We start from the raw sequence: 72089 nt of genomic DNA, 5'->3' as shown, positions 1-72089 counted from the left end.
CCCCAGCCAGGAGCTGGTGGTCGCCCACAGCTCGGTCTCTCTTACTGGGCAAGACCTGGTGGTCTCCTGTGCTGACTGCAAAGGAGGCTGTAAGAAATTCCAGATGTTGGCATTAGGGTAAAAAAAATCTCACTTTGATTGGTTCAACTCCCTTTTCTCTCTTGGTCCTAATAGCATCAGTTGTAATTTTTTAATTTTAATTTTATTTTATAGAAGACTGATTTTAGCTCTGGTGATTACATTCATAAACACATCAGAACACTTAAGAGGTACTGCCTATATAATGATAATAGTGAAGTGGATTTCAGTGTCTCAGGACATTCCTCATTAGTTTGTGATTAGCTACAAATAAAGCAAACTGTTTGAGGGTGGAGGGGTAGACACCGTATTTTGATTTCATAATTTAAAATACTTGCACCGTTTTCAAAGTTTTCTTACGCTGCATGTTGCTGAAATACCTTGTTTAAATAAGTAAATAAAAACATTAGTCTTATCTTTGGAGCAGATTACTTTCAAATACCTATAAAAGCTTTTCCTTTCATGTTTTTAGAACCAGTTCCCCAAGGACAAGCAGTAAATGTTTTCTTTCACCTTCTGACTGAAGTTTATTTACTTATTTAACTGTCTATTCACCACAATTGCTCATGGAGAGCTCATGTAATGCTGAATATAGTAGTGTTGTATTTTGGTTTATCTCAGTTCCATTTGAATTAGGCAGAGACACAATAAAAAAATAGGCAGTGACAGAAATAGAGTGTCTCGTGAAAGAACATTTTCAGTGCTTACTAAGTGAAATAAGAGGTAATGGGCAGAAACTGATGCACAGGAAGTTCCACCTGAATATAAGGAAAAACTTTACTGTGTAAGTGACCGAGCACTGGAACAGATTGCCCATAGAAGTTGTGGATTTCCTCACTGGAGATATTCAAGAACCATTTGGACCCAACCCTGTGCACTGTGCTCTAGGATAAGCCTGTTTGAGCTGGGAGTTTGCATCACATGACCCACTGCGGTCCCTTCTAACCTGACCCATTCTGAGATTCTGTGAAATCCTGATGGGGTGAAAAGGTGTAGGAAACATGAAGTGTTTCCAAAAGAATAGTGCATAACTTTAAGTGATATATTATCAAACATATGTGAATTTTAAGTGTTCAAGATTCAATTTTGAACTAAAAGCCAGGCAAAGAATGAGTATATCAGGTTGTTTTGTATTCAGAGGGCAACATTCACTTAGAAGGACGCTGCCCAGTTGATCAGGTGTTTTCAGAGTTACTGACTTGAGAAAGGCAGAAGAAGCTAAAATGAGCAACAATGGAGGCAAATTTAACTTCTAATCACAGTGAGATTCCCTAAAAACAGAAAAGAGTGAACACTGGAAACTCCCCAGAAGGTTTTAAAGGTGACTAAAGAAATGTCTTTCACATAACAAAAGTCTGTCTGAGGGGCTTCACACGTGTTTCATGAATATAAGCATAGATTGCAGATACAAATAAAATAATAAAACACATTTTGAAAGCACAGTTTTATGTTTATGAAATAAATTTTGATCCATGTAATATGTGTAGCTTATTTCCTTTCATCAGTTTGTTTTCTAACTTTAACATACTTGAATACTGTTGTCTTGTACAACCAAATAAATGCTGCTGATTTCAGGGGAGTGCTCTGACACGGTCAGCTAATACTAAACTAGAGACTGAACTCAAGTAATCGTTTTCCTTCACTTTGTGTGAACTTAGAGAAGACAGAACTACCTTAACACATACTGTGCTCATAATATAGAAACATTTTCCTAAGAGTTTTTTGGTTTGCATTTTCTCTGTTTTTCTTCATTATTGAATGTAAACTCAATACTCATTGCTTGTGTTGAGGGAGCTCTTGGTATAAAACACCATGCATGCATCAAAATGTGAAAGCATTTTTGAGATTTTTTTTCCCCTCCCTAATTATTATATTGTTTATAAATTATATTTGACCAGAACAGTATAAACAAATATCATACTAGTGCTCAGCCCTGATTCCCATTCAAAGGATCTGTTATGTTTACATAAATGTACATATAAATGTGTGTATATCGATATCTTCATGTAAATATATATTATTTCTTCTTACAAATTACTAATTAATAGCAGTTTGTGTTAACAGCCACTATACAGGGATATTTTTCAGAAGTGTTTCTGGAACTAACTTGCAACAGCTTTAATTCCTTGTGATAGCTCCTAAACTACTGAAGGTAATTACAGGATGCAATAGCTCATATCTCTGCAGTTCTGTTACAAAGTATCAGCGATTCTTGAAACATTATCATCATAACAGTGCAGCTTTTAACATAAGCTAATTTACTTTACTTGAGAAGATTTACAGCTGAAACACAGAAGTATGGAATGATAAGTTTGGCAGGTCCTGGACAGCTCACCTCATCCATCCCTCTGGCCATCATGAGAAACTTTTATAACTTTTCCTTAAGAATTCAGTGTAATAGAAGTTCCCAAAGTGCCATGGGCACTGCTAGTGCTTTGCTTACATTAGTCACTATTCCTGATATCTAAAACAGGTCCTTCTGAAATTTAATTTCATGTATTTCTTACTGGGTTTGCCTTGCAAAGTGAGAATAAATTCTTCCACTCTTCTGTAGCAGAATGTTATGTATTCAGTACTCAAACCCTAAACCCCAACTGTGGTGGTGCCTTCCCCACCTCCCCCCTCAGGCCACACTGTGATCTCAGAAATGTTCATTAGACCTGGGCCTTTATGAACAGCACCTGGCCTCAGCTTCTCTTGAGCTTATCAGAAACACTTCTCTCAGGAACCAGTGCTGTCTATTGGGCTTCTCTTTTTTTTTAATGAACAGCCTGGGAAACTTATCTTTCTTGCCTGAATGATAACTCAAGTGGAATAACATTTTTGTTATCAAATGTTCAAAGAAAGTTACCTACCTGAACTGCAGTCAGAATGGAAAATTAATATGACTAAAGTCAACTCTCTTGCAACCCTATAAACAGAAGTCCCAAGTGAGACCCTTTGAGCTCTCCTGGACCACAATGGGTTGCGACCAACATCTCCCTCTGAGTGGGATACCTCTCAGAACTAGAAAACTCTCAAGTTTGTTATACTTGTATGACCACCACCAAATGATGACAGAGCCTGGGCTGATACCTCCACTCCTCGAGGATAAACCTTTCACCCACTGAGAAGATGCAAAGGCATCCAACATGAGTACTTCACTGATCTTGAGGGGAATTTTTCACAAGCATGTTTCTTTAGTTTTGTGTGCTTGTGAGTCTGAATATGCTACAGCAAATGTTCCTAGATTCTTAAGTACTTTACATTTGTAAATAAATTGGGCCTATAAGTGCATTACTGTTGTGCTACAGTAAATTCTATAGAACTTTTGTTAAATTGTTTACCTTAAGCTGTCAATTAAGTGCTATTAAGTACTTTTTCCATTAATCTGAGTGGAAAAGGGATTTGGGACCTGAGTTCTCCAAATCTTATGACCACAATCCTTAATGGAACTGAAATTCCAGGCAAAAAAAATTAAAATAAAATCACCCCTGGTCTCCCACCTCCAAAACCTCAGAAAGGTTTGTAGCACAGGTATCACAACCCAAATATATAATTTTGAAAGAAAATGAAAAGAATATTACACTTTTAGGAGCCTCCGAAGAGGAGTCGTCAGTAACGTCTCTATCTGGCCTGTCCATGTGTGTGTGTCAGTTAGAGATTCAAACTAAACTTTTTTTCTTTTCCAAGCCTAACACAGTGAATGATTGTTATTAAATATTTATTCCTATTCTCCTGCTGCAATGTGGCTCTAGAACTTGTTTAGAGCATACTAACTAGCCTCTGAAAGGAATATAAGGTCATTATAGCTATTTCTGTGATCTTTGATGCGAGGAGGTGACATAATTTACCCCAGAGGTGATTTTCACCTCACACTACCCCTGAGAGTTTAATGGAGCTATTATTCATATACTACGAACAGAGAGCTGAGGCTCAGATAAACTTCAATGTTGTCAACTTTATAAACTTATTTTAGATCCCCTATTTAAAGCACACACTCTCAGGAAAAACAACACATTTTAGAACACTTTTCAAACACAACTGACTTCATTTGCAGCTGTGAGTGCTCAGTTTCGGAAAACCTGGCCCCATATGACCCAAACTGAGCAGTCAGAAAATGAGTAATGTACAATAGTGGCTACTGGTGAAAAATGTGATTTAAGTCAATTGCTTGTCTCCATCAAAAAAGTCACTGATGTCAAGATGTGTATTCTCGTAGCATTCAATTGTCTTAATGATTAAACCATCCTTTCTCAACATTTCTCTTGCTACATTTGCTACACAACTTTGGACTTCTCTATATAATAAGGCAAGAAGCCAATTTGCAACACACTGATTTCCTGCATGATCCTAATTCATTCCTAAGCTGCTGTTTGCCATTGTACTGGAGGAAGCAAGTTCTTAGGAAAAAAATGCAATGTAGTTAAATCATAAAGATAGGTCTGTATGGGGAAATCCGGCAATCTAGCATTGGGTTTATCTCATTTCTCAGTTTTTTCACACAGTTTTAGGTATCTCAGTCTGAAGAAGTCTATTGAGGTCTCTCATAGTTGATGGGGAGAAGTCTGGCTAACCTGTCCAGCAGTCTATTCAGGGATGTCAAAATGCTTAATTCCCTCCACATACTCTAAAAGCAGAGTTGCTCAAACTGAGTTATTTGAACTTAGACACAAATCATTTATACACCCATCAGCTCCCAGTTGCTCTCTCTCCATCTCCGTGCTTTCTCCTGTTTAGGTGTCTTTGCCCAGCTCTTACCTGAAGTAGCTGCCATCTCTTAACTTTTTTGTAAACCTCCTGAGAACCCTGTGAGCAATCTCCTCGAGTGCCAACCCATTTTGCCACCCCCTCTGAAAACAGGCAGTTCAAATACTGTTGTCTTACAGATATCCAGATCTCTATGGCCTTTGGGCAATGAGAACATTTTTGGATCATGCACTTCCCAAGACCTCTCAGGATCACAGGACCAGTTTTTTCCAGATGTTCATTTCTCATCTAGATAGCAAAAATTCTGCCCCTGTAAGAAAAGTAGCCTACCAACCTATCTTTGATTATCATGTTATGGGAGCCTTACAACCACTTTGCTTTTTTTAAAGTTATTCTTTACAAGGGGAAAAAAAATGTATTTTCCCATAATGCTATCCTGTCCAACAGGTGAATATTTTTTTAATGACCGAAAAGTAATGATGCCTAAAAGAAAATTCAGGGAGAAAAAAAACTCCGAGGCAATTTAGTTTTGAAGGTGAGATAAGGAAAGGGTTTTAATTTGTGCCTAGACATAAGATTACAAGACGGGCACACCCCTCTGTCTCAGATGTTACAATTTATAATATTGTCTGTCCAATCTCAGGTTTTGTCCACCCACTGGCTCTTGCCCCGAACCACCCTCAATCACACCCCTTGGGAATTGGGGCTGGGGTCTTTAAGACCATATCTTCATCAATCTTCATCTTCTTCAGAGTACAAGGGGTACACAGTCACCTAGTTTCTGACCGTGTTCTGCAGCTTAGGCTAAGATACAAGTGTTCTCTAAATAGAATAGGTCTATCTTAAAGAGAAACTAAACATTTCTACTGGAATTCAGGGGGTAAAATTCATATGGGGAGCATAGAATGGGGTCATAGGGTTGGAGAGTTTCTGTGCTAAGGGTTAAGGGAATTAAATGCTACTGCTTCTAAATCTACTTCTGCTATATAACTACTCATAAAGCTTATAAAAATTAGAAAAATCAAAAAAAGACCAGATGGACCTTAAGGTATCAGTAATAATGTACCTTTAGCAGAAAACTGACTTGGCCAATCTCACTCTTCATATCACAGTGTTATTCTCAGCTGAAACTTTTCTGTTTTGTTATATCAACTATAGGTAATAAATGATAATTAGAAGTGAAATATGTTTGCTGCAATCATCTATTCATAAGTGTCATTGAGACAGGAATAGATACAGAATTGGTACAGGATTGGTCCTAATGGGGGGTAGGGGGTTATAAGGCATTTCCTGGGATTATGACCTGTGACTGACGTGGGAACACACATGCCCTGTGTCTAATGATGGCTGAGGGAGAGGCACTACCACAGTCCCCTCTTCCCCCTTTGCTGGTTAGTTAGCCTGTATCTCTGGGGAGAGGGGAGGAAGAGGGGAGAAGTACCTAAACAAACAAAGGAAATTTTAACCCCAGTAGACTGTACTATTTAAGGTTTTATAAAGCACTTTGAATCACTAACAAGGAAGTTCCTAAGAAAACAAATACTGTTATTGAAAATGTTGCTAAGTCAGTTGATATGGCTCTGGTTATGATCTGAAGCTGCCTTGGGAAACTTAAGAAGCATATTTGGTAGAAAAGGTACAAAAGCAAGAAAAGAAATTTTATGTATAAATGGGCACAAATTCTGTGTGTTCTGATAAAGTATATAAAGAGGTGGTAAAAAAGATGTAGTTGTTCATTTAGTTTATTTTAAGGTAACATTTTCCAATAAAGAGCCACTTACCACAAAAACAAAACAGCCAAAGGTGCTGCAAGTCACAGTAAAGCTGACACACTGCACATGCAGAAATTCCATAAATTTAAGATCTTTGCAGTACACAACAACTACACCTTGAATCATACTTAGAAATGAATCATTAGTAAATATTGAGTCCTGTGATTTTTACTGGATGAGGAAGAGAGAAGGACAGAAATAAACAGCAAAATCAAATTTTCTCTTGAATGCTGACTCCTAAATTCATTAATAATTTTGGTAAAGATCTAAATAAAAGACCACTTCGACAAATAAGATTGTTTTCCTTGGTTTCTTAAATCCAATAGGTGTTCTATAAAACTAACTCATTCGATCCCTGTAATATACAATGCATAGAGCTCTACTGACATCTGCCCTGTTTTATTTGCGATGGTGATTTTACTCATCTGAGGTTACAACAAGATCCTAGTACAGATTTGCAAATGCAGATGGTAATGTTGAAAGCTATCTCAAATTTTATTTAACATATAAATTTCACCATAAGTAATAGAAATAAATAAAATAAAATATAAAGACAGTGTAAATGGGAAAAGGAACAGGTAAGTATCCTGAGTTTTGGTAAAATAAGTGAAAATATAAAAATTAATCTAGAGATATTCAACAGATCCTAATAAATCTGCAAGACACACAAGTGACAAAATTCAGGAGAAAAATCTCCCTTTAATATTTAGTTTTCAATAGGAAGTTCCAAATAATCTTATAAATATATGTACATATAAATATCCTGTAAAGTTTTGTAAATAATGTTTTGCTGGTTACGATGGTAACGAAAAAACTAGACACACTTTCATCAATTGAAAAAAAAAATCACATCAATTAAAAAAAATCTCATTCCTTTATTACAGAGGAATCTTTCTTAATTAAAGTCATTACCTTCATTGAGAAGTTTATCTATTAGGTTTTTTTCCTGAGAATATTTTTTTAGGAATAGCTGTGATTTATATTTTCCTCTGAATTACTGTGGAAAAGAGTTTGTGAGAGTTCATGTGCTTATTCACTTTTCTAAATAGTTGAAAGAGTGCTTTTAACCACATTCTTAGGTATAAGTCTTGAATATATCCATTGCTTCTAGGTCTTATCCTTTACAGGTATAGAAAGTTTTCTACACCCTTAAAGAAAGCACTTAAAGAAAGTAAGTGCTTCATGCACCACTATTGCAACTAGTTGTTTAGGCAGTATTAAGAATTCTGAATATTCAGCACTAAAACTGGAATCTCTTGCATTTTTTAAAAGAGGATTTTCTGTAGTTAACCAGCTGTAGTAAATACTCTTAAAAAGACCATTCCCTCTTGGGTAGAATGCTTACATTATTTATAAGAACTGTATGTCACAAAATACGCATACAGAATGTGTTAGTGGACTACAACTTCCAGATGATATTGATAATGGCTCTGTGTATGGATAGAAAACCTGCAGACTCCATTTTTCATTTAACTCATAGATCACAGTGATCAATGTCTAATGCAATATTTTGAGAAACAACCAGTCCTACCAAGGGCTATATGCATAATCAATACCTAGATGTTTCTAAGGAAATTTAATATTCCAAGTCAAGCATCTTCCCGCAGAAATTCTGTGAACAGTCCTGTTATTTTCACAAAGTCAATGTAAATATTTTCAGGTTGTAATGAAGAAACTCAGAGGTCTGAGGCTTGTTTGAAGCTGTAAAAACTTGAACTTGTTTGGTGTACCTGAGGTAGGATGTAGCAAGGTTCCTGAAAGCCACTGCAACATCTCAAATCCTTCCATTATTAATTTTAAATTGCATTTGAAACTGTCTTCCAGGTTTATATCTCTGTCTTTTCTTTGACTTTTCACAAAAATGTTCTTCTGAGAAAACTGTGAATTGACACATTTTCAACACATACTACTAAACAAAGTGCCTCTCTAGACTAAATCATCTTTGAATTTAAAGTCAGACATTTTAACTGAGTTGTTTCATTTAAGTACTTTTGTAACATACATTATGAGTATAAAGCCACTATATCAGCTCTGAGTAGGGCTGTACATAAACCTTTCATATTGTATCCTCTTTAAGATGTTAGCAGCAATCTTTGCATGAATTACAGCTTCAGTCTGTCCAGAGGAAACTGCTACCCAGTATGTGCTTAAACAGTTTTTCAGCTATTCCATAACCTCTCAAATACAACTCATATTTGCAGAGTTGCCTCTTTTTTCTTCTTCTATTCTAAACTCTAGTCTGGGAGAAGTAATGTAAGTCAAAGTCCGTGACAATACTAATTTCTGAGATTATGGGTTCACACTACAGAAGTAATTTTGTAAAAATGAGCTGATTAACAAGCCCACTGTTGAATTTTACTACATATGTTTCCTACAAGTCTTCCAGGGGGTTTACAATTTAGGAAAAACATATCCTATTAGTTTTATTCATGCTAGTGTTATACATAAAACAAAACAATGAATAGTAAAAAATGTAACAAAGAGAGAACAAAACCAAAACTAAACACAAAACCAAAGTAAACAAACAAAAAAGAAAATAAGGCTATTTATTTTTCACAATCAGTGATACTTTCCAAATATTTTAATAATAGAACTTTATGTGTGGGTCCAAATACTACTCATGAGTTATTGTGACTGTATTAGTAGTTGGTGTCCTAGTTTTGAAATATTTTTTATTTTTAATGAAAAAGCTTGGGTTCAGACATGATATACAATTATAGTAAATATAGTCTGTAGACTTACACATTTTTTTTTTAAAAGCTCTTGGCCTTGACTTGAAAATGAATGGTTATGAAAGCAGATATTTTGAGCAAAATGCCAAGTCTTTCCATTTCTTTCTTAGTTCATAGGGAATGGTGAACTTTTTTTGGAGTGTTTAGTAGAATGATGCCAATAGATTGGAATGCACAGCCTGTTAATCATCCTTTGCAAGTCTCCAAGCATTCTCTGTACAACTATTGTTGAGAATGAAAAATTATTACTCATCTACCTTGAAGACTTCACAGCTGTAATGAATGTAAAATATCAGCTACTTCATTTCTAAGGGAATTATTTTGTGCTTATTGCAATTTATTCAAAATTAATAAAGTTATAAAGAAGTCTGGATAATAATGAATTGCACATTTTAATTCAGATTGTCCAACTAAATTCTGTCATTCCAGAAAAAGCAAATTAAAGAAATAGAAGTGTAAGAAATTAAGTGTAAGAAAAAAGTCAACAGTACTTCTGACTCTGTACTAAGAGTTTCCTTCATTTTGTGGGAGTGAATCAGTGACTAACAACCAACAAATCTATACTGCCTGTTGAGAAATAATATAGCAATTGAATATATTTGATATGAGTTTCCTTTTCAAGGGTCAAAGTAACCAAAGCAGGATGAATGGTCTCATCACCAGTAATAAGATGCCAGATTCACATATGAGTTATTGAAGCAGAAGTTGTTTAACTGAGAGAAACCCCAAAATTTATAATAGGTCAGTACCTCTTTCTTGGCTAATTTTTAATGCAATGTTTTCCTAAAACATTATATAATATTATCTAGGACAATATTGTCTCAGCTTTATCCCCAGTAAGAGATATTGCTCCCAATAAATTCAAGTTGAGCTGATCTCTTCTTTAATTTGTTTAATTGTAGAACGTGAATGACCAAGTAAAATTCATACTACAAATAAATAAAATTCAGTCCTGTAGGCTTCAGCTTTTCTACTGTGTAATTCATTTCCAATCTAATAGGTACTGCCACTAGCTCTACAGAACTATTGTTGATTAACATGGCACTTGCAGCATGTCTGTCTCTTCAATTCACTGAGTTTCTGAATGAATAACAGTGGCCAAATACTAAAGAAAGAGTTGTCAGGAATTTTCATTTGTCTTCAAGTAGATGTTTCCTTCACCTATCCCTAGTGAAAATATTCAACTATGCTCCCATATTTAATTAAAAAGGAAAAAATAAAGAATAATAATTTTCAGCTGAAAATTAAAGATTTTTTTCTAAAGTTTTAGATTTCAAATGGCTGTGCACTATTAAAACCACAACTATATTCTTCTGTCAATATTTTTCAGTCAGATGACATATTAAACAATGTTATCACAGCATTTACCCCTTACTGAGACAGTATAGTTAACACATTTTACCATAATGAACAATTCAGAGAAGGGAATGAAAATCTGATATAATTACAGTTCTATAAAAACTATTGACACCTCTGAAATAACTACTTTCTTAATAAAAAAATAACTTAGTTTTCCAACACTTGCTATTCTTATTAAAAAAAAAAAAAAGACATTTCCAAAGAAATAAAAGATTCTATTGTTGTTATTCCCTGAAAAGAAATCATTTTCCACAGAAATTTTGTTAGCACACAGAGATGTACCATTCTATTCTTGTATCTTTTGGTGATTGAAAATATAGCATATATACATGTCCATTTTCATTAATTTAATAAACTGAATTTTCATCATAAAAGATCCTACATAAGTGTATTTATTATTTTCTACTTTAAACACGTTATTTTCTTGAAAAGTATAAGTGAGGGCAGCAGAAATATCAACACACAACATGTACAAGTACCAATGGTAGAAATGATAAGTAATCTAGACTATCATGGAAATGACCTACTGATCAACTAGCCATAAATGTAAACTGTTTTTGTACACCACTTAGCACTAACAAAAACTTCATGAGAATTAAAGATTGTCCTAACTGATTATGAATTGACATGAAGATTACATTTTTCAATACATCATTTTATTAGAACATATAATCACCCATTCTGTAGCAGATAAGAAGAAGAAATAATTTAGTTAATGCACAGAAAGGACAGGAGTGTTAGGATCAGAGAATTATAATTTTACCATTTATACTTGTTGTCCATTCGATACTCACTTTATAGGAGGATTCCCCTGGTATTTCATGCTCACCGTGCAATTACTGCACCTGGCAAATGCATATGAGAAAGAGAATTTCATGCCCATTGTGATTGTATTCTGTAGTTTGAAGTAGGATTCACAGTGGGAGTCAGTGAGTGGAAGGAAAGTTGAGAACCTGCTATTTCTTCCAAAGGCAATAGAAAAGCACTGGATGAAAAAGCCAGAGAGGCAGAAGATGGGAAAAGCTCACCCATTTCTACTAACAGACTCCTAGGATTACTATAATGCTGAGATAATAGACACAAGCTATTGGGAATATGCTGCACTCACAAGACGTGCTCATTAAACTCCATTAAACCTTTTGCCTTATTTTTGTCTATCAATAATGGAAATTAAATTTGCATTTCAAGTAAGATTGCCCTGAGTACACTACTTTGCCTACCTGTCTCCTTTAAACATACATCATCAAAAATCCTGGGTAAAAGGGTCCATAATTGGAATTGTCAAGTTGAATAAAACTACACTGCAGTTATTTAATTGTTATGTCCAGGCTCTGTTACTGAATTGAATACATAAAGGTTATTTTGGCAGGAAAATAGTTGATTAAAATATTGCACAGTTATGCTTTGTTCTTTGGAAATATTTAGTGATGTATTGTCAAAATAAGATCTAATAGAAAGTGTTCAATAGCTTATCTTTTGGCAACTTTGAAAAGGATACTAATAAAGAACTTATAAGAAACATCTTCATTTGGATTACAGCTGACCACAGAACATCTCCTTATAAATTTTATGCAGTTTCAGCTTAATGTACTTGACAACATTTGAATTACTGAGATTTTCCTGTGAGAACTCTAGCCACAAAGTAGCTAAACTTTTTGCCTCTTTCTGGCCAGAGAAATTTGACTTGTCTTCTGCACGTTGGCTGATATCAAAATAAATCTGTTTGTCATTTTCAGCCCTTCAGAAGACACTATTGTTTCATCATTCAGGAAGTTTGGAGAATGAATAGGGAATTAATCCATAACCCTTTTTTTCTACCTTTTTTTTTATTTTTTTTTTTTCCTGGGAAAACACCCTAATTCTCAGATTTCGTGCAGAAGTAACTTCATCACTTCCACAGAAATTTTCTATGTATGTAGAATCCATGTAAGTATAAGTTCTGGGTTCTTCTCTTAAGGATTGAAAACCTCATTATAAGACATATTTGATGGAAGGTGGTTAATTCCACCTGATACAGTGTCTTGGTTTATAGTATTAAAGATTAAAAATGTCATTTTAAAAAAAAAAAAAAAAAGAAAAATCTGATGTATTACGTAATTGTCTAAAAGGCAGAACTTTTTTTTTTTTTTTTTTTTTGGATACTAATTGTAAGGCATTTAGGGAAGAAGAATACAAAATTCAGATGCATTGAAGAATGCCTCCTCTCTTTACAAAAACTGTGACTGGCCTGGGTTCAAACACAGATGATGGTGGAGGATCACCACTAAGGTCAGTTACAATGCTGATGCATCAGATCTCTGTTTTCAAGTTGGCTAAATTCAAAATATGACCTTAGCAAGAATGGCCATAAAGATAACCCTTTCCTACTGTTGATAACAGAGCATCTTTGTTTTTAAGGGATCATAAGAGTTGAGCAATTCCATGAGGGGACACTGGGTTGGGAATAATGGAGCGTGGGAAGTAAGAAGATACAAAGTTCCCTAGAGTGTTACTTTTGCACTACTTTTATTTGTTTTTCAGAACAAACTTACTGTCTTTGGAATACATCAGCTTGTTTCAGGTCCAGAATTCACAGTATTTTGCAAACTCTCCAGCTTGGAAGACCTCCTTGGGCCTGATCCCCTTCTCTTGACATCAACTTTGCTGATGTACTCACAGCCTCTTCCTGAATAACACTTCTTTTTTTGTTGTTTTAGTTTTGTTTTTCACAAGAATGGGATAGAGGAGGTTCAAGTCATTGTTTCAGATAAAAACCTTGACTTCTAGCTAACATCAGAATTGCTACATTTTCTTAAGGGTGGATACATATCTCAGCAACAGCAATTAAATTTTGAACAATACAAAGTATACTTGCAAAATTAAGTATAACGTGTCACCTGTATCAAGTTTACAGATCTGAAAATCTTTACTTTTAGATGCTTCTTTCATTCATAGAAAAAGTTGATGGTTATTTTAAGTGGTACTTCGCAAACTTTTTCTTTTGCTAACCTCTCCACCCTTAAAACTTTTTGCATACTGAGTTTGAACAAGGACGAAACTGTGCTTCACTGGACTTTAGTCTTTCTATAGCTCTCGTTCAGCTGGAAAAAGACACTTTTAAATCTGTAGATTTCAAGCTGTAGGACATTGAAGGCAAGGCACGTGGAGCCAGCCTGTTCCAAACCTCATCGAAAACACAGGAAAGAGGTTTTCACTCAGGCCCTTTTATACCCCTAATTCTAACATAAGCATAATCCCATTGATTTTTAAGGAGCTGTTGAAATGTTTAAAATTAGGTTTGTGCTTACTCAGTTGAGGCCTATGAAGGCAGAACACATATACTGGAAGGAATTTTTCCATTAACATCAAACATTTTTTGCATCTCCCCCTCTATAAAAAGGAAAGGAAGAAAAGAATTGAGTAACGCTTAGTCTGACTTTCCTCCTGTGGTTTGCTTTGTTTTTCAGAGACATTCCAGAAATGTATTCCAGATGTTTTCAAATCCTTGTAACTGATTTTCCATACTATATATAACCTCTTCTACCATATCTGTTCTCTCTTTCCCCTTCTTTCACTGGTTACTGTCTCCCTATTTTTTTCTCTTAGTTGTCTTAATATTTTTTTTACTCCAAGTTTCAGACGAGTACATTTGTATCCTTTCAGAGGTCCCACTTGGAAAAATGCATTATCTGTTAGAAGGCATTGTTCCACACACTAATATCTCTTGCTTTGTGAAGTTATCAATTAAATAATAACATTTAGTTGCATTAGTTTGATTTTAATAATTGTAAAGGATATCAACATCTTGCTCTCAAAACACTAAATAGGCTTTTGAATATTAAATTGGCATTGTGTTTAGGTTGTCTGATAAAACACAAATTACAGTCTTATCCAGTACTCGCAATGTAAAGTGTGTCTTAAAAAGTGTCTCTTTTGTTTCGCTAGTTATAAGACAGTTGCTTAATAATTTTTTCCATAAGGTTACTTCAGCATTATTTGGTGATTTTGTTGTTGGAAAATGTTGCTGTCATGAAACAGAAAGTGGCTGTCAAGCCCTTAGAAGGAGAAAGTAATTTTAGTGAAGCCCAGGATATTTTTCCAATCATTCAGATGAACTTGGTCAACATTCCTTTCTCCACATGAACTAAACACGTGAAATTTCACCCTTCTCCTCAGGAGCTGCTGCTTGGCAATGATGTTTATTCACTCCTTCCTGAGGTTACAGTTCTGCTCTGCGGAGCTGATGGGAAACTGCCACTCTCCAGTGTTATTGCTGGAAGAAAAGCGTATGGGAAGAGGCCAGAGCTCCACTGGGGGTTCCAGATGCTCACTGAGAAGAAACAGATTTTTCACAGCCCTGGAGTACCTACTCAGGACTTGTTAAAACTCTCTCTATTTAGAACAGTGATATTTTTTCTTGGTTGACTAAGTAAAAATAGCTCACAGCAGTACTTACAACAATATCTGAGCTCCCTTTTTATTTAAAAGGCAGAGCGCCAAACCTAATATAGTGTAAATCAGAACAACATTGACTTGTATCAACCAGGGATCCTGCCTATCACAGTCTAACAAATGCAGATCGCAAATGTTCATCATAGACATAATGTTAAAAGCTTAAAAAAAATGGAAGATATCACGTCATCAAGCTTTTTCCCGCAACTGAGAACCACCTAAATCCTGAATACAGACCTAAGTAGTATTCCGAATGATGTGGCTCACTGGTGAGTGGTACTGACTTTCTGGAAGTCAGAGGACATTTTGCCATTGTTTACTGTGTGCTTGTTCTGTGAGAGAGGAAAATTATTCAGATGAGATATGAACTTCCACTAAGCTCAAAGTTCTTTGGGATTTGGGATTTGATTATTATTAGTTTTATTATCGCAATGGTTTATGGAGTGCTCATCCGAGCCCAGGAATCCACTGGGGTAGTTTCTGTACGTACATGGATCCACTGCTCCTAAAAGCTTCAAATCATTTAAAAAAAAACCCCAACACAAAACCAAACAAACCCCAAACCCAATAACACCCAAAGCAAAAGCACAGAGAAGTGTTTTTCCCATTTTACAGGTGGAAACCAGATAAAGTTATTTGTCAAAGCCTAAGAGATGGCTGTGAGGAGCTCTTTAATCACTAAACCTCCTTTATCTTCCAATTTAACCCCACACATTTTTGCAATCCAGAAGGGAATGTTTCATTATAAAATGAATCAATCCTGAGCAGTTTCAAAATAGAATAGCTTTGCCATGACTTATCAGAGGCATAGTAAATACGACTTTGTAAGGAATAGGACACCACTCTGGAAGTGTGCCACCATTATGAGTTTACTTCTGAAATAAAGAAACAAGTTGTCTTTGTTCTAGGATTGAAATATTCAAACATCAGAGCCAACATTTGTAATGTTTGGAAGCAGAGGGGGGAGAAAAGAGAGAAGGGAAAAAATTCCTTTCAAATTGTGAGTTCCAGAAAACAACAAAAAAGAGTGCTTAGGTGGTAGACAGGATGTACCATGAATAACAATGTATCCTGTGGATATTTACTACCAGATCGTGTTTAACTGAAAGGAAAGTGGGAGTCACCACAGCAAGCAATTCCCATCCGATTTCTTAACATGTAAATCAGGAGCACAGAAAGGCCATTTATGGGAGTCTTGCCGAGACAATGGCTTGCCCAGTGCCAAGTGGTGACATCACGCCTCACAAAGGAGAAGGAAGAGGGCTGTAAGCGCAGGCTGCCTTGCCAAGAGCTTTGTTTTGTTTCCACAGAAGAAAAAATAAAAAGAAAAAAAAAGAGAGAGGAAAAAAAAAAGCCAAGTAAAAATTTTTCTCAAGAATATAATGTTACAGACAGAAAAAGCACAAACTTTCAAAGAAGTTACCATGTGACTGATGGAATGTACTTTGCAGTTCTTATGGTGATTTGAATATCACTTGTGAAAAATCAAAACTAATTTTACATTTACAGTATCCAAGCAAAATGAAAGCAAACACAAACACCCATACACCAACACACCCTCAGAGATGAACCCAAGAAATTCCCTTTGTGGGCTATGATGCTGAGCTTTTCCCAACTGTAATGCCAACTCCAGCTGCATTTTGTAAACTAAATTCTGAAACATTATTCCTCTTGAAGTAAAGTAATGAGAAAACACATGAAAACATGGTGTTTATGTCTTCTAAGGAACCTGGAATGGTTAACTTATTACATAAAGTTCAAGATCTTTAAGAAATTAGGTGTTTATAGCACCTGTATTTACTCCTAAGTAAATTGGGATCTAAATAGCTTTTAACCTCAAGAATTTCAGACAACTGATTTTTTTTTTTTTTGATTCTTACAAAGAGTGTAAATATATCAAGCCATTGGAACAGAAAAGAAAGAACTGGAAACTTTCAGGACTTCTGATTCATAGAAATGAAGGCAAAAAAAAAAAGGTTTGTTATTAAATTTACAAGAACCAACACTTTTGTCTTCTCTTTCTGTTATGTGGTGCCTTACGTAATATAATAGCATATTAGGGAATCCCACAGCAATGATTTTCTGTGCCACATACATGACATTTTAATTTGTAAGAGTGTGGACAATTACTTTAGACTGTATATTGTTCTGATATCTAGCAGTTTTGGCAGGGAAGAAACATGTAGTTTTTCCTAAACATAAACACTTGTTACCACATGACTTTAAAAAGCCTGATTCCATCTATGACTTGAATAGTTCTGACAATATAGATGTAGCAAGGCCCTCTTATGCCCCATACATTAAAGCATTATAAAGATCTTCACTGGGTTTGCTGTGGTTCCTTTCCCAGCCAGAACGAAAATGAAATTAAACATATACAGAAGTGTATCAGAATGTTTGCCAACTGAAATTTTTATTACTTTAAAAAAAACCAACCCAAATAAAGAAAATAAAAACAACAGTAACAAAGCAAAAAACAACAAACAACAGCAACAGTAGAAACATAAAACCCCAAACTAAAACAGAAAAAAAAAACACCAAAACCTCCCTATGCTTTATATACTACATATTCATTATTTTGCTTGTGTGTTGTTCATTTCTCTATTAAGGTCAGGAAATACTGTGAGATGGATTGAGAACTGAGTCTTTTAAAGGCTTTAGTAGAAGGCAGCTTTTACTCAAAGCTTCGTCTGGTTAAGGAAAGCCAATACTGAGGGAGTGATCCAAAATTGCACTTAATGAGTAAAAGTGCAACTCTGGTGGAAGTTATATGTCTTCATTTTGTAGATAGACAGACCCAAAATCATCCTTCTTGATCCACTTTAGGGCCTGAGAGGCTATCAGTGTTCACATACCCGTAGGTACCTCCATTTCACGATAGAGCCACAAAGTATCTGAGTTGGAAGGGACCCACAAGGATCATTGAGTCCAGCTCTTACGTGACCGGATCAGACCTGTGACCTTGGCATTATTAGCACCATGTTCTAACCAGTTGAGCTTATCTCATTTTTTTTTCTGCTACTACTTTCACACATGAGCCCTAATGACTTGATGGGGTAAGATTGAACCACATTCCTGAATCACTGATGTGGTAGATGTGCTTAATACAGGTCTAAAATGCGAAGACATCACTGAGTTTGAGCCAGGGAACCTGAGAAGAAGTCTGTGCTAACTACTTAAATGGACTTTAGTCTGCAAGTTAAAGCACGTAGCACCTGTAATAGCTGAACTTATATCTCCAAAGACTAAGGAGACATCACCAGCTACCAGGCTAGGAGAAATGCAAGATCTCCTAAGACTCTCTCTTCTTGTTCAACCTTGGTCATGCAGCAAGGAGAGAACAGTTGTGGTGGGGTGTGATGCTGTAGCTTAGTAGTTGGACTCAAGATATCATCAGGGATATTGGCCTCTGCTACAAGGGAAATTTGTGTGCATTTCCTTTAGTAGCCAAGGGATAAGAAGCAAAAACCACAGACACAGACATCTACCAGCAGGTTGTCTTTTTCATTAAACATGGCATAACTAAAATTAAAATATCTGATGGGAAACTACGATTTAACTGTGTGTTTGAACCGTTTTTAGAGAAGTGGAGGCTTTTCTATATCACCTCAAGTCACCATTATGTCCACTCTAATGACTCAGTAGAAAATAGTGTTAAACAAATGCCTTTCAAAAGATTGAAAATCAAACTCAGAGCCATATTTAATGATGTTAAATTAGGGAGCAGCACCACTGAATCCAGAATAGAGACCTGTTGGTAATTTATTCAGTCTCAACCTGGAAAAGTAAGCCAAAAGTCAGAGATTTATATTATACTTTCTAAGGACTTTTAGATTTATGAAAAGGTAAATTAAGCAATGTAAAATGATCCATTTAATGAGGGGTCCTGTGAGCAAGCCATACAGGGAAAATAATAAGATACATGTCCCCAGTGCAGAACAGTATATTTTAAACAACAGTAGTATCCTAAGGTGGTATCCTATTCCACTCACGTGGAAGTGTCACTTCAGCCTTACATAATGAGCAGACACATCTCCAAGAAAAGAGAGATAAACAAAATGTCTGGTTTTGAGTTATTTTGTTGTGCCTCAGATTTTTTCCCACTAAGAACGTCTCAGCCAGCAACTATAGCATATTGAGATGGCTGAGCATCAGAGCATGATACAACCAGAACCAATGGATTTGTCATTGTCTGATAATACTCATGAAAGAAGACAGGCCTATAAAATAACACTGTGAACCTTATCTGTATATATAGCAGATAAATTAGTGAGAAATGCTTATGTACTTATGTGTACAAAAACTTTTCTATCTTGTTTATATTTAATTGCTATTATTATTATTATTATTATTATTATTATTATTATTACTATTAACTGACAAAGAAAGATGGAGGAAGCTATACATTAACATTTAAGATTCTAGGAAAAAGCATTTGATACTAGTTGTTATGACATGTGGAGACCTATGTAATGTAATGCAGTACATTTACACATTGAATTTACACATTGAATATAATGAAGCCAGATTCCATGTCTGTGAATGATTTTTGAATAGCAAAACTTGTGTGATGTAATTTGAGATTTGAACTTTCTCTGCAATCTCAAGTTCCCATGCGTATTCTTCCACCAGCTCTACTCATGAAGAAACCAACATTTTTGGAAAAAGCTCTCATGGATGACTGGAAGATTTGAATTAAAGTTTGAGTATACATTTCAAAGTCTGTATATACACAGAACCATTTTCACTTGAGAACTTTGTTAAAACGAACACCAAAGTGAGTAACACTTTCCATTGTCAAGGTAAAGTACGTTTGCATCCTGCACATCCCAACATCTCTCCACAATGGAATATTCATAATATTTACAGTTTGGGTTTCAATTTCTCTAGGGATAGTATTTTCAATCCATTTACCCTTCACTATATTTTACCTTTAAATAGTAATACTATTTCTGTATGAAACCTCTGTAGAAATGATGAAACCGAAATTGCTTTACCTGAATGTTAACTATATTGGATATTGATTTCACAGTTACACTTCAATATAGAAGACATAAATGCTCGTTTTTGAATTCAGTGAGCATAAATAGGGCCAAACACTTTGCTGAAATTTTCTGTGGAGAATCAAATCCCCAAAGTTTCTTAGCGCCAGTTTTATCATTCATTTTCCTACTTCCATTTATACTAAGGTGAATTGAAATTCATTATTCTTTTTATTTTGCTAGTAATGCATGTTTATAATGTTAATGCATTTTCTGTCAAATAAAGAAAATATAAGATATTCAAAATTTAGACTTAGCAGAGTTGTTTGTTTGGAAACTTCGTAGAAGGACAGTGGAAATAGACACAGCTGAACTGCCACAAAGGCATTGTTATTTGAGATTTTCCTGGACTTTTGTTAGGAAACATGTAAACAGGATATAGTGTTCTGTAAACTTAGATGCTATATTTTAAAAACTTCTGTGACATAGCTTAGTGACTTACAGGTTGTAAATTAAAGCAGACACAGAAGAGTAGAACAGGGTACATTAAAAATTTACATCATCTTGGAGTATTTATCTGCACACACTGTGTTTTCAGTAACTTTAAATAATTACTTTGGCAGTTACACTTTTCCTGCTGAGTATGAGGTATTTGAAACTCATTTACTGAAAGTTGTGTTTTGTGGATTTCCATAGATAATAGACATAATTCTACCTTACCAAAAATACTACCAACTGTCTGTCATGTGAGTTTCTGAAAAGCTGTAATAAATGTCTTTCATGTGTTTTCATAGGGGCTGAATTACAAGCTACCCATTATTTTTCTATTCTTCCTTGTTCAGAACTTATTAGGTGGTGACTCTGAACATCCATGGGGATTCTAAGTTTGCATGAAAGAAAACTTGCTGACACTGCTGTTTGATGGGTGTTATGCTCTCCTCTTGATGGGTGTTATACTGCAACACTCTCCCAAATGTGGCCCATTTCAGTATAAACAGCAAATGTGACACACACTGATGGAGGTGATCAGCAAATCATCATATCCAGTGTGCTGAGAAATATGTAGGTAACTTAAGAAAATGCAACATTTTAAATCAGTTCATTATTATAGAACTTGTTACAACAAATATAGTGGGTAGAGTATCATTATTCATGTTTCAATTGCAAAGAAATGACAAAGTAATAAGCTGGGTAAAAAGCACCCAGAAAAATAAAGGTCTGGAAATGAGGCTCACACTTTTTGAGTCTTTTCTTCATAATATTATTGACCAGACCAGGAAGTTTAAGTGGAAAATTCTATGTGAAATCTGAACCCCAGATACATTTGGCTAAACCTTGACAGTGTCACAGGCAGCCAAATTTTTTCAAAGAGATTGTGTATCTCTTATTACAGTCCCTGAGGCACTTTGCTGAACATCAAGGAGGATGGGAACAACACTATAATTCCCACTTAGACGGTGACATGTGGTTGCAAAAAGATCTGATGAGTGGTACCATAGTACTCCTTGACCAAAATAAAGATGAAACGGATAGTCCAATGCTAAACCATATTATCTCTTTCTGCTTTTACGGCAGACTTTTGGCTGTCATAATTTCCCACAGAGATGAACAAAGTCAAGATTAATTAGGACATCCAAATCCACAACTTATGTGTCTGTATTAAGTGTAAAAGACAGCACAACCACATAATGACTGTTCCTGGCCTGTAATCCTTTTGCCAAATGAACTCACCCAGCCAGTTCAAGGAGACAAAGACCCATAGCATATTAGTTTCTGGTTAAATCAAATTGAACTGCTATTCCATTGTACCACTGAAGAAAAGTTATCATTTCAACAAACCTGAGTCTAATATCTTTCCTGAAGAGTAAATATATATAAATACATGTCTCTCAAAGAACAAAATGAGTGAATTAACCCGAAGCATTGATGAGATCTGCTACAGGTTGTGAACTAAGTTCCTCAAAAACTCTCTGAGAAGCTTTTTCTGATTTCCTGTCATTTTAAAAGAAATAAAAGTCTACACTCTGTATTGCTTTTTCTTTAGGTAAACACATTTTTATTCTGCCATAAAGAAATCTCCTTGTGCCATTTTTCCCTGCTGTGAACAGCAGCCTATCAAAAATATAAAACCTTAAAGGTCACATTGGAAACAAGACATATATTACAGTTTCAGATATAAGTCTCAAAGACTGGAGAAGTGCTTCATTCAGACTCATAAAAGTTACAACAAGAAGAAAGAAACTTCAATTTGTTGATATGAAATCTTCCTTCAACCTTCTAAATAATTATTTGAAAGAAAGGGTTTCTCTTTCAGCCTTAGCAACATAATATACCTACAAGAAGCCAATTAAGTTTTGGCAGTACAGCAAGACCTCCTATTTTCAAATATGAGGGAAGATTTTATAAGTTACTTTTAAGAAAGGAAAGAAAAAACTCCCCTTGGTAAAATATACAACGCTTGTATTTCCCTGTGATTTTTAAGTAGATATGGTCTCTGAGTCCCTGAGGTACAGTAATTTTTTTTAGCAATTTATTTTGTATAGATGAAGTGACTACACAGATCTACAGCTGAATTTGCATGTTTTTCACTCGCAGGTTGCTATGATTTGCTTAGTTTACTAAATTAGCTGTGAAGTAACGAGCTCAGAAGTGTGACAGCCTCCAGCCCAGGGAGCAGAACCTCTTTGCCTCTGAGCGCATTTTGCCTATATGGTAAGCATGGCACCATGCATTGTTTCCATTCATTGCTGAAACACCCAAGCTACAGTGAATATCAGGCTTCTGTCCTGGTTGAGCCTGGTGTGATATCCTCCCACAGAAAGAGCTGGGAAGTCTTAAAGAATAGGAGTAATAGTGTAGTTGAAGCACTAGCAAGTACTTGTTGGAATTTCTGCCCACGATGTTAGAGAATAGGATCTGTTGAACAATGGATCATCCTCATATTTGTCCCATTTCTCTTGTCTGGAATGCCCTTCTTCTGGTGGTGTTCACATTCATGGTGGAAATCAAAAACAAAAACCTTCTCAAACCCTTCTACCTTAAATAGTCCACACAGATGGTGTTACCACGCTGATGTTGGCAACAAGAGAGGATCAGGCCCCGAAGAGATCAGCAAGATAAACAGGTTACAAGGGTTCTGTGCAAGAGTGACTGAAGCACTGAGTATTAGAGCACTTATTTAGCTTTTATTCACTTCAGTTCTCCAGTTACAGGTTTTAGTTTTATCTTCCATCATAACTTCATCTCAAGCACATAAAAAATGCACAATTAGAAAAGGAACATAAATATAAAAAAAAGGAAGCAACCATTATGTGTATAATAATCATTATTATGTATAAATAAAACTATATATAAATATATATATAATTACATATATACATAAAATAAGAAGTTCTTCCCTTATCAATCATGTTGGTAATACATAAAAAAGGAAATGGGATTCCACAGCCTAGTGGTTAACCAACAGATCTTAAAACAGGGTTTATTAGGTCACTGCTCCCAGGGCTGCTTAGGCTATAGAACTCCCTATCGCTACAGTGGTTTCAGAAGGCTTAGACGAAATGGTGAGATGCACATGGCCAAAACCTGGGGCATGGGACAAGATTAAAAACCTCTTGGTACTTGTCTTTTTATGTCTTATTATTTACATTAATGTCAGGAATATTTGAGAGTCTAAATTTATTAAAGATTCAGGTCCTTGAAAAAAAAAGTGCTGAAAAAAGTTTTCTAGTGATTCCAACTTGTCCTTGGTGAGTCTCAGCCTAGCACCTTTTATCCAACTTGGATTAATGAAACTATGGTGTCTATGGATGTCTCTTCACAGGCTTTTCAATTCAGATCTGGTGCAGCCTTGTTGAAGTAAATCTCCCTCAATTTTTCCAGTCTCACTTTGGTACACCCAGAAAAACTAACGCTTCCAAGTGGAAGAGGCAGGGAAGGGGATGGAGGAGGGAGACTCAACTACCAAAATGTCTTAAAAGTAATAAACTTTCCCCACTGAGCCATAAAAAAGCCCTCTTCAATATCTAACAGCACATACCACAAGAGTAGAGTGATATTAATAATGTACTCTTTGAAGAAAATGGACTACATAGGATTCTTGGAAATAGATTTTGTCGACTGTCTTCATAGGGATAGGCAAAGGTAAGATTTGCTTCCGTTCTTTATTCCTGGCAATGTTCTCCATGCAGCTTCTCCCCCTCTACTCAGAGATTAAAGCCAGAGAAAACAGAATAAAATGCAGAAAGATAAGAAAAAGCCAGTGACTTTGATACTTCCTGAGTGTTCTTTTCCTTCACGTGTTTGGGAAAAGCAAGTGCCACAAAAAATAGATGATGAATTAAAAAACCCAACAGTAAAAAACACAAGATGAAAGACTTCTTGATCTTCTTCACTCAAGCTTCTCTGTGGAAAGTAATGTTTCATCTCTCCCTACTTAATAAAAAGACACAGTAAGCAAAACACTGTCCCTGAAGCAAAACTCTCCTTTACTGTATGTTTTATGATGCTTCAACAAGTATGGTCTCAAAGAACAGACATTGTACCAGAGCTGAGCTATTTCTTCCCTTCCACATCTGTGCCTAATATATTTAGTATGTAACTATTGTTGGCTATGTCTAAACCTTTTCTACATGTCACATCATCAAGAACTGATGTAGTGGCACACTAAAGCCTCACTGCCATCACCCGAAGGAATATCAAAGCAGAAGCCCTGAGGAGATATAAAGGTAGGACTTTTCCTTCTTGGAAAAAGAAGGGGTTCCACTTGAAGATCTAGCAAGAATCTAGTCTCGAGTCACTTGTTCATAAAAAGAAACTGACTCCCACGGTGGAAGGAGAACTCCACAATCTCTGCATTTTAAATCTCTTAAGATGCATATGTATGAAAGCAAAAATCCTCAGAGAAAAGATCTCTGTCATTTGGCACTGACACATCAAACTTGAGACTTTCAGAAGTCTTTCAAAAGTTATTAAAAACAACAAGAAAAGGAAACCACTCATTTTAGATTGTTCTATTTGCTAAGGTGGCCTTCAGAGGCTGGACTGGGTGTAAATTGCTGCAGTTGAGGTCATTCTATTTTCAGGGCAGCCTTTTTCTGAAGACAAAGTAGTTCTGGGAAGTGTAAACTGTTTTTTTCTCACCTTGGTGGGATATTAACTAGGAACTCCTATTGTGATCAGCCCAGAGTCAACATTGTTAGCTGTAGTTTTCTCATCTCAGAAAAAAAAAAAAAGGCTTTTAGTTTCTTATGAAAAAGCATAGTGGTGGAATAAAATTTCCACAGTCTTCCATGGAGATTGTGAACTCATATTTATAGTGCTGCCAAGAGACAAGTTTGCGGAATGCCAGAGTTTGGGATAACACTTCTTTTGTTTAGTTGGTTTTTGGAATCCTTTATTTTCCCAACCAATTTAACCTTGAGGCACCGTTTAAAGGATAATCCACATTTGTCTCTTCCCTAAGCCAAATGAATATTCACGACTGGAAACAAAAGGACACAGAGGATTAACTCAGAAACAGCCTTTTAAATGATGAATGATGAAGAAATAAGGAAGGATAAGAATAGCTATGAATGAGCTGTTCAGCTTCACAATGTAATTGAGAAATGTTTAAACTAGTCAGAGATCTACTGCCACAGTTTTTAAAAGGTAAGGTTATAAAAGATAGGAGAGAAAATTACAGATGTACCTTCTGGCTGTTTAAGGAGAGTAAAAATGGAAACTGATATTCTTGGAAAGAAGGAACAAATGTAGTATATTTTTCCCATAAGGATTCAAACTCACTGGAGACCAAGAGGTGTGTCAATTTATCCATGGTGTAAAGTCAGAGTAGTCTATCCAGTTGTATTAAAAATTACTACAGCCTATTTCAATGCTGTCGATTTGATTTGTTAGCTGGGCAGTACAGTTTAACATATGTTTAATCTGACTGAAAATATAAATGGCTCTAACAACAACAGTCAGAACAACTCCAAGGGCAGGAGTTGGACATTATATGGTTCTGCTGTAGAATCATAAAGCCAAGTAATCACAGCTTTGTTATAAAATTCTGCATGACCTGAAACAAATATTTCACTGTTGATTCCTCCACCTGCACAAGGGAAATCATGACACACAGAGTGGTGAGACTGAACCCATTCAGTTTGGAACTGTAACTTGAAATCCTTTGAGAAAGACAAATCTATTGCACCAAGCTTGCTATAGTTAAGTAATACTTATATTCAAATATATGAAGTATTTTTAGTCTGGATATTATGACACTGCAAGCTGATCTGCACTGAAGTCTATTTAGACAAGCATGGAATATGCCCATGGTATTCCTTTAAACTTTAGTAGTTCCTTCCACATAACCCACCTGCAGAACTGTTTCCACCCCACCCCACCTATCACTGAGAATCTGCTGCATGACAGGGTTGTTTACCTTTTTACTTACAAATGTATAGAGACTGACTGCATTTCAACAGTGTTATTGTCACCCCATTTTGAAGCTTACCGTATGATCATTGAACCTATTTTTTCAGTCTTTATGAATAGAAGAAACAGAGGGAGGATGAGAGCCATGAGGGCTGTATTTACACTGTATAATGGAGCAAACTGCAGATATTCCTTAACTGCTAAAGCTAAGGGTTCCCTGACACTGGAATACAATTATATTAACACAGAATGGATTTTGTACTAAACATCTTTTCCTGGAGTCTCTTCATTCTTGTTTCAGCCCTTGTGACAGGCTCTGGGCTGCAGCACTGTAACAAGAGTGATCTACTGAGTCCAAAGTCTCCACCGTTGTATCCTGAAGTGATCCAGGTACAGCCCATTAGCAAACAAAAACATTGAGCACAGCCAGAGATGGGACATTTCTCTTCTGCACTTTTTCTGGGTGGTGTCTTCAAAATGCAGTTGAGAAGGGGTGTGGCAGTGCCACACCCAGGTAACGTGACAGTGTCACACACAGTGTAGCAGTCCGAACAAGCCTGCCAAACCTACCGGAGAGTTATTAATTTGTGCAAAGTTTTGCAAATGCTGAAGCACAGCCTTCAGTCCAAGGCACTATGTTCCATCCAGGATGGATGTCCTGGGCTAACACCCCTGCTCTGCCCTCCCTGCAGCACAGAGTGAAACCTCAGGTCCTGGCTGAGCTGTTACACAGACAGAGCAGTGAAGTTCAGGTTCCACAATTTGTCCTATTTACTGAAAAAATCCAATGGTTGCAATGATATCAGTCATCCCAAACCTAACACAGGTTAATATCCCCTTCATGCTCCTTTATTACTCCGTGTGCTCTCACATGAGACACAATGCCCAGCATGTGGTATTCATTTTTAGATTTCCTTCCAGACCTGTCTGTGAAATTAAGAATAATTAAAAAATTTCAGCTTTCCTGTCTTGTCTAGCAGTAAAGAAGATATTTTCATTCTTCTTTAAAGGATAAAGAGAGCAGGAATCTGCAAAAACAACCAACAGTTTCATAATATTCTGATTTTACTACATTCACTGATATTATTTCATTCAGTTAAGTTGGAACAAGCTAAAGTTATCTTTAATCTCTGACTTTCTCAGATTTTTTCACTCTGAAACTTTCTGGCAGAATATGAAAGGAGTTCAAGTCCAGTATAAATAAAAGTTTTATTTGAGTGACTTTCAGGAACCATACTGTAGTATAGAATGAATAAAAGTTAGAAAATGTCTAGATAAAAGATTTAAAAAAGGGTCATATTCTTTCCGGGGAACAACATGATTAGGATCTGAAAATTTTACTATTTATCTACCTCTTCAATTTCACCTTCACTGAATTTGTTTCTCTTGCAGTGCGCTACAACTCTCTTTCCCATGGCTGATTCGTGTGGCAGATTATATAAGACTTTACGGTTCTCAGTAAAAAAAAAAAACAGATTGAATGCATGGCTAGGGAACAGATAGATCTTTTATGTTTCCAGATCCCTAACAGATGTTTTCTTTAATGCTGCCTTATTTGCCAACACTGTTTCCTAATTTCCTTTTATTATTATTTGCACCTGAAAATCTGGAAACGCTGCAACATGTAGTGACACAGTCACAGCCCAAATCTGTGAATAGGAAACAGGCACCAGGTGATAAAGTCACTTGCCAAACATTGCAGGGTTCTCCAGTCCTAGGAGCACAATCTAGCATGCTATCTTTTGCAACACACTGGAAAACATTTTACTTCTCTGCCAGTAGCTGAATCCTTTGGGGAAGGGATAGATTTGCTACCTATCTGAACAATTTCTGTAACATGGAACTGGGGTCTTTAGGTGCTAATGCAGTGCTAAATCATAATAATCACAGAGATTACAGTTGAAGTAGCTTTTTGATAATTTTGATATTTTTTATTCATCTCTTTGTGTACTGGTGTTCTGCAGTTCTCCAAACAAGGATGGATTAGTCTCTTTGAACACAGGAAAAATCCTTCTCTGCCACAGACTTCCCATGGCAACACCTAAAGGGTTCTATGTGCTGCAGAGATGCTCCAGTCTCTGTGAGTCTTTCTTCCCACAGGAAAAAATCTGGCTTGATGTGGAGGTCGGAGGTGGATAGGATGGGAGTCTTTTTGCAAGAGTGAGATGTACTTCTGTACCCTACAGTTAAACTACTGAGTAAAACCCCCACAGCTAAGCAGCCTGCCACTAAAAAAGGAAAATTAATTTCTCCATCTTCTAGTAAGTGGGACCTCAAGGTATTAGAAACAGCAGCAATGGATAGTATATCACTGGAGGACTTAAAACAGGAAGGTTGTTAATTTTAGGAACATTTTTAAATCAATATGTAGAACATACATAGAAAATACTTTTACATTAATATTTTAAATATTTGTTCTAAAATATATAATTAAAAATTCAAAAAGTAATATATGACCTCAAGGTCTAATAAAAGTAACGTAAGTGTCAGTTATGAACATTATAAACACACAGCCAGACTGACTATATTAAATTGATAAAAGAAAAAAACAAACCGCAATTTTCCCACTGCCTCTTGCAAAATTCTAACATACAGATTGTATATCTACATTAACTTTTCTTGGTTAGATATCTGTGAACAAACTGATGGAAATTGCAGTTAGTTTTGATGAGCTGTGGAACAGATGCATAGAAGGAAAGAGGGAGGGTGAGAGATTTTACTGAACTTCATAAATAAATGTTTAATGCTGATTCATTAATGTCGTGCAAAGAAATATGATAAATAACAATTACAGAACTATCAGCATCTGTAAATAAAACTGTGCAAAGGAAAAGAGACGAAATTTGTTTCCTATCATCTTCATGCTTAATGAATGTCTCATCTCTCCAATTAACACTTCCAGTCTTCTGTCCTCAAAAGAGCAGCTGGATGAAATGACTCTGTCTTAAACATGGATGGGAGGACGTGCATTCTAACATGTATTTTCCTTAGTCTAGGTGTCACAATTTCCTGTGAATGACGCCATAGATCTGATTGACATGACAGTACTTTAAAACTAAACAGAAGCAAATTGCTGCCCAAAGGTATCAGCAGTCAAAACATTGCTGGTAATTACTCTCGAAGTTGCGAATTCCTCCAGGGAATAATTGTTTGATACCTTCCCTATCAAACAATTAAAAATCGCATGTTATCAGATAGAAGTTTGGTTCCTTTGGTTTTGTTTGGTTTGAGAGACAGGAAAATTTCTGCAATTTCTCCATTTTCTAAAAAAACTCACACGTTGTCTCCATTTCCCTATTCCCTTCTCTCCTATCTTTTTTTAACCCTTTATCTACAGAGAGACTTGTGACTAGCTCACCGTGGAGTTCTGGGATATCTGACAGCATTTTTCTACAATACATGAAGGAAACGTAGCCAGTGGCTCCAAGTGGGTGGAAAACATTTGTGGGCTGGTTATCCCTTCTTCAAGCAACTTACTGCATTTGCAAATTCACTATGTTAAAATTTGTGTTTCTTTGCTCAGCTTAGGGTGTAGTTTTTCATATGCTTCTTAACATGTAGAGGGATGATGGTAGAGCCACCTGAAGTGATAGGATATCTGTACCACAAGTATCCTCAGTCACTATCAGTATGTCAGTGTATCAATACTCATCTGTTACACAAGTGTCTCATGCAGCAATTTGATTTTTTTCTCCTTTCTGTAGAAAAAGGTATGCATGCCATATTTTCAGTGTAATCAAAGTTGAGATACTGCCATATTTAAAATACTTGCACAAGACTGAATCTTTAATTACTTTTGAATAATACAGGCAGACATATTTTTTCCATTAAACCCACTGCCAATGGTCAGAGCTCCAAGACCACCAGGAACCACAGTTCTGGGGAGCCAGAACTCCAGCTCACCTTGTCATGGTCATCTGGATTCAAGCCTCAGCACACTTCTATTGCACACACAGCAATACAACAAGACAATTTTAATTAAGGGGACGTAATTGTAAGTTTCAGTGAAGAAAGATGAATTCAAACATCCCTGAACTTTATGCATTTGTTTATCTCTTATCAAGTCCCCAGTGCTTTTGATTCTTGATAGAGACACTGCAGGACATCAGTGGAAGCGAAGACATTGCTTAAAATCCTCATTGCAGATAGCTTTAATGAGTAATCAGCAGCACTTCTTTAAGTGTCTGTCACACTGACCTTTCCCTTCATGCTTTTCTCTGGTTTTGCATTAACAGCACTTTTACTTAATACCTTGCTCAAAAAAAAAAAAGGCAGTGGAGAAGGACTTTAAAGCTTTCCTTTTAATTCTAACAATGAAATACATGTATTTCACTTCTAAAACTTGCTGACAGTATAAATTGTATGACTGCAGTGTGAAAAGACACTTTGTCAGGATGACACCTTGACCGTGCATATGTATGAGCCTACCCTAGTGATTCCCTTGTCACGTTTGCTTAGTCTAACAGTTGAGTAAGGTTCTCTCTTCCCCATTTGTTTGCTTAGCTATTCCCAGTACCAGGAGGTCAACAAGGTGACTAATTCTTGAAGAGCATAAAAAATATAAACCAATCCAGACTATAACAGTGCCAATCATATCAAACCCAGAAATACTGAGGTACAGCAGGTTGTTTATTCTCTTTGATTTTAAATGCATAAATGGTCTGATTTCACTGCTAGTACATGTGCATCCAAAGTAAAATAAGCTAGGTACAGGCAGAAGCTCAACAGAAGACTGAAAATAAGAAAATTAAGAAAAAAATAGTAAAAATAAATAGGAAAAAAAGGACACAAAACTGGAAATTATGGAAATTATATACGTGTTGGTGACTGGTACAAAACTGAATTCTGACCTTTTGTAGGAAGTTTCTAAACACACTGTAACTTCTTAATTTGTGATTTGTATAAGCCTTTCCAGGCCGAATTCTGCATGGGAAAATTATACGTACAGCTGTACTGAAGTGCTTTGTAAATTCATATCTTTACCAATTGTTCTTGTTAAAAATTCAGTAAAAAAGTAATATATTTAATTTAAAAATTTTTTTAAACCAAAATGTCTTGACTTTAATCAATACAAAAGTCCTTTGATGCCTGCACGTTCATTGATTAGGTCTGTTTTTAGAGCTGCCAGCAAACAGAAAAAAGCTGATATTTATGCAGCTCTAATTATAGAAAATGCATATGCAATTGAGAAAACCATGCACACTTCAGACAATTATCTGTGCTTCCACTTCAAGCACTTTTCTGTGGGACTATCTCTTCATATGTATATAATTTTATTCCTGAATATTTTTTTTTGTTCTTGTTTGAGGACTGCTCTAATACTATCACATATTTGTGAGAAATAAAAAAAAAGAGAAAGCAAATTTAGTGTAAAGCTATGACTGCTATTGAAATGAATCTTAACCTTAGTTAGAGGTTGTGAGGTGGGAATATATAACACAATCTGAAGATGGGCTTGTAGACGCTGGTGCTTTTGCAAATGCTTACTTGCATTTAGGTCCATGTGGTATTTTTGCTCTGTATTTTTATTGGCATCAATACCTGTCTTTCTTTCTTTAGTAGAATTTGAATCAGGAGTATGGGGCAAGTGGGAGTCATCAGGAATTATATTCCTAGGTCAAACCAGCTTTTGAGTGGTCTACTTGGTAAAGTGTTTATTAATATCAATTTATCATTACAAATTGTCCATGAATACCTATTTGTTTTCTTAAGTGTTTACCAAATAAATTCTTAGTCTTCTCAGTTTGGAGTGTGCTGAATTTCCAGTGATATGAGAGATTACATGTTTCTTTGGTTCTAAATCCTGTAAGAGGCATTGGTCTGTTGTCTGCCTTTGCCAGATTGTGAAAAAGCAAAAGGAAGAACTCTGAAGTAGAAAGTTTTGAAACACTCATCTCCTGGCCCCTCATGCATTTGGTCTATTTGGTAAGTTTGCAACTGTTAAGCAGTTCCAATGAGTGCTCTGAGCCATCCCTACAACCAGTAGTGGTGGTAAGGATGGATGTGAGGCAGAGTTGGACTCTGATAAACAGCTCCCAGAAGGCTGTTAAGTAACATTCTGCCGGCAGGCTCATTTATTTTGCATCTCGCTCTTTGAAGTTGCATTAGAGCACCTCTTTCAAAGTACTATCTGTGAAGGACAGCAAATGCATCACCAGACAAAATGCAGGAGCTAAGAGCTTGCAGTTCACATCAACCTAAGGGCAAAGGTTTTGCAATGGACTTTCGCTGGGCATCCACAGTGCAAATTTAAAACACATCACTTAACACCAGCAGTCTTTCCTCCAAATCCCCACTGGGATCAAGTAGGAGGTTTTACTATCACAAACATTTCTGGTGTACATTTCAAGGTCTCAATCATAAGTGATTATCTAAAGATATCCTCATTTACGCTTCACAGAAATGCTTTCCAGCAGTCAATTCCCCAGATCTACCTCTGCAAACAAGGCTGCAGCACATCTTAGGTAACACTTTTCCTTCTGACAAGGGGTCTGTGAGCACAACTGAGAATTTTTATAGGCTACTTTCTTAAAGATTTATAATACCATCTCAATGCAAACATCAGCCTGCTTGTTAAAGTGCAACTGTGAGAGGGAGGAGCTAAGGGATAAAGAGAGTATGATTAAATTGCATACATACAATTATGAAAAAAAAGGTTTTAATTCTGAAATATAGATTTACTGATTTTTTTCACTATGAAATACAATTAATTAACCTCAAAGCAGTCAGTAGTTTCCATGCAAAGGATCGAGGATATCTGGTCTGTGAAGGTGAAGATGCCAGTCTATGTCCCTTTGTGTGACACATCTCACTGTTCATCTCCGAGGAATTTTAAACTTGTTTGGTTGCAGTGAATGATGGCAGGGAAGAAGAAGTCCAAGTATAAACTCATTCACATTACCTCTATTTTCAAAATTTTGTTCTAAAATTCTGTTTAATTTACCTTATTGTTCAAAAACCTTATTCAAATTTGCCAAGGTAAATGCCTACTTTCCCTTTGTTGCTTGTCAGATGGCGAGCAGAGTATGAACAGAGAGATGTGTCAAGAGTGGACTGAGAGATGCCTTCTATATATTCTACTGTTTGATTCAGGATATCTAAATATCATTTTTATCCTCTTTTTTCCACATTTATCTGAAGAACATAGCCTTATTTTGGAACTGGTCAAGGTTCAAATGTGGAAGACCTACCATGATTTTGTGTTAACTGTAGTCAATAATCTGTTTATCGAGCAACACCTTGAGGACTTCATTCCAGCCTAGAGTCTGAGTTATCTAAAGGTGCTACTAAATACATCTAATAAACACAAGCCATCTGCATTAATTAGGTGGATGAGTAGGGGTCCCAAAACACAATCAAACTGAGGTCATGATATAGTTGTGTGGCCACTTATGGTATCTCAGATGCATGGGAATGGCAACCTCCATGAGAGAAGCTCTGCTGAACAGCATTGGAGGTAGCTCCTTAATCCACACTGAAGAATGTCTGCACATGCCATTTATCAGAGATCAAACTGTAAATGTGAAACAATTGTTTAGCAAACAGAAAGAACTCTACAAATGATGCTTTTTATAATTTCTTCAGTCTTTAACTTACAGTAAATAATGTTCTATAAGATTAAATTGGAGTGGAAAGTCGCAATACTGGGATAAAATTAAGTACTTCTGGATAGATGAACAAATCTGTTATGCTTTATTGCATATTTTTTACAGGACAGTGGTTGAAATGTCAGTGTTAATTGCACCTAGATTTTATTGTTGTTGTTATTATTTAACTGTTACGTTTCTAAGACTTTATCTGAAATTCTAGATCTATCAAGCACAAAGTTTTTTTTAAAAAAAGATACGGCACATGAATATCTTCCTTTCAAAAAAACTTCTGTCTGCTCTGTAGGTAGCAGGGAATATTTGGGTACACACCTCTGCCATGAGTTTGAACACACATTTTCCAATATCATCATTGAAAGGCAAGTATCTAAATTCTCAGCAAAGAGACTCTTCAGGGTTTTTTTTCTGCCAATGTTGAGTCTCTTATGATTTGGAAATAACTTTAAAAAAAAAATAGAAAATTAGAAAAATTAAAAATTCCTGGGTTCCTGTGGAAAGAAGCAAAAATCAGGCCTGCAAGATACTTCAGGAAAATTTTGCTGTAACGATTTCCTTCAGCTGCCCAAATTTGAGAACATTAACTCATAATAGCCATCTTCCAGGCAAAGCATTCAGAAACTGTAACATAGCATTTGGCTGACTCAAGCTTGTCTCTTTCTGTAACAGAAATTGGCTTCCCTGCTACCCCGTGACTTACCATCACAGTGGTAAACACTCTCCAGAACCCTTTTGAAAGGGATGATTCATCCCTGGAGTATTTTTAGGAATTTGTTAACTTGCATTTAGCTTAGTGTGCTAGTAGCCAATAAACAGAGTGAAGACAAGCTTTGAGTAGTCACACATAAACCATTTTGAATGCTATAATTGTACAGTATTATCTTGGTCTGTAGACTGAGTCATCTGCTGGTTAAGCAGAATGGAAAAAACAGAATAAGGCTGTTGCTACAGCAGGGATTTTGATAAAATACTAAAGGAATCAGTTCTAGCAACTGGATTATATTTATCTTTCCAGGATTACACCTGCTTGTTCCAGGCACAACTTGCAATCCGTGCTGATTTTTCCAAAATTACTGAAGTCTTATGTGTGAATATTACATGAATCTAACTGCCAATATCACAGAAAAAAAAAAAAAATCAGTCTAGTATACTAACATACCTTTTTGAGCAAGTTTGACTTCAGAGAGTACCCATTCTGTGTCTTGTATTTCAATCCAGCTGAAATAAAAATGAAACACAACAGGCACTGCCTGTTGTATGTGGCTGGGGACCCAGTTTTTGCTGACACTTGGAAGTATGCCCAAATGGGGGTGGTGAATAAGAAGAGAGCAGGAGAGTGAGAAACAGAGTTTGTTAGACCACCAGTTCAAACCAAGTGCAAATCAGAAACAGGTTTTGCAGCAGTTAGCCTAACAGGAAGGTAGTAAGTGAGATTTTGCATCGTCCTTGGGACTGCGAAACAGAAACCAGCTTTTGGCAGCCAGATTAGGGGAATGCCACTTCATGGAGAATGGAAAGTGATGAGTTACAGGAACTTGGCACACTGATCAGATCATCTCATCCTCCCACTCAAAGCAATAAGATCCTGGCATCCTAATTTACACAAATACCAGAAACATGATCTTCACGAGAGCTCACATGTATTAGAAGCCAGTGACACAGTCTGTCATCTTCCTCTATAGAGAGCTCTCCTTCAGCATGTGTCAGTGAACTGTCTGACTGCACTACGTGTAATGAATTAAGCCCGCAAAGTAAACATTTAGCTGTTTGGAAAATATGAACAATTCTGCTTTTTCTGTTGAAGGATACTGAATCAGTGAAAGCAAAATATTTTTCAAAGATCACAATGAAATTGCACTGCAAGACAAATAGGGTTTTGATGGATCTGCTCATGTCAAAAATGTTTCGAGTCTTTCTAATCACATGCCAGGGTACCTGCTGAGTTCTTTAGTACCTGATTAATGAATAAATGAACAGGTGAGAGGACAAAGAACCTTGGAGTCTGTCTCCTTTACAACTTGCCTGAAGGTTTCCAGGATTTTCAAATTCACAGGTCAACAGATGGGCTCATGTGGATTTAGGAGTCTGGAAACTCTGAAAGCTTCAGAATTGCTACCCTGGCTCTTCAATGACTATGATAATTTCCAGCTTTTCAGAGAATGCTGCTCTCCATCTCTTCACTTTGGACATAATGAAATATTCATTGAGCCAAAATAGTCTGTCTCTATGGTTTAGCAGTTTAGGACACCACCTGATTTAAAACAGGGATTTGAATCCAAGCTGATGGATGCCTTTATACTGAAATGCCAGCTGGCACAGGAAATAGGATTCAGATTACTGTCCTAATTATCAGGCTATATAGCAACTTTAATGCTCTGATCAATATTTTATTATGAAACGTAAAATAGAATAGAATAACAGAAGCAGCGGATGAAGGACCTATCTCAAGTACAAAGCTTCATACATCTCTCAGGAGTCAGAAGAGTTTGAGTCCTTTCTTGCAAAAGGAACAAAGCGGAGTCCCCTAATCCTATATTTGGTGTTCAGGCAGTCACATGCTCCTAGTTATGCCTTGAACTTTATTATGAGTGTTTTAGTACAAATTTTGAATAGTTTTGCTTCCCATTACACCACATTTTTCAAATCATTAGCTTGTAGCTAAAGAAACAAGTTACAGTGCAAAGTTGCCGGATCTAGTAGATTTCTACCAGAAATCAGAAGGTGGTAGCAATTTCTTTGTGCAATGCTATATTAAAAGCAATCTTGCAATTTAATCTCGATATCTGTTACTCACATAATTTAAAGCAGTAAAAAAATAAAATATTTAGTGCAGTGATAATTAACCAATACTATTGAACAGCTACTTTATTACAGATATTTTAAATGATTTATTTAATAATTACATATACATATATGCGTAAAGTGTCTTCTTCTTTCAAAAACTACTTGTAGAGGTTTAATTTTGCATTATATATTCTTTGACAGTAGTTTGTACTATGCCAAATTCTCTGAAATTTCAAACCTGCATTTAAGATGAAAAGCTTTTTATTAGAAAAAGCCATCTGCAGATACACTTATAGCTGACGTTCCCTCAGGTTCTGTAGGTCTATGTCAGCTTGACAGAGGTTATATATCATTATCATCACCAGCTTTGTTGTTACTGGTCTGTATGTTGTGAGCAAGATGACATACATTAAGATAATGTTTCTTCAAAGACTTTCTGGTGCTAATGGTGCCTACTAATATAAAGAAGAAAGAGTATAATGACAAGTATTAAAGGTTTGCTGGTCTTCTGTTTTTTCATCTGCGGAGAAAGTTGTCTCATTAATTTCCATAAGATGAACACAGCATCTTCCCATGGTATCATCCAAGAAGATAGTGACCAAAATGAGACCAGATGCTTTTCAGTAATTCTATTTGAAACACTTTCTCTGTCAAAATTAGCAAAACAAAGTTGAGGTTGTCTGTTGAAGGAGAGATGAGATGAAAGTGATGCTGCCACCTGATATTCCTGTTGGGATTTCTTCAGCCTAAATTCAACTTAAACATTTTCTAGATCATAACACAGAGGAGTAAAAGAAACAAAATGGAAGAAAGGAAGAGGGGTGAAATGTTACAGATACAGAAGAAATACAACCCCAGGAATTCAGGAAGTGTTTTGTAGTATGAAATGAAAGCCTGACACCCAAAGGCTAAAACAGAACCACTGTAAAACTGGGGACAGTAACCAAACTGTTGAACTTATAAAATGTCAGTAATTTTTCTGCTCCATTTTTTTTCCTTAGGGAAAATTATTACCTTGCTTTCCTCTCTAGGAGTACTCCCAAAGAACAGGAAGAGAAAACACAGCTAGGGTGTAATTCGGTCACTGAAGCCATATTGATTACCACATATAGCTCATATTTCAGTGAAAGCACCTCCTAAATATCTACATTTACATTTAACATATACACACAGGATTTGTGTATAACCCTGATAAAGGAGATGAGTGGTGGGAAAGGTTCTGTATCTTGTTCTCTGGCATATGAATTGTGATCCTTAAAAGTGCAGTAGCACTTACAGAAAATGTAAGTTATAATTTCACGTTATGAAAATGGGATAAAAAAAAAATACTGCGGTTTGCCATCACAACACATTAACACATTCCTGATAGGGTTTGTTGTATCTGATTATTCTGCAGCTGTTTTTGGTAAGGTTTCTTGTCTATCTGGCATGGACACTGTGAGAAATTGCATTAAATAAGATCAATCACAGATTGTTTCCTTAGTTTAGCTCTTGTTATACCATCTTGATAGTTAATAGTAAGTATCACCAGATAGAAGTTCACAAAAACGGTTTAAGGCTGTTAAAGATTATATTGGGACAAAATAACACACCAAAAACATGATACAAATTTCAGGCCAGTTCCCCCTATCTCTCAAATGCAATGAGAGTCAGTTTGAGCATTATAGAAATTATAACTCTTAATCAGACACATATACAATGAGGTAATTAAAACTGACATCAAATGTCAATAAAATCAGTGAGCCTGTTTGCTGGAGAAGACTGAGTTCCCAAATGCTCACTCATGCCTGCAGTGATGCCTCACCTGTCACTCTGCAGGTACAATTTTACCAGGCTGACCTCACACTTCTTGACTTGCAACCCAGTCAGTTTAATATATTATGTATTTTCTTGACTAACTGCTGAGTAAGAATTAGTCTTACCTAGACTAATTCTAAGATTATTAGTCTAATTGCATTCCTTTTGATTTTTTTAATTTATCTATGTGACTTTATAAGTACTTATGACCCCCATTTTATATTTTGTCCAATGTGTCTGACTTTAACAGAATCTTCACATCACCAATAAACAATGTTTTATACCTCCTTGTTTAACTCAGATCTCTTCAGTTCCCTTGTGTGTCTGTAACATAACCAATCTGGCCAAAGTCTTTCATTTCCACCCACAGAAATTTCCAAAATGAGATCATGATTCATTGTCGTGCTTTTATTCAGAACATAAACTTATGTTTAAATAGCTTCATGACTGGCATCTACTCTTACAAAGTCTGAAGAACAATTTACAAAGGGATTTCCTTTCAGATCTCTGTTATTTATGAGCTGCATGACATAAGCAAGTAAAGCTCTTTCAAAGATATAATGGAGCTTTTAGTGAATTTTCCCATTAATTGGTCTTAAAGAATTTTTGATGCTAATGTGTTTGCAATCATTTTGTATGTCTTAGTTTCAACAGCTCCAGTTGCTACATCTCTTATTGTGTTGCATTCAGGAAGGAAAAATTAGCGGAGGGGGGAGGAAAAGAGAAAACCACATACATAAAAAGAAAAAAAAATCACAAAAACAAAATAAAAAAACGAATTAGGAGACAAAACTGAATTTCCATTTGTGTATAATTGAGTAACAACTTGAGAATTTATTATTAGTTACAAAATTCATTTTCTAAAGACTGGAAACAAGTGTTTATTTTAATTAGCAAAGACTATCAACACCTATCATAACACCTTAGGAACTGGTGATCTTTCAGATGGCCTTAATATAAGAAGCTAACTTCAAAGAGGTATTGTTGTTGTTATTATTATTAATGCTTTATAAAAAAATGTTGAAGTACCTTTTTTTTTCCCCTCGATTTTGCTTAATGAACATTAGATTATACTATGAAAATGCTGTTTTCTCGTTTGTTCTCTATAATTTCCTGGTTTGTTCTGTATAATTTTCAAACAATGTTTAACATTTTCTTTCCTTTTTGACTGTACTGAGTCCTGAGGTAATGATTTCCACAGGATTTGGGGTTAAAACTCACTCTAGATTAGCACTGGTAAAACATTATTACATAAATAAAATAAGGATCACTCCTCTTAGTCATATTACTTCACATTTATCTACCCTAAGCTTCACATTCCATGTCATTTTTATTGGGTATCAAGTACAGTCAGGACTTGTCTAGTTTCTTATGAAATGCTGCTGCACAGGAAGTGTGCATTTTTTGCAGCTTTGAACAATTTCAAGTTCAAAGGATTCCCATCAGATTTTGTCACTTCAGCTATTCCCATTTATAGATAATTATGGGTTAGTTAACAGCACAGATCACTAAGGTAAGCAATTGCTCACTTCACTCCATTGTCGATACTGACAATGTACCATATCTTGTGTTTTCCATTTTTTGACCAAACATTTACCTTGGAAGCACCTTCTTCATGACCATTTACTTTTCACTCAGAAAAACCTTCAACAAGTTGAATTTCCAAGTGCCTTTTGGAGATTCAAGTAGTTTTTATGAACCAGCTCTCCATTATCCAAATCACTGCTAATATCACCAAAGAACTGTAGTATGTTCAGGCATAACTAACCTATAGAAAATTCATGCTTGCTTTTCCCTAATATATCCCACATATTGCCTGACTTGTGTGGCAAAGTTGTAAGAATAATAGATTAACATTTCTTCAGATTGTCCAAAAATACTACTTCTTGAAATTTGGCATTGTACTAGCCACCTTTGAGTCCTTTGAGACATATCCCAGTGAAGGATTGCATACCAAGAGTTACAGTTCACCTGTTGCAGCCTTGACTTCTGTGTAGCACATGGTTCTGCAAATGTATTCTGCAGTGCCTTTTTCTCTCACTTCAGTGTGATTCACATTCTCTTTGCTTATATGAAAGTACAGAAGATCAGGTTTAAGAACCTCATCATACTTTTTCAAAGTGAGCAAACACACACACAGAAGGGTTGTCTGCTCAGGGTACCATTTTTAGTCTTTTTTGGACTTTGCATATCTATGCACTATCATCCATATGCAGAAGGAAGAATGAACATGAATAATGAATAAATTCAAGCTTCTTTGAAAAAATTGGTCAAAGGTTGTCAGAGGTCAAATGTTTTGCTAAGTCTGGTTGTTGATAAATAGCAGAATGTAGGAATCTATTTAAAACAACTTGAAGCACTGTTCGAGAGGTCCTTGTTCTCTGAGCAGGGTCATATGAAATGGTCACCTGATGCATGCAGAGCTTGATTGACAGAAATGATCAAGAATCTCACATAAAGCAACTGAAGAGAAACAACAGGGTCATTTTACAAAATAAGCAGGATGAAAGCAGCAGTATTAATTTAGGGTATGACCAGGCTTCAGAAATACATGTGTTTCAGCATTCACTGTAATTTGTCAGGGTAATTCTCAGTAACAGGAGACAAAGGCATGTGGAATGTGACTCTTTAAGAGTACATTGATGTTATTGAAGTTTCTATTTCTTCTAATGTACTAAATCAAATGAATGTGCAAATATTTCAAATAATCAAACTGCTCTCATAAATTGAAGACTGAACAGTTATGACTTTTTCAATACAAAAAGAAAGAGGACCCAAGTCACCTCTCAACATATTCCTGCTCAGTCTTATTTTTGTAATACCATATAGATATTTTAGAAATTATATTCTATAGCATATTTTACTGAAAAGTCAGTCTTGTCCAGCAACATTGATTCCACTTCCTACCTGCAACCTTGGCATGTTGTCCCTTTCTATCTCCACAAGGCTTGCAGGAGGATCCAGACAGCAGGGTGTTAAGGGACCTGCCCAAAAAGAGCTACTTCTGCACATTTGCTTTGGAATCTCATTTTGATTTGCTTCTATTAACACACAAGGTGGGAACTGAGAGCTTTAAGCTGTTATTTGGATTATCTACAAGAATGAGAAAATGTGTAGATGTTTTGGTCTGTGTGGATCATCAGCTCTGCCCCCAGTCAGTATTTCTGGATGGCCAACAGATTCAGTATTTTCTTTATGCTGGTGCTGCGGGAGCATTATGATTCTTTTCCTTTCTGGAAGGGCAGTGGATTTGGAGACAATCTGTAGCCAGTACAGTGTCTATGTGCACAGGAGAGGCAAGGTTGAGCTGCAAAATATGTCAACAGAGAGAGGGTTGTTATCATTTCCATGGTGGTGAGTGCAGGGAGGAATGCTGTATTGTTTACATTCTTTTTATATGCAGACTGCTTACATTTCTGGTGTACTGCCCTTATCAATCACCTGCTGAATTCCTGCAGTGAATCATGTATGGACGAGCTCCAGTGGGTGGTTATTTTATACTCAGGTGCTGATAAGATTGTCTTTCTGTTTGCGTCAGCTTCTGCTCCACAAACAACCTCACTGACCCATTTCTCCAGTACTCTAGATAATAAGTGAAGGCTTTTCAAGGATTATACTGTTAAACTGAAATTAACCTTCAAAGAGCTTTAGCAGTGATGTTAATGTACCAACATATGACACAAAATGGCTTGCAATGCTTACTAATTCTCCATTATGGATGAGAGAGCTTGGGAAACTACAATTGCTTATTTTGGGGTTTAAACCGGTCTCTGAGATTAAACTGTATTTCACCAACCTCTGGATGTCTATAGTGGGAATATCCACATATAAACTGACTACCTCGTTTACTTCTACCTCTAACAGGGACAATTAGATACTTTAAATACTCTGTGCTCTAGAAATGCCTGTTTGTCTCCTCTGACTAGAAAGAAAATCTGGATGATGAACCCAGACATAGATTGTCTACACTGCTCATGTCAAAATTTGGCAAAATGTAACTGACCATGTCTGCCTGGGATTAAGACATAACTGCCTAGAGGCAGGGTTTTTAAACTGCAGATTTCAAGGCCTCTGTTGTTCTCCTCTGGAGTAGTTTGATGGTGGTCACTGGGAAGGTGAGGAAACATATTATTTCCATGGACTATATGTGTGCTGTAGTATCAGATCTCCCACTGCTATTATAGAATATTTCAATCATCGATGGAATATATCCTCCAAGAAAATAAATTTAAAAAAATTATGACAATTTTGAGTAACAGAAATGCCTTTAAGACACTATTGGTCTTTCATTCTTATTTTATTCAGACCTTGAGAACTGGGCTTCTCAGTTGCACAGCCTGTTTGACACAGCTTGTTTGCATTACACAATCTTGAAATGGTAAATAATAGATTAATAGAAAAATATTTCTTATGTTTAATTTGAGCTGAAATTGTATTGTTTTGCATGTAGACTCTTTATGAAGAAAAGCGGAATTCATGGTTGTTTAGCCACATGCCTTTCTGTCCTTTGGTGCAACAAGAAGGAGGAATTTTCAAGAAGGTTTATATCACATGCCATTGAGATATGCAAGATAAGTCCTATCATGAGGTTAACCCAATGTAGACTTGTTCTGCTTTCAAAACAACATGATTTAAAAACAACAGCATTTAAAACAGTATGATTTGCTTTTAAAAAACACATTAATTAATAAAGGATAATTTAATTTAGCAATGTATTTATAGATGTTTAGTACTGATACCAACATTCAACACTCAACATTATTGCTTACCTCCACATCCTTTCCTCAGTCAAGAAGTGTTTAGTTGTTTTGAGCAAGAATCAAACAAAAAAAACATAATTACATTAGTACCCTTTCAGAAAACTGACTGCAAGAGGTAGCAGTGAATATGGAGTCTAAACTATTCACATTCTTAGCAATAAAAAAAGAAGTGATATTTGTATAACAAGTCAATTTTATTACCTAAAAGAAATTGTAGATTGGACAGAATCTGTTCAAACTGAAATGCATAAAAGGCCAGAAAATGTCATCAAGTTTTTTTCAGAACTATTTCCATAAAATCACTTTATTTTTCAGAATTTAAGCAGACTTCAAATTTTCAAAAAATCTAAGGGAACTTTATGGGAGTACTCACATTAGTTGAGAGACATATTTTTCTGTAAATATCAATATTAATCTTCGTCAATAGATACAGACACCAGGATTCACACAAACTCTTTTAGTTGTTGATTACACAGCTCTGTTTCTGGTGATGTAGTCAATACTAGTGCCTGTTGCAAATCCAGACCTTTGTGAGCAAGTAGTGCTTTTGTCGATAACTTCCATTAAGTGTCAATTGGTGTACTGATGTATTATATTTTAAAAAAATAAATTAATTTCACTATAGTTTTAATAGAAATCATGTCATCTCCTCCTGAAAAAAATACACACATATATGTTTGATATTTGTATAAGAACCAGTTTGTTCATTCAGAGTTTTGAAGTAGTAATTCTGTGAAGAGGTTTCATGATAGCGATTAAGTTTTATGACTCCTTGTAGATACACAATCAATAGGCACAGTATACATTTGATTTTGTAAATTTTTACACATCATTTTGGCTGTAAAAATTGAAGCCAGCTTCATAAAGACACTGTGGCTCTGTAATTGGAATAATTTGTAAAATAGAATCAGTAGCAGGGGGAGCAAATGCCTTTTGGACTAAATTAGAGTAATTCAGCCAAGCCATTGTGGGCTGAAAAGCTGTGGGTTAAGAAGTTACATATTCCCTCCTTGTACGGAATAAGTATTTTTCCAAGTTAAACAATGTACAGCAAAGCCCAATTCTTCATCTCAAGAGAAGACTGAAAAATAGGTAAGCAATATACCAAATCAAAACAAAGAAACAACAACAGCAAAACCCCCCAAAAAACGCAAGCAAACAATAAACCCCCAAACTCACTCAATTGCTTCACTTTCCTCCACTTCTTTCCTAAAGAACTGAGATAACAGCTTATATGGTTACTAACACATACATACAGCAAACTAGCTACAACACAGCATGGAATGAGGTAAGAGGCAGGAAGTAGTTAGGCATAATACACTCCAAGAATAGTTCCAGAGGTTAATTTAAGATGAAACATATAGATTTATATATATCATTCCCCCCACATATATACCCTACCCCAAGGATTTTATTACTTGATCATGTGGTTTCATTCTTGGTGACTTTGTATCTTTAGCAGGAGTAAGGAGACTTCTTGGAGAACGTTAATGGGACTGTAGTCCCCCTCTCATTAACAGTACATGTAGTAAGAGCTGTTCAGCATTTTAAGTGATAAAGGTATGCTGCTATGCACCCTTCCTTCTTTGTTACCAGAATAGCTGTGCCCTCTATTAAGCCCAAGAATGTTTACAGAAGAAACAGAGTAAACTCCTCTCTCACCTACAGCTCTATAAAATATTTCTCTTTCACTTTCCCTGGAGAAGTTTCCCTATTCTCTTCCTTACCCTAGTAGGATCACTGGAAACCATGCCATTCAGGAACTATGACAGATGTGCCACAAAAAGATAATGAGAGTGCTGAGGCACTGGAACAGGTTGCCCAGAGAAGTTGTGGAGCCCAATCCCTGGTGTTCAGGTTGGATAGGGGTTTGAACAACCTGATCTAGTGGAAGGTGTCCCTGCCCATGGCAGGAGACTGGAATTAGATGTTCTTTAAGGTCTCTTTCAACCTAAATCATTCTAGAATTCTATGATTTCCAACTTTAGTTTTTGTCAATATGTTTTGTGTTATTTTGTTATTTGGGAAGAGTCAGTTACTTTTAGATAATTTTCCTTTTATTCCTCATTTCTATTTCTGTCTCTGCCTTTCCTTGACTCTTTAAAGCTTCTGCATGTGAAATATGCATCTTCTTTATTTTAGAAGAATTTACTTGAGAGGAAGAGACATATTATTTCTAACATACTTACTACAAAGCAAGTTTCAATTCTTGTAGTTCATTTTCAAGCTGCATGAGCATTGGCTATTGACTGCTTAAAAACACTTTCATTCATTTCCTGGGGTATCTGACCAAAAGAGTGTTCAATATAATTTCTAAAAGTATAAAGTTCAACTACAGTGAAATTTCCTACCCTGAAATTTGCTGATATAAACACAATGCATAACACTGCTGCACTCTAACCTTTGCATTTACTGGTTACAACATTTGTTCAGAATTTTTAGTTGCCCTCACAGAATAAGCCTAACTTATTTAATATGACTAGGAAGGGGGCTGTTAGGATAAGACAAGAGCAGTACAAGCATGTGAAATTCTATTTGTCTATGAGAGAGCCCAAGGGGCTCTGAGCTGCCTAATAGGAATCCATTCTCTGCCAGTCTTCACTATGAAAAGCTAGAGATCCCTGAAGAAATGTTTATCAATGGTAATTGGAATGTCATGGCGTAGTATTGTATCACTAATTATATAATTGTATTTGATTAAAAATCCCTATAATAGCAGTTTGCACTTGATCTGGTCTTTTTGATGAAACTAAAAAGAAAATAACAGAAAAAACTTACTGTGCATTAGTAATTGTTAAACTACATAAAGGATTAGTATTGCAACTTGCAGTAATCAGGCTCTTATTCTGTTACAATGCCAGAAAATATCTCAGTTTCAAACAGTTTTAAGCTTTGCATTTCGACCTCAGCCCCTTTTGTTAATGTTAGCCCCCGAAATTTACAAAGAACTTCTCATTGGTTTTAATGGAGTTATTTCCACTCTTAACTGCCAGATTTTCTCAGAAAAATGACAAGAATTTAGGGGGGAAAGGAAAATTAATCTAGAAAAAAGGATGGATTTAGCCTGCTCCTGACTCTGTTTTGAAATTTTTCCCCATGATTTTTGTGTCCCATATAGGAGGTCGAGAGCAATGGCAGCTTCTGAGTATTCATGTTCAAGAAACATTTGAACACCACTCTCAGGCACATGGTGTGATTCTTGGGGTGTCTGCATGGAGCAGAAGTTGGACTCAATGAACCCAGCGGGTTCCTTCCATCTCAACAGATTCTATGATTTTATGATATCCACAGCATTTCAGTGCACTTTATTTGCTTATAAAATGCTCTGAGCAAGGTTCTGTCTGTGGTGAATCTCAAAGTCCTCATGAGTCTGAGGTCAGATTTCAGCTGCCATGTTATTTGGGCAACAATGTCTTTAAAGGTTGCAGGTCTAACAGAAGAGTCATGAATGCTGGCATGTGATAACACCCTTTGAACAAGTCTCTAATCTCTGACCCTGCTGTTCAATGACAGCACAGTTCAAGGACCCAGCAGTGTTTCCAGCATGGACAAAGCACACCCAGCCACAGAACCACATCTAGCTCCTTTCTATGCACTGACACAGACATAGTCTTCAAAACTGTGCCATGGATTGGGGCAGGACTGGGATACTGCCTCATTACCACAATTATTTCTTCAGCAGGCAACCTTCTCTGGTTCTGAGGGCATGTGGCAGAACTCACATGTGAAAAGTTAAACTAAATTTCTCAACAATCAGGAGGTGATCACACTCAAACTGCTGCAAGGGAATGGTCATCTAGTGTCAAGGTGTTTAGCTCAAGTACTGCCTTGGCCCTTGCTCACGACTTGGGGCAGCAGACGACCGACAGTAGGACCATCCTGGTTGTATGGTTGTGTAGATGATTGTGCCACTGAGACCCTGGTTCCATGTAGTTTACTAATGTAGATATATCCTTTAAAACTTGGCTTCTGTTCACATAAGTATATAGATGGGAGCCAAGCCATGAGCGGTAGTCAATTGCAACCAACAATGCTGTAATTACGAAAATTTAATACCATTCCTGTGCACTGAAAAGTTCAGGGAAGTACTCTGCCTTTCAAAAATTGAATGCCTTTTAGTAGTTATAAGCTAACTGCATATTCATTTAAGTAATATTTATTAGCAGTAATGTATTAGAGACATAATGGTCAAAAAAAGAAAGATTAATATATCTCTCACACATCAGTAAATGCAATCAACTTTCATAGTGTTTCACCCCAAGGTTGTATTTTGAGGCCTATACAAGGAAAGATAAATAAATCAGGGAGAGGTGGTTGTTCATGAGATTACTGTTTGTCTCATAGGTGACTGATTTTAATAAAGCTAAAATTTCAGGAGAACACCCCAGAATGTGCTCTCTGTGCTTGCAGTCTGCTAGCCTACATTCATTTGGCCAGGCCAAATACAAAAAAGAAAATCAGTGTTGCTGTTGAATTCCATTTAATGCCTTATGTTAGAGATTTGTAAAACTGTCCCTCGCTGACTTGGAGATAAGTGGAATAGCAATGAATTCAGCTTCAGGCAAGCTGCTTTTCAAGCAGACCTGTCAGGAGACAGAAAGGCAGTTCAGAGTAATTCATTCTTGTGTTATGTCTCAAGTGACTAGTGAAGGTATAGGGCAGATCTGAAAACAAAATAACATTACATACTGTAAAAAGAAAAAAAACCAAACCAAAACCAAAACCAAAAACCCAAACACAAAGACCAAGCACCTGCAAAACCCAGCAAAAACCCAAACTCAAAGGATACATCACATTTGTAGAGAACCACAAACATCAGGGAAGACATAGGAATCAGAATTCAGGAATTAATTGTCAGGAAAAAAAGGGGTCCATACCTATAAGTGTTTTTATCAGAATACACAATTCAGAGTACAGTAGCGCACTGGGTTTAATTCATTTTCGATATTTTTACAAAATGCCTCTTCAAGAAAACAGTCTCTGGGGTATAAAGTGCAAATGAACTGTGAGCACAGAGATCACCTGTTGGAAAACAATGTCAATAGGAACAACTAGAAACATGCAGAATCAGCTTGCAGCAGTGTACTACAACTAAGCAATTCAGCCACCAAATAATTTTTCCCCTGAGAGCAAAAAACCTTTAATCAGTATCCAAACTGAATCAAGAGCTTCCAACGGAGCAAGTACTTTCACTTAATTGAGGCAGTAGGACGAGTACCATGGATGAAATCAGTCATAGTCATAGTACCATAACCTTTTTCTGCTTCAGAGAAATATAATGGGATATTCTTTCTATGTTTGGAAAAAATGTTAAAGATTTATGGCAACAAAGTGTATAACAAAAAGTGAGAGGGTAACTTCAACTTTTGTGGTTTAGATTTATGACAGTATTAAAGATTTTGAGTTAATATTATGTGTGTCTATGAAATGCTAATAAATAATAATATGGGAAAAACATTAAATGGACTCAATAAATGCCATCCACTTCACAAAGAAAGACACTTTCTCTCTCTAATAATTCCTGTGAGATGAATCACCCATGATGTTACAGTACTTGGAGCCATTTTCAATGTGGGTTTTATTTAACAGTGGAAAAAAAAATACAAATAGTTTTAAGGCACAGTTTGCTACCTCTGCTCATTCTTAATAGAAGAGCAAAATAACAGAGTAGGAAAAGATGTACCCTTTTGTCTGACTCAATCATCATCTCTCCTTGCCACAGTCTAGGAATGCTAACTTAACTCTTTAAATTGAACCGATATTTAAAGCTTTTTCTGTTAGCAGCACATTAAGAATCCTCTGTTTGCAATTCAGTGTCAGCTACAGCTGAATGACCTGAGCATATGCAGGAACAAGGTGCTGCTGGCCAGAGGAGAAGCCCTATGGTAAAATATTAATGATACACCATGGAGCATACCGACTGAGTCTCAAAGTAACTGCGCTCCTGGCTACTGTAATCCTTTTTCCTCTAGAATGTAGATGGTGAATGACATGATGGAGCAAACCCCTGACAGACAAATAAAAAAAAGTTAAAGATACAAGCTATAGCCAAGGGAAGCTGAAGTGACTAGAAGGACATGTGATGCATGTAGAACTGGCTACTAATAGTGGTAACTTTTTGCCATGTCTTTGATATGGTGGTAGAATTGATGAGGAACTGGGACAGGTGACGGTGTGGGACTGGTCACAGAGTCAGTGTTTCCAGGAAAGCAACATGTATTTGGTTTTGATATGGCTTGAGTTTCTCAGATTTAATAGTGGACTGTAATAGATGCAAGTAACTGATCTCTTTAGGCATCACTGAACTCAACAACTCCTTTCACTGTCTTACCAGCTGCAAACTCTGGGAATGAGAATGAGAATGAGAATGTCCATGGAAAACACCTGAGAATTTTCTCTGCTCCACTATTTCAGCCCACCGTCCCAAACTCAGCAGTCAGGTGCAATATAGATGGAGCCTAAAGGCTCTAGAAAATGACTGTACATGGTAGATGTGCCAGAAAGGAAGGAGAGAAAAGATTCCAGTAATGCTTAGAATATGAAAAGTTGGGAAGAAAATGGCGTAGCTGAGTGTTACCACCCAACAGAGAAAATAAATGCAACCAATTGATTAGAACAATTATAAAATCTCGGACATTAGTCATCTTTATTTTTGTCATCAGATTTCTTCTTTTGGTCGTATACATGACTGCATTCTAAATAAGGAAGATGCTCTCAAATTGCATTGAACTTCAGAATTTATAAAACATAAAATTAAGAATAGTCAAGAGAAATTAAAGGGGAAAAATAATGAAAAACATGAAAAACATAAGAAATTATTTACTTTCAGTTCATCTTAATTTTATTTCTAATACCCAAGAGCAACATCAGACTCAATATTTTGCTGGAAAAGCACTTTTGTTCCTAGTATTCAAGTACAACTAAAGGTATATGGAGTGCTGTTTCAACATTTCTGCTCATCTGTGTAAAAAAATTAAAGCAAGTAGAGGAAAAACAGGAAAAATGACAACAGCAACAGCAGTGAAGCAGCCTATGGCTGCCCTTTACTGCAACAACAGGTGTTGGCTGGCCGATGTATGGGAGGGAAGCAAGAAAGGACATGGGATCCACAGTGACTTCTTGAGAAAAAAAGATGTTACTTAAACAAAAAGTATCTTGTGCAGTTAAAAAATGTCCTGTTCTGAACTTCTTCAATACTTCAATAGCAGAAAGAAGAAACTTCATTAACTGTATCACAATAACCTGTACATGATTCTTCCTATTGAAAAATCCTTTTGTGATGAGAGCAACAGTACTGAATAAGATTATAATAATTCTACAATAATTAAATACCTACACGTTTTTGTTCTAAACAAATTAGATACCTTTGGGGAAGACAGTTTTCTAATATGCTTTTTTGAGATATTTGTTAGAATTCCTTGTCAGGATATGAAACCACACATATTTCCCCAAGGGGTCATAATGTTAGATAAATTTAAGGATATTAAGACTTAATTAAACTTTGAATGATAGATTCCTAAGAAAGAGTCTGTCTTAGGTCCTTTTTAAAGTTTGAAGTGGTATTTCATATTGTTATGGATAGATTTGTGCTGGATATTTTTCAGTCTACCTGAGTAATATGTTCTTGATTCTTATGATACCTAGTATTTACTTACCTGTTCTTTCAGACCATGGCTTCAAAAAACATTCAATGAATTTATTTCTTGCTACTGGAAGCTGTGATAACTTATTATAATAGTTGTTTTTATACAGCATAAATGCAATTTTTTTTAATAATTCCTGATAATTCAAGATAAGTATAAGAAAAATCTCGAATTAATGAGCAGAGAAATGAAATTAATTTGACAGAGGAAATGAAGGAATGGAAAAATTAAAAAGAGGTATTCATTACATATTTTTCCTGAGTCTGGAACAAAGGAGGGACAGACATCCTGAAAGTCTCCAAGTAATGACAAAAGGAAGAGGAAAACAAAGTTAGCATTGATCTTTACAAATCTCCAAGTTGTGAGTATTACTCGCAAAAAATATTTTTGAGTGCCACTGAAAGCTTAGGAGTGTGGAACTGTGATTACGGATGAATTTGATGAACTAGGAAAATTGACTAAGCAGCAAGCTCTGTAGTTCTTCAGTGTCTTTCCCCCTCCGCCACTTTTTTAATTAAGAACATAAGGAAAGACTACAGGGAGAGAAGTTTCAGGGTCCTGCTCTCACTCAGGAAATCACAACATCACAGAGTCATCGGGGTGACAGGGACTCCAGGAGGTGCTCAAAACTGGGTCAATGAGAATTCAGATGAGGTTGCTTAGTGACTGATGCAGATTGGTCTTGAAAATCTCCACAGATGTGGATCACCAAACTCAAAAATTATTGTGTACACAGATAATATGAAGAGTGGATATCACACTGGGCTTGCTGACAGGACGAAGAAGCTAGATGGATAGTTTGGATTGCTGATAGTGACACTCTTAAATCCTTCTAAATTTGATTAAAAAAAATAACTGAGAACTTGGTGAAAATGTTACAGCAGAATGCAACAGCAATCATACTGGTAACTCACCAAAAACATTATAGAAACATACATAGAGGAGCATAGGAGAGCAACACAGTCAACACTTGAACTTTGCCTATCATAACTGAAACCCAGGACATTTTACTAAGGAAAAGTAAAAGCAGAAAAGAACAAAATACTAGTTAGGTCAACTCTCAAGAGAGTTTTAATTAACCAAGAACAAAAAAAGATTGTTCTAGAACAGCTGTCACCTGTGAGAGGAAGAGTTTTCTCAAGGAATTAAAGGTACCTAGAGATGGTATCAGCAGGGATGAAAGTTTTTTGCCTTTTACTGTTCTCAGAAAGACAATGCATCTACATTTTTTAAAACTCTCAGAAAGGGTGATAAAAAGTGTTTGTGCCATTTCTCTTGGTTTTCATAGTAATTAGAGGTATTCACTCAGCCGAACTCATTTTTACAGCAGTTGCTGTGTCAGAAAGCAAAGAGGAAGAAAAACAGGTTGGAGAGTTTTTTCTTCCCATTCCAAAAAATAATGAAATATTAAAAAAAAGTTTTTCTAATGCATTTTATTGAATATACAGAAATCTTATGAAATAGCTATTTTTTTCTCACACTGCTAACCAGATAAGTTTCGTAATGTTCTACAAGGTAGCAAGAAAACTGTGTATACTTAAAGGTCTTTCAGAGAGTAAGTAACATCAAGTTTATGAATTCCACAGCACTTAATGCCACTCTTCAGTACCACTGTTAAAGGTCCAATGTAAGGCGCAGATGAGATCAGGAACTATCTTCTTCCCAGAACTGTAAATGGTCATTAAAAGTATCTTTTCTGAAGATATTATAAGGGTGGTGTATTTGATGTGATCTGATTTTCTGCAGATGCAACTGTTGATTTCTTTCCATCATGTGTTACCTGTAAAAAGAAGAAAGCATTTTTTTAGTAGCAATCCCTTTTGCAAAGCTGACTCACAGAAATACTGCAGTCAATTCATATGTTGGATTATTTTCGACTCATACACCTGAGCAAATAACTTCCTTATCTCACAGAATGTATTCTACTCTGTAGTCTTCCTTATATTGTTAAAGACATTTTTAACAGAAAACCAGATTGGAGTTTTGTTAAAAAGTGTAACTCTGAAATAAATGCAGTCCAATCCATTATTACATTTTTGGAAGCCTGCAGTAATGAACTAAAACTACAAGTGTAGTATTTCTAATTGTAATTAATGTTATTTTTCTGAATAATTGATTTTCCTAGTAATAAAAAGCAGAGAATAAAAATTATTCTTGTGTGCAGTCATTATATTAAAGGGCATATTTTAATTATTGTCTAAAATATATGTTTACATGTGCTAAATCATCATTTTATTTGATTTTTTCCTTTAAAAGATAAACCATTGTAAAACAAACCCAAAAGCCAACAGCTTAATTTAATGTACAATAACATTACTCTCCTCTGCAAGGGAAAGACAGCAGCAGCTAAATTTAATTCTGATATATCCAGTACTTACCCTTTTGACCTTTAGGTCTAAATCCATTTCTCTGTATGAATTAGTAGGGGAAGGGGTACAGAGGAGAGGATGGCAGAGGGAGATAAATGGAAAAGTGAAAATGACGTGCTGTCTTTCATTTAAAAGAAATTTCAGACTGAAAAATGGGAATAATTTCAAAATGATCTCAAAAAACCAATAATGTTTTTCTTAATGCCACTAGACACAACCCTGCTGCTCTTTTAGTGGTTTTGGTTATAGGAGGAGATTCTCTGGCATGAGACTACAGCGAACAAAGTTTTTGCTAGATTTAGCTGGCCAGGCAAAACTGCTACTTGAGACATGTCAGTAAGACAAACAGATGGTGTCTGTGACTTTGTGTGTCCATCCTTGTGGAACACTGTGCTGGGAAGGACAAAGAGGAGTGGCTGGGACAAGGCGTGCCTTGCCTATCCCTGCCGCCTGCGGAATGTTGGAACCAAGCTAAAGCTTTTAGGAGGGGCTCTGTCTTTCCATAAAAGTGATAAACAGTGTACTCTGACCCAAAAACCTGATCTCCTTTTAACTCAGAAAACCCAACCAAATATCACACAGCTGATTTTCCTGGCGGGTGTAGTTCACACGCACAGTAACATGTACAACTGTAAATGCAAAAGGATTCAACTTTTTTAAATGGTAAATAAATAATTCAAAATAAGAAAAATAAAAAAAATTCTTAGGTGTGTTCATTGTCCTATATATGTATGGTGATATTAGATAATAAATTAGTTTATATCTAAAAGGAAGAGTATATGGAATAACACCAAGCTAATCCTGTACTAAAAAGAAGGGTAATTCTTTTCCTCACCTTTGTATGCTTTACATTCCACCTCTTGATCTTTCACTCACACTAGTTTTGTTTGTACTTTCTTTGCATGTAATTTTCTTGGTGCTTTTAAGGGAATTGGAGGCATGAAATATGAAATCGTTGTGACAGTTTATTATGGAAGAAACATATCAGCTATTTTTTGTGAATGAAATTTATCCATTATATATTACAGTGGAATATGATTCACAGATTCCTGTACTATGGACATCTAAGGGTAAATCCAGAGTATAACCAAAGGTATAATAGAACAAAGCCTAGGAGATTATTGTTAAATTAAAAACAAAATGTACTTTATAAAAATAAAATAAACACCCTTCATTTTCAGTTCTTAACAAAAGTATACCAAAGATTGTAGTAAGGAAGTTCTTTGTTTCATTAAATTTAAATAGTTTTAACTTATATAAGCATTGAACTGACTTTCTTTTTGTAATACAAGATTGTTTCACATCTCACCTGAGACTTACAGACCAAAATAAATGTACAGTCCCTAAATTTATAGTTTTCAGTAAGTCCAAACATTTCATCACAAAGGTCCAAAACCGCTACAAATATCTTAGAACATTTTAAGAAAATGAAATAATATTATATACACACTGTACTTGGAAATTTTTATTCAAAACTGTTTATGTAAACTTATAAAAAGCCAATATTGAGGAGAAAAATGGAAGTAAAACCATAACAATGGCCACTACATCTGTGTGGTCTACCAAATTTCAAGATAAATGGTAAAAAAGGGAGGAAGAAGCAAATTGCCAATATTTTTGGGTGACCTCCCAATCCTGCACAGCAGTAACTTCTTACAATATTTGAAATTCCAAATAGTGATAATGAGTCTTGAATTATATATTTTTATTACCATACATTTTGCACAGTCATATTATTGGCAAGTGATTAGGTAAATAAAAGCTATGTACAGGTTTTTCAACATATGGCAATACACTTTTTTGGCCTTTCTGCTTTGTTTCACCAGCATTTTTAGGAAGCTATTTTAGGATTTTACTGAATTTAAATTACAGCAACTGTGCTACTTAGCCTGATGTCTTAATGCATTACAGACACATTAACCATGCTGGGTGCAGATAGTGAGTTCATGAAAGTAGATAACCAAGCAGAATAAAGAAATTTTATAAAGAAAATGTTTTTTTGTAAACTGAGTAATTACTAAGTACTAAAACTTTACTTGAAATGTATAAGATATCATACTTTACTTTTCCTAATGCTAACATATCTTCTATTTCTTTGGCTACAAAACTTTGATTAATTAATATATGGCTTTAGATTTTTAAAAGCAATAACAAATGTAATACACGCACTCTTTAATATCTAAAAGATATGCATTTCTCCCATGAAATTTTCATGTTCAACATCTTATTAACTGTCAGAATAACCTGTTATAGCATGAGAATTTTAGTTTCTCTGAATCATGTAAAGTGGGAATTATTTCTATATCAAGTCACATTGCTCAAGATAATGTGTGAATTTCTTTGAGAAGATCTTATTCATTGTAGTCTAGAGAGATATGCTGAAATCACCAGAGTTTAATGTGACACAGATGGAAAGCTAAACACAAGATATCTCTTATCACTTGAGTTTTTATAATAGGAATGCCTGTTTTTTATTAACAGATCAGCCAAAGCTGTAAGAAAGTTTGTGATATCATGAATATTCATGGAGAGAATATATCAGTGCCATTTTCAGAGTGTTGTTAATGAGCTGCTCAATATCTGCACATGGTTATACATTTTATTCAGAATCTTTAAAAAAATCTTTTTCTCTTACTATGGCTTTTCAATTGTAGTATAATATGATATATGGAAAATAATATGAAAGCCTAGAAGAATTTTGCAAATTCTTTGACATTTAGCAATATAAATATAGTGTCAACCTCTGAAAATATGAAAAAACTCACCCTAAAATCAAAAATCCAAATCAGACTGCATACAATCACCAATACTTCCTTCCTAAATCTGTTTCCTAGGTAACTACTAGATCATGATAGGACTAACTTACAGTGTAGAAGAGAATAACAATCTGCAGCATCTCCATGTTAAGATTTGTGACAAAGCTTTCTGCACCAAGGGTAGTGCACCTCAATAGGTACAGATCAGTGATACGTAAAAATTATTGTCTTAAGCCGTAAGATTTATTTCTGCTATCTTTATTGATTTTGGTTTAGATTATTTTTCCCTAAGGTATTTTTTTTCTAATTGTTACGCAGTATGAAAAACACATATCGAAGTTGAGTCTTATTACACTGACTACCACATAGTTTCAAGGGACTGTGCCTTACTTGTTGATAGAAAGACATAATAGAAAGAAAAAGTGGAGAAAGTTTTTGGGTTCATTATGGGAAATAGAATCATGATGGGATTCATCTCACCTACCTTTGACCGTATAAAATTCATGTGTCTGGGAATTACTTTCTCATGAGCTTTAAAATAAACAAGCAAACAAATCAATGGAAATTGGGGTGATCTCCACAAGATGCTTTTCTATAGAGTGAAAAGTAGCACACCAGTACTGTATGCATATACTTAGGTACACATTGTCCATGGAAGGAAAGAACCCCAGGTACTGAAGTCTTCAAAAGAGCTACTGATTCTGTAAACAAAAACCTAAATTCATTACAACTCACTATTGAAAAAAAAGGTTTGTGGAAAGCTGAAAGATAGTGAATTCTCACAGGTTACTTGACACCTCCATGCCTAATCTCCTCATTTTTAAATTCAAGATTCTTACTTTGGTCAGTCATCTGAAATATACAACCCCCCCCCCCCCCCCCAAAAAAGAACACAAACCCCCTCACCCTTTACTACAGGGGTTGTTCATTTCAGGAATATGAAGTGAAATCTATTTTGCTTCTGGTCAATAGTTTTCTGATTGCAGGGCTAGGAAATAGGGACACCTGGCTGTGTCACATAAATGATAGGTAAATCTGGTTCAATTTGAGACTAAGGCAATTTGGAGCAATTCTACCTTCAGTTGTTTGGGTTCAGCTTCTACTGATTCCTTTAGGAATGACACCTTGAACTGTGATGAAAAGAGTATTTGCTATCAGAAATGCATGAATACAAAAAAGCAGTAGGAAAAAGTATTATTTGTTCTTCTGAGGATTTGCCAGTAATAGTTTTATCGAGATTTTGAGCTGACAGTCCATCCTGGAACATGCTGAGCACACAAACCATGAACTAGAAGATCACTTTATCCAATTTTAAAGTGTTGAGCCAAAAATGAGAGCTCAGGTGACTGGCAAAATAGCTCAGCACTGACAAGTTGGCCTAACTGCACTTGTCAAAGTTGGGGCAGGTGGACATGTTGCAGGACAGAGATTTGGTAAGAAATAGCTGAGATACAATCCTAGTGAGAAAGATTTTGGCTTTGTTTTTAAAACCCATGCACAGTCAAAACAGTAGCTTCTGCTTTCCAACTTTTGCTAAGGAAAATGGACAAAATCATGGTATTTGTGCCACTGTCTTTTCTCCCATGAGAAAAGACATCATAACTTTTACAAAGTTATGATGAGAGCTGTGTGATAATATTGGCATTCAGAGCAAAGCTGCCACATTTTTTGGCTTTCCTCCAGTTCCACTTAGGCACAAGCAATTCTGGCATGTTGCCAGACATGTTTTTGTGTTCATTCTCAGTTGCTGAAAGTAGTTCTTGCCATCTCTGTTTTTCTTAAGGTTTTTTGTCCCGTTAAAGGTGACGGCCATGAGTTTGGGTGGAATCCTATCATGCACAAGGAGGCTCCGTGGCTTGTGAGTGGCAGCTACACTTGCACATCTCCCCCACTTTTCCATTTGAACTGATGTTTTAACAAAAATCCAGGGATTGTTTTTCTTTGTTTTATTTTGCTAGCATTTGTCAGCATTACAACATTTACCAGCTTACTTGCTTTAGAAAACCTGCCCCAAAAGGTCTGCCCAAAAGTGTGGAGGAAGAGATGCCTTTGAGTACAGCAAGGTGAGCCTGCAGCTCATCCCATGGGGTCAGCTCCTCACCGTGCCCACACTGCACATGGGTCCTGTAGTTTCTTTCAGGCATAGTGAGCAAGCTTTGCAAGATTCTGTCCTGTCTGTTCCTGTGTCTAAATAGAGTGGGGAGAAGAAGGAAAGAAACAGTCCTGTCCTGATTTACCACTGGTATTTACCTGGTATTGACCACTGGGTAACTGATTGCAGTGATGGAATGATGGGTTCTTCTTTTCACTGTCCTCTGACAAAAAAAAACTTTCGAGAACTGTGTTCAGGATATCTGGACACCTAACCTAGTCACAGTTAGATACAGTGTCTTTTTGTTTGTTTTCCTCTTTCTTTTTAAACAGTTGTGTGCCTTCTTCATGCTCTGTAGGTGTAAAAGTTTTTGGTCCCTGCCTAAAAGGATACAATTCACCTCAGGTGCAGGTGACACAGTGCAACACCCCTGAACTCACGCGGACAGCAGTGAAGAGTAACAGGCTGCTTTTCTAAAACACACTATTACAAATTTGTAAGGACTTTCTATCTGCATTTTCAAGATTATAATGAGTAGACATTGCCTGAATAATTGAATGTAATCTGTTTCCACAAAATTATATCTGTCATATGATAGACCTCGTAATTAAATAATTGGAGCTGGAAACCTAGAGTTTTATGGCACCTAAAAAAAAAAAAGGCAGCATTCAGTAACAAAAGTGAAGTGAACATCAAGAACTGTCATTAAAACTCAAAGACTTTAACTTAACAAAGTGAGACGATTATGTAAAAATGTAACTCTGCACTGCTAAGATTTTTTCCACACTTCTCTCCTTTTTGACATGTGTTGCCACTCACAGTATTCTCTAGCAGATGCTACTGTTGGTGCTTTCACTACTGTTAAAATGACCAAAACTCACAAAAATTTGCAATCAGAATTAATAACAAAAGCTCCATATATTCTTTTCTTGTTTATTTCAGCCAACAGATGGAGGTGCACATAACAATCTATACATATTTAAAACTTTAGGTGAGAAAGGAACTATTTAGGGTGGCTCTTTAACACTCTAACAAGGAATAATATAAAAGATTTATGAAAGAAGCTGTGAGCTGGAGATCAGATCAACAGCTGTATGATAAAATCTTACCAAATCATTCTGCCTAAGAAGTGTGCTTTATTGAAAATAGTGGAAGGATTATATGTGGACACTAGCAGTTGTACTTGTCATAGAATATGACATAGGTTGACTGGCATTAATGCCTTCTGTAGTGGATTGACCCTGGCCAGATACCAGGTACCCACTAAAGCCACTCTCCCACTCTCTCACTCTCCCCTCTGCAACTGGACAGAGGAGAGAGAAAAAACCAGCTAAGAATTCATTAGTAGAGATAAGAGTTGGGAGAGGTTCAGTGACTGATTACCTTCACAGGCAAAACTAGACTCAAAGTGGGGATAATACTTATATTTATTACTAACAGGATACGAGCCAAAGAGTGAGAAATAAAACAGTCTTAAAAACACCTTCCCTCACTCCTCCTTCCTTCCACAATCTCCCTCCTCCCTCCCAGCAGCGCAGGGGGACAGAGAATGGGGGTTATGGTCAGTTGTTGTTTCTACTGCTGCTCAGGGAGAGGAGTCCTTTCCCTGCTCCCATGGGGTCCCTCCCACAGGAGACAGTCCTTGAAGGATCTCTCCAGCACGAGTTCATCCCTCAGGCAGCAGCTCCTCCCAAACTGCTGTCCTGTGGGTCACTCCTCCACGGGGTGCAGTCCTTCCCAAATGAGCTGTACTGATGTGGGTCCCCCACAGGGGCCACAAGTCCTACCCAGGAAAAACCTGCTCCAGCGTGGGCTTCCCTCTCCACAGGTTGCAGGTCCCTGGTAGGACCCTGCTCCATCTTGGGCCTTCCAAGAGGTCACAGCCTCCTTCCTGCATCCATCTGCTCCAGCATGGGCTCCTCCATGGGCTGCATGGGGGTCTCTGCACCCCGATGGTCCCCCATGGGCTGCAGGGGCACAGCTGCCCCACCCTGGTCTGCACCACGGGCTGCAGGGCCTCAGCTCTGGTGCCTGGAGCTCCTCCTGCCCCTCCTTCTGCACTGACCTTGGTGTCTACATTGATATTCCCATGTTCTCACTCTGTTCTTCCCTGGATGGAATTTCTTCTGCTCAACTGTCTTCTGTTCTTAAATATATTATCACAGAGGTGTTACTGTTGCTCCTAATTGGCTCGGCCTTGGCCAATGGCAGGAATTCTATCCTGGAGCCGACTGGCATTTACTCCATGGGAAAGGAGAAGCTTCCAGCAGCTTCTAACACAAGCCAGCCCTGTAGCCCCCCTGCTACCAAAACCCAGCCACAGAAACCCACTACACCTTCCCATTAATAAGCTTTGAATTGCTGTTTACTAATACTTAAGTAGGACATGATACTTTTCCTTCATTGTATGTTTTTGTTTGTTTTTTTAATCCAAGATACACAAAATTCTAGAAATAGTTATATTTTTAAAGTATGCTGGTATGTTAACAGAGTAGCTGATTCTAATACCTTTTCATCTCTAGTTTTTCTTTCCATGATAGAGCTATACCACAGATCAAATACTATTTTATGAAAATATTTATATATAGAAGAACAAAATATTAAAAAGAACACAGATGTGTATTTTGAACATCACATTTAATTCCAAGGCTAATGTACTGAAAATGAACAAATTTCACCAGATTAAATTACACTTCCAGTGCCATGATTAAGTATTGTTAGAAACTTGTCTTGACCTTACCAAGACTTCAGGAATGTTTTTGCTGATATTGTAATAGGAAAAAATATATCTTAAAGTAATGAAAAGGTGATATCAGCTTTGGGAAATTGTCAGAAAATTGGAATTTTGAAAATAAATTTGTGCAAAAATTTTAATTTAAAATGTTTGTATTTATTAAATTTGTCTAACTATATTCTTTACAAAATTTTAACTCCAATTCAGTTCCAAACTTCTGTCTCTTTTGAAGCTGAACTAGATTTTATGCAGACTGACAAAATGGGTCAGGTAGTTTTCACAACTTGAAGCTGCTCTAAGTGCAGTGACATTGGTCAATATGACACAAATGTGCTTAGAAGATTTTGCCATTTCCAAGTCTTTTCTCTTGTTTTTTTTTTTTTCCTACAACATTAGTGCATTCTACCAGTAAATGTAATTGATTAATAACATTCCTTTCTGATTACCAAGTTGAAAATGTGCTCTTAAAAATTTTGCAATTATTTCATACTTTCCTTCCCCCCAGTCAGGTGCAGTGAACTGCATGCTTTGCAAGAAAAAAAAAATGGGTCAGTTTTCCCCTCATTAATTTTCAAATAATTTTCAACAGCATAGATATTGAGAAGATAGGAAAAATGTGCTATATATCAAATTAGTCAGTAGATGCCAAGTGATGGCCCCCTCGCCCCCAGTCCATATGCTTGCTTGCTGCACAGATTGTGATCAGATAAAGAACAGAGTCCCATTGTAAACAGGCAAAACTGCAAGTTTTGTTTTGTTGAGTCATCACATCTTTTATGCTCCTTCTGATTTTTCATACATACCTTCTCCCTTCCTCTCTATTAAATGATGAATCTCCCAAAGGCAAACTCCTTGGGAGGTTCTGTGGCCAAGTTACTCTTCACTAAGGCATGTTACAGTAGCAGAAGTTTGAGGGGAGGGGTACCTTTTTCTTTCCTTTCGTAGTTATGTATTGAAATTTGTCAGGGAATTAGCCAATTGCTTCACATGTTCTCACTTTCTTCTTCTTTTGAAGAGTTCCTTGATATCAAGTTAAACAGTTTTGTCCTTAGCTGATATGTGTGTGATGCACATTTTCAGTTCAGGTATTAAAATTTTAAGTGCTCATTAGAGACTTTTTCTTAACACAGTGAATTTATATCTTGCCATTCACTTATATGAAGCACATGTGGCCACTGATGATCCTGTGGTAGAATAATTGTCCCATGCTTAACAACTTATATAACCTTGCATTCATCAATTCAAGGTAAGGTTATTTTTATACAAATCAGTATTTTGCTAGAGTTAGCACATTATGTAAGGTTACTCTAGTTAAAGAAGTGATAGAATACCACAGGCCAGCTAAAATACACTAGAGAGAAAAAAATATTAAATGGGTCAGTGAAATGGTCTATCACTTGCATTCTACTACAACAGATATTCAGAACTAGTCTTAAAAAAGCTGAAAATAAACTTAACCCTCTTTGCCTCCCCCAAGAAAGCTTAACTGGTAGCTTAAGTAATTAATGAATATTATTTTCTGTTGACATGTCATAAAAGTAATTTTTAAGCAGTTTTCACCACAAAAACTGGGAGAAATTTCTTCTTACATACTGTCATCATGATCTGATTGAAGTACAGAGGTACACTACAGTTTTTAACAGGTCTTCCACACAACTGTATTGTGTTGCAGACAAAATGTCTGTAACAAGCTAAAATACTTGCATTTGAAATTGGGGAAAGAAAAACAAGAAAGCAAAGTTTAGTAGTAATTCTGCTTAATATGTTTGAGAGAACATTTCAAGATCTGAACATGGAAGACATGATTGATCACTGCCTGGAGAAAACCATTCTGTCATAAGACAGAAAAAATCTATCTCCCACACAAGAATGTTTCATGTATTGTCTTTTACTCTGTCCATTCAAAATGGTGCATTTTCAAGGACTAAACTGATCCCTCAATTCACTTTATTTTCATCTATCTGATAGCAAAACCCAGCAGAAAAGCTTAGCTTTTCCCATGAGGATGTGATCTCAGAATCTTCCCTGAGCTTACCATACATGTTTATTCTCAGTTGTTCTGCCACAGAAGACAAATATATTTTTACAGAGTAAACATTTTAACATAACAACTTTAGAGAAGAAATATGGCTTGATAAACACAGAAATGGGTTTGAAGAAGAGACAAAAACAGAAGCTTGGAACTTCAGAGAAGGACAGTAAGTAAAATGGCAGCATAGAAGTATTTAAATTAATAGGTAGCTTCAGTATTGACTCCAGTATCCCTATCGCAAGGAAATATTCCTTGCAAGCACATTCTTGTGAAATACAGAATAAGGATTTAAACAGCTCCTCAGTATCAGCAGGCCTGCAAAAGGCAGGTAAAAAATAACATCAGGAACCATATTGCTTCCCCATAGCTGCTTTCAGTGTTTTCTCTGTCCCCAAGGTCTGCAACTGCCATGTGCATCTGCAGAGGATTGAATCTGCAGACACTGGACAGCATCCTCCCATGCCCAGCTCCAAGGGGAGGATCGTCATTATTTTAGTCACATGACTTGACTGCAAAACCCAAGATGTTTTGGGTCTAGCACATACTCTGGAGTCATGCACAGAATTTCTCTTCTCCCTCAGATCAGGCCCAAGGGAAGGCACCCTGCAGTGGTATAACTGTGATGATGAATTTGTCACATAATGAAAGCACTAATGAAGCTCATTGACTTAAAGTTCCCTTCCTCTAGGTCAAATATGCACCTCTTTAAAAAAAAAAAAAATTAGAAAGGAAAAATAGAAAGGTGGAAGGATATGGGATTTGAAGTATATAACAATAGTTTCAAGAATTGCATGAAGATTACTGGGACATTTTAAAACTAATTAATGTCTCAGTTCCCTTCCAGTTTCATCTGTTTCAGTGTTTACTAACAGCTCAAGCACAACTCTGGTCTAATTTAACAGGAAGGTCATTTGAACTTTAGTCCCTGCTGTCTCTAAAACAAGGAGGTGAAATGGAAAGCGTGAGAAGTCAGGTTCTATTCAGATGAAAACTAAAGTCCATTTACTGGTGAAGCTGAAAGAAACAGTTGACTGCAGGTATTCTTTCCCTTACAGTCATGAGTGACCAAATTAAATTGCACTGATTTGTCCCTTCAAGACATTGTCATACACAATAAATGCTTATATAAAGTAATTACAATAAGAAAAAATCTTTAACTGCTGTCCTCCATGGCTGCAAATGCACAGAATATGAAAGGGAATAGATTTTTTTAGTTTCAGTTTTGAAAGTCCAGTTATGCCATGAACTTTTTGGCATAAATTAAGTCAATGAATAAATAAAATATACAGTCAGTGAAGTTGAAAAACCAATTCATCTTCCACAAAGCAGCAGAGCTCTACAAAAAAATTATCCAAGCTCTGTCAAATTACACCATTCATACAGCAAGTTAACTCAGCAGAACTGTGTGTTGTATCATTTTTCCCAGTCTACTTGCAATTTATATTTTAACCTAGAGAAGTGCAAGCGTCTATTCACTGGTTCCTGATTTTTCCTTGCTAATATGACGAGAAATCCCAATAATGCCTTATAACTTCCTTGTTCCTGTTAAGTAAGGGGTTATTGAAAGAGGAATTGTTTGTATATCCTGGCCTTTGAAAAAGTCAGTTCAGTTTTTTGATGCAGACATCCTGTGAGGCTACATAGCCTGATGGGGATCTTTAGGCCTCAGCTCCCACATCTGCAAAGCAAAGTGTGATCTTGCTACCCAAATGTGTGAGTTTGCTACAGTCAAAATGGTGATGTATTCAGATACTTCACTGATGAAAGGCACATATATAGCATTTTTGTATTTTTCTATCCATGATTTTTCTTCTTTACAGAATGCTGTCATTTCATTTTTTATTTCTATTACTTAACTGATGTGGAAGGTAATCTCACTGGTCTGAGTGCATCTACTAATGCAATCTATCAAGCTGTAGAGATTACACTGCAGGGGCTGTTTTCAGAATTGCACTGGATCAATAACACAAGATCGTTTAAGCACACTTGCCTTCTTCCCACCTGAAGCAAATGGTTTGATTATCTCCTCACAGAGATTATGACACAAGGTGCTGACTATGGTTTTAATTTTATTTGATTGATGGATTTAGATTTCAGCTGCACACTGTCTAACTATGCTTATCCACCCACAGTTCAGTTGCCACAATGATATGCCTTTTTTGTGTCTGTGTGTCTCATCTGAAGAGTGGAGATGATATAGTGGAATAATAACTCTACAGTTTAATATTCTGTTGAGCATCCCCAACTGCAGTTCAGTAAATGCAAAGCTGAGAAGTTTGCACATTACATTTCTGGAAGCTGTTATCTTATTGGCCTTGGAATATGCTAAAAGAAAATAGAAGCCTCAGAAACCAAATGAAAGACATAAAAAGTAAAAGCCTAGAAGCTCAGTTATTGAGCTGAAAGAAGTTACTTACATATGAAAGAAGCAAGAAAAATAAGCCGTTTGCCCCAGGCCGCCTGATTTGTGAGAGCCTCATTACATTACAACAGATGTAGTCTGAATCTGCTGGTATTTTTCTTATTTTATCATTAAGTTGGCAAAAATCATTCTGAGATTGTACATATTATGTCTCATAGTTATGTTCTCCACAAATGAAATCAACTTTCTTGCAGGAAAAAATAAAAGAGACAAAACCCCTTGTAGGATGTCACAATATGTCATAATGTGATAAGATATTATTTATTTATCCACTGTGCTTTTATTGTACAGTGCAATCAACACAGTTGCAAAGGTAACCTTCACACTGCACAGTGAGATTCTTTTCTCATCAACATGGGTAGACATGCAAGCCACCCAGAAATGCCCTGAAGATTTGCAATATCTGCCAGTTTGGCTTGCAATATAATTCACCTTGATGGGCTTTGGATGATAGAATGTAGACAGCTGTATTTGAAGGTGTCCAGAGTCACAGTTTTGGCAGATCGATGACCTCCTGTCATCCAGCTTTACATTAATTACCAAGTATAACTAAGCAATCATTTATATTTCCACATTCAGTGGTATCCAAAGAGGCTTAAATCCACAATAAAATTTTATATTAGAAGGCACTTTTATAGCCAAAAAATGAGACCAGCAAGAAAGGGCCATCAGTTTGCTGAAATGCCAGTGTTCCCCATCCATCTATCCATTCCCATAATGCCCATATGTGGCAATGTGGACATGTGTTAAAACAAAGACTTAGTTTTGTCCAGTTTGCCATCATAAACTAATACACACCTCTTATACCAAATATATTGAATTTCTGCATATAAAACTCACTTTTTCTTTAATTAATCATCACAGAAGGTCGAAAAGTATCTTAATTCTCTATTACATGCACAGAAAGTATTGCTATTTTCTCCCTGTTCATTTGAGATCTAATAGCCTGTCTGCCCAAGCTGTGAAATGAAACCCTAGGTCTCCAATTAAGAGTCAATCACATAAATCTTGAGATAGAGAAGAAGCACAAACACTTGCTCGGAGTTTCAGTTTTACATTATGCGTTTAATTGTGATGACCTTTCCCCATGCACTACTTTAGTATTGAAATCATGGACTGGAATGAATGCTTTTTATCTTTAGATTAGGTTGGCATAAGGCTGCCATTTGACTTGCTCTTTATGACAAATACCAAAAGCCAAATTCTGGTCTCGTGTATAGTGGTGTAAATTTAAGGTCTCTCAATTGAATTTCATGTGGTATTAAACTACTAATTAGTTCTGTACGAATCACTGAGCTACTCTTAAAAGCATGTATGCAATATGAATAGCAGAAGGAAGAGCAGGTTTTAATAAAGTACAAGTTTTATATAGTCAATAGTCCTTTAGTACTTTGTTACCAGTTAACCAGAAAAAGTAATTAAAGTCTATTTTTAAAAAATAGAGTGCAATTTCAAAAATTATGTAAGATAGATATATTTACAGGACCATGTTCGTGAAATAAACATGGACCACCTGATGGCTGAAATAAACACTGAAATAAACACTGGATGAAATAATCATGACCATGTGTGAGATCCTGGATCCGAATCTCACTGAATTATTGATATGGGTTGAAACCCATTCCCTGTGCATGTGGGGAAGGGCTGGGCCTGGACCTGCAGGAATGTGGCAAGGTCTGCACATCAGGCCTGAGCTGAGGGCGCAGGGCAGAGCTGAAGGCAAGTAGCTGGGCTGTCGGTCAAGGCATCCCCCTGCAGCCTGTGACTGCTACAGCACAACTCATTCTGTCCTGAAAGGCACCGACTGGATATCCTGCCTGGGAGGGAAAACTAAGCTCCTTAAATACGCAAGACTCCATGTGGTCGCTCCCTCCTTCCCTCTTGTCTCTCCTGCAGCCTGAACTATGTGAGTCAGTAATTGTTTCTCTCTTCTCTCCCCCTCTCTTCTCCCTCTCCAGCCGGCATCATGTGGATCATCGAATCTTGTCAGTAACTATTCTTCTCTCCTTCTCTCTTTCTTCTCTCTTTCTTTGCCCCTTTTAATCTGTTTTCTTCTTTTACCCTTTTCCTTCTCTTGTGGGTAACTTAAAACCAATGAACTGTGTTTTACTAAAGCTGGTATATGAATTGTTTTAGTGGACGTTTCCTGTGGGATGGGTCTTTGCGCTGAATGTTTTAGTGAAATGTTTTTTTTTTGGTTGTATTTTACTCCTCTAAAAACCTTTTGGCAAAATATCTTATTTTTCTCACTAAATTAAAAAGAATTTCTCTTAGAAAAGAGTGTGTGACTCTTTCTTTGGATGCTAATTAGAGGTTATAACAAAAGGCTTTTATAAAGTCTTAAATAAAAATGCAGCCACTCTGGGCAGGTTATAGCTTAATCCAGAGCACAACACCATGAAATAAACATTGACCCCTGACCCTGGAGAGGAAAGAGGGCCCAGAAAGCTAATTTGAATTCGAGGATCTCCTCCTCCGAGCTCAACACTTGACTATTCCAATAAGCAGGAAGTTAGGCAAAAAATATGAAGAGGTCTGTGGATGAACATGGAGCTGCAGGTAAAACTCAAACATGAAAAGAAAGTATGCAGAAACACAGAGTTCTGAGTTCCCCAGTGTCAGAGAGATTTGGAGCAATTTGAGAGAGGCCAGTAAAGAGTCACTAAGATGATTAAAGGACTGGACCCTGTGTCATATGAGGAAAGACTGAGAGAGGGGTCTGCTCAGTCTGAAGAAAAGGCTCAGGGGGAAACTCACCAATGTGTATAAATATCTGAAGAAGGCTGTAAAGAAGACAGAGCCGAGTTCTGGACAAGTTACCTCAAGGACTAGAGGCAATGAGCACAAACCGAAAAACAGGAGGTTACATCTGAACATAATAAAACACTTTTTTAATGTGAAGGTGGTAGAGCACTGGCACAGTTTGCTCAAAGAGGTTGTGGAGCCTCCATCCTTGAAAATATTCCAAAGCTGTCTGGACATAGTCATGGACAATCTGCTCTAGGTGCCCCTGCTTGAGCAGGTGGGTTGAAGCCAATGACCTCCAGACATGTTTGTCAACCTCAACCATCCTGTGATTCTATTGTCTTGACAGAGAATCTAAACAATTCAATATAAAGTTCAACAAAAATTATATTATCAAATGTGAATATCAAGATATTTATCCAATATCATGATTGAAAAACAGTGAGCAAGTTGTTCTGTTAAGACTTTGCCCAATCTAACTCTAATCTAACTTCCAAATTCACATTTCCCTTTCAAAACTTGTGTGGCAGGTTAGGGGTTTGGGGATTTGCTCATTTGTTTGTTTGCTTGCTTGCTTTTTTCTGTCAGCACAGCATTTCAGCTGAAGAATTCTCACTAAGCCAAGCTTAAATTAGGGGACCCAAGACTACAGGATTTAGAGGGGCAGCCTATGTAAAGCCTGTGCAGAGCTGAACTCATAACACGTTAATCAGTGTTGTCATTTATAGCAAATGGAATGTGAAGTTCTGCTTCTAATCTTAAGGCTTTTATGTTAGTTTTTTGTAGGACTTGCTTGGGTTAAGATTTGAGGTATTGCAAACATTTTAGAGTTAGTGTAAAAGGAATTCTTGGTATTTCTAAACAGGATAGCTTTTTTCCACACAGTACCATACAGACTGTCACGTGATATGATGAAAGACCACTGTAATAGGTTGTAGCAATCGTACAAATAAAATGTTTTCCAAGGGAAATAAATTATTATTCTTAGAATGTGAGGTACAAAGTGTAAAGCAGAATAAACACACTTTGTACCATAGAGTAGCAAATATGTGTCCCAAACGGCCACAACATATAGAAGAAATAAAAAAAAATATGACAAAGAAAATAAAAGATTAATTGAACAACTGAAGGATGACACATCTTCAGTAGTCATTAGCCTAAATACATCTTGGAAGGAATGGGATATTTGATAGTTTAGGTATTATTTTTGGCACTAAAAAAGGCAATGGAATCTGTTTCTAATATTTAATTGGCAGAAAAAAGATATGTTCAAAGGAATTAAAGCATGACTTGATTTGAAAATTTTTGAATGAGCAAAAAAATACAAAATAACAAAAAATACAATATTCATGTGAATTCTACACATTATAAGAGGAAAAAAAGGGTAAATTCTAAAAGAGAAAGACCAGAGATAGATTGTTATTTGACTTCAATGATTCTTATGTCTAATATCATTAGGTCAGATCAGAAGTCCCTGTCAGCATTTCAAACACTTGCCAGGAAAACAGACCTGGAACATTTTCAGGGAGTGACTTTTCCTCTGAAATATCTTCTCTCTTCCAACAGATAGGTGTTTAGGGGATTCCAGAATGAAAGTTCTATCTCAAGCATTGCTTTTCTCATACTTACATAATTATCTAATTTCTTCTTGAACACATATTTACTTCTTGTATGTGCACTATTTGGTTTCTATGGATATGTTCTAACTGCTAAATAAAGAAAGGTCAGAAACTTACACTTGAAGCCGATTGTCAAGGTTTGTCCTCCATCCTATTAGCCTCATGAGTAGCTCGGTCACATCCCTACTACACAACACTTGGCCTTACAGACACAAGAGGTCCCCCGTGACACTAAGACAACTATTCTTGTGCTAGTTTGCTTCAAAATGTCTGAAGTAAAGTTTGGACCATGCAATGTTAAATTCAGTGGTACTCTACAACACAAAAAGAGTTATTCATTGCCTGCCCCCAAGTGTGATGTGACAAGAAGAATAGGGAAAATGTTTCAAAACACAAACCCCTGCTGGAACTAGGTATAGGGTAGATAGAAACTGTGGAGGAGCAGGAATCAGAGTGGGAATGGTTCCAGGCGTGGAAAAAGATATACAACAATTGAAAAAGGACTTTATTATATGGATTTTACAGTTCTTATGTGGTTTCAAATATGTGCATTGTATGTTACCCCTACAGTTGTGCTGCCCAGGCACGTCCAGGCATGACTCGAGTTGTCTGTTCCCTGCTCCTGCCTCTGATTGGCTGAAAAAGCTGCAGTGTGGAGAGAGCTACCATTGGTCCTTTCCTTTCCCAGTTCCTCTCCAGTTCCTCCCTCTTCTCCCAAGCCCTTACTCCTATTCGTTCCCCTGGTTTTCTGTCTCACGCTCCACCCTATTTTCTGGCCCTTTCTACACCAGAACTTACATAAACCCTCACACACTCTCAATAAACCACCATTGCACCTTCAACCTTGACTCAGACCCTTTGTGCAGTGTCGTGGTCCCACTCCCCTTTCGCCCGGACCATGGCAAGAAACAAACTGCATACATCATCATCATCATCTATATGACCTTTTAGGATCAGTATCTTCAGTAGTTCTAAAACTTCAAGTTCTTGTAGAAAACTTGTTGCAACAGTCACAAAGTTAGGCTAAAATGGGGTGCAAGCAGCATAAGGAGTAATTATTAGTGTCATTGTTACCCCTTGACTGTATTTACACTGGAAAATAACATAGCCCAGAGTCCTTTCTCTGGTTCTGAAGGTCTAGTGCAAATTCCATAATTCTCTTCATACCCCAACTAGACTGTTGTCCTTCACTCCACATGTGGGGGACAGCTGATGCAAAAGGCAATTCCTTGAACTGTGTGCAAGAATTGTCTGTGGGACCCACCTGGGACAACCTAAAGCTGAAGACCCTCAACTACACAGTGCAAACAGCTGCACATCAGTAACTGAGTTTATGATCTTACTCTAGTTTGATAGATTGAACCTATGCATTCAGAGTTAGTGTTATAGAGAAAAAGTATTTCCTTTGGTCATTGAATCCACTATGAATAAGTTTTGATGGCTGCATTTTAGCTTTAAAAAGTTAGAAATACAGAGAAAATTCCCCAATTATCTTCTCTGCAACCTTCACAAAACCTTTAAAACTAGACTTTCCCCCTCAGTATTTTCTAAGCCAAAAAGCTTTAACTATATTATATTTCCTCAAATAATCTTACACTCTTTTTTACACCTTTACAGTTTCTCTTAGGGCTTTTTTTGGAGACAGAGTGACCTTGTGCAAACCGGGCTTAAAAGGTTTTTCTTGTGTGAGATTATACTCCTTGCTGCAAGCTTTGATTTTTGAAAAGACCATAGATTTATGGCCTAGAGCCAATAACCCATTTAAATATATCTTTACACATCTCATTGTTATTTTCAGTTAATCTAGGCAAAATTCTAATGAAGCTAATCATATATCTAAGGGTAAACAAATACTTCACCTTTTTTTTTGGCTTGAATCTTAAAAATCCGGATCAAGGCCACAATAGGAAGAGTACTGGGAGGAATAAGGAAATGATTACCTCTTCTAACTAATATTTTTTAAAAAATCTTTTCTGATGTCAGTTTTATACATGGAAAACTGGGGTTTTTTTACTTTTTAATCCCCATTGGTATGCTTTTTGATTTTTTAGATTTAGTCTCCATATTCATGATTTTCTCTTCTATCAAGACAATGATCTAACAGTTACAATCAGAGAAATGCCAGCTGACTACAATGCAAGCTGATATGGCTTGTAGTTCTTTAAGTATCTGTACGAAGCAAAGAGTTAATGAAGGATTTTTTTAACATTGCTTTATGAATAAACTGTGTAACTATAACCAAATCAAATTCTGATTTAGAATTTACCCATTCCGT

The sequence above is a fragment of the Corapipo altera genome, unplaced genomic scaffold (assembly GCF_003945725.1).
Source record: "Corapipo altera isolate COAL_440 unplaced genomic scaffold, ASM394572v1 47, whole genome shotgun sequence".
Classification (NCBI taxonomy): Eukaryota; Metazoa; Chordata; class Aves; order Passeriformes; family Pipridae; genus Corapipo; species Corapipo altera.
This window is presented reverse-complemented; position numbering follows the sequence as displayed.